This window comes from Myotis yumanensis, unplaced genomic scaffold, assembly GCF_028538775.1.
Source record: "Myotis yumanensis isolate MYYU_CA2020_CCGP unplaced genomic scaffold, mMyoYum1.0.hap1 SCAF_27, whole genome shotgun sequence".
Lineage (NCBI taxonomy): Eukaryota > Metazoa > Chordata > Mammalia > Chiroptera > Vespertilionidae > Myotis > Myotis yumanensis.
The window spans coordinates 1,163,697-1,235,785 of NW_027223778.1; the positions used below are offsets into that span (position 1 = coordinate 1,163,697).

A 72,089-nucleotide genomic window follows, 5' to 3' on the forward strand; every position below is an offset into this window, starting at 1 on the left:
AGGGTGCTTGCAATGTTATTTTTTACTGAGTGTTTTGGAATCCTCTGTTTCTCTTTTGTTTTCCTGTTCTCTTGTCCTGTATGTTGAGTGCTGGGGTCCAATCCCAGCGGGTCCAGGGTTCCCCAAAGGTATGGACGGAGTCGGCGAAGAAGGAATGACACGAAGACAGCCTTCAGTTGATCAGCAGCCTAGTCAGGACCTATAGCCAGGTTCTCCAGCCAAAATCCTGGTCGGAGTTCTGGTTAGGAACTGATGAGGATCTGATGTTTATTGTCTTGTTACATCCGTATTTATACCAGCCGATTTTAATCCTGTCAATTTCTATTACAAAGGTTAGGGCGTTTCTTATCTCCATTCCAGGGAGTAAAGATTATGTAGCTTAACTACCCTCCTGGCACTTAATTAAGGGGTTGTATCCCCTCCCTAACCTCAGGGAAAGATCCCCACCTGGGGAAACAACCTTTCTCGGAGAAGCGACCTTGGTTAAAACACATGGCGCTAAAGGGAGCAAACATTAAGAACAGTATGCTATATATGCCAGGTCCATTGAAACATATGCTGTGCAGATGTTTCTTTCCTGCAGCGACTGTGTCAAGCAGCAAGGATGGACTGGCTTCTGGCAAATTCCCCCTTTTTTATTTTTTAAATGATAGCGCATAAAAATCAGCGGCCACCTCTCAGATTGGGCTGTTTAAGACTCGGAAGAAGACTGGCAAGCAATGATAACAATCATAGCTATAAACATAGTGGATGAAGCGCACAAGGAGCCCCGTTCTTTAGGAGGTTGCCGGCCTCTTCAGTCAAGAGATTTCAGCTGTCCTCAAGTTGTTGGTTTGATTGTCCTTGTTGGTCTGGCTAGCGGGCGGCATCACTGGCGACGGGCTTCCCAACGTGTCAGCGAGTTGAAGGGCTGCATCAAAGGGTCCATCAGGGCCGTGCTTGATGGTGGTGTCGGTGTCCAAGGAGGAGTAAGCTGTGTCCTCTGGGTCAGCTGTTATGGAGGATGGAGGGTAGTAGAGAGAAAAAGAAAAGAAATCAAAAGAACTACAAGGTATGGAAGTGTTTAGAAAAAAGGAGAAGAAAGGGAAGAAGGCAGCATCCTGACACAGCCCTTTCCTTCATCTGCCCCTTTCCCTGTGGTCCAAGGTAGAAATGGGAAACAAGTCCTGTTGCACTGAGGGGGCAGCTGCTGTCAGCCAGTCTCTGTCTTTACCTGGGTCCAGATCTGAGCTGGGCCAAGTCTCTTTCTGTTATCTGGGTCCTGATCTGAGCTGGGCGTGGGAAGCGGGAAGCAGCCATGGGGGCAGGAGACCTCCCTCAGAAGGGGCGAGTGTTCAAGCCCCTGCATAGTTGGGGGGGGGGTGAGGATCTGTGCCCCACCTTTGTTGACCCCCAAGTTCTCTTCTGCAGGCCCCTCTGTGACTGTGCCTGTCTTAGGTTGTTCCTCCCTGAGGAATCTTACCCGTCTTTGACTAACCAGCCATCTTCCGGGGCCAAGCAGGGTGATGTGAGGTTCATTTCTGTCTCCTTGGTAGCCTATGCCCCCGTGGCCTCCATGCCCAGCAACTGCCTTGGGATCCGCTTGCCTACTGGCGGGGCCCAGGCATTGATCACATATCTTGGGGAACCGAGGTTTCTTCTCCAGGGAGGGCCCAGCTCATGCCATTGGGTGAGAGACAGATCCATGGTACCAGCCACCATGAGGCTTCAACCTCAGCATGAACAGAGAGCTCAGGAAACAGCTATGGGCAATTGGATTGTAAGAAGAGGGTCCCTCTTGACACGAGGGCAAGAGGGGCCAATACAGGACAAAGGAGAGTCCCGGGACAGGGCTTTCTCAGCCCAGGATGTCAGGCTCTTGGCACAAGACAACTCCATGTATGGGACATATACCAGACATCCATAGTCACGGCAGAAAAGGGAAGTGCCCTTCCTGGAACAGTAGGGTAGGGAGATTCTAGAAAAGGCTGTGTTCAGGAGAGAAGGAGAAAGGCCAAAGAACCAGCAAACAAGTAGTTAGATTAAAAAAAAGGAAAAACGAAAGGAGATGTGGGGCAAAGCTGGGACATGTGGAAAGACAAAAAGGAGGCACATGTGATCCTCCCAATGACAGATTGTTCCAGCTCAGGGCTGCACATCTGCTGCAGATGGGCACTGGTCAGGTGTGCTAGGGTGAGGTGGAAACAGAGGGCGGTGAGACATAAGGTCGGACTAGACGGTATGGAATCCACACAGGTGAGTCTGCATCCTGTGGAAATATACAAGCATATCCTCTCCCCCAGGTTAAAAGTACATCAGGTCCCTTCCAGGTTCCTGTAAGCAAGTCTCTCCATTTGACGAGGACTTTAGGTTTAGTTAGATCAGGGTTCCAATGCCTGTACATTGGGGAATTTCCCTCAGAATCTACATTTAGTTTATTAATTACAAATAGAGTATGTTGTAGAACATGATGAAGAGAGGAATATTTAAACTCATTTCCTTGTAATTTTTTAATTTGTGTTTTTAAAGTTTGGTGAGCCCTTTCTACTATTGCTTGGCCTTGAGGATTGTAGGATATTCCTGTAGTATGTGCGATGCCGAATGTAGAGCATAAGTTTTTAAAAGCTCTAGAGGTATAGGCAGGCCCATTGTCTGTTTTAAGTGCCCTTGGTATTCCTAGGTAGGAGAAACATTGGAATAAATGTTGACTTACATCTTTAAAGGCTTCTCCTGTACGTGCAGAAGCAAGGATAACATAAGAAAAGGTATCAATACAAACTTGCACATAGCAAAGTTTGCCAAAAGATGGGACATGAGTAATATCCATCTGCCATAAGTCACAGGGTCTAAGTCCTCTTGGATTAACTCCAGTAGCAGGGCTAGGAAAATGAGTAGGACAATGGCCTCAGTCACACACAATACTTCGAGCAGCTTCTCTAGATATGCGATAATATAGACGGAGAGCAGAAGCATTTTGATGATGAATGGCATGAGACCGCCGGGCTTCTTCTAGAGCTGTACAAACTATTGGGCGAGTTAGTAGATCTGCCTGATAATTTCCTTCGCTTAAGGGTCCTGGTAGGCAGGAATGAGCTCTAATATGTCCAATATAGAAAGCCTTTTCTCGTTTATGAATGTAAGTTTGTAGCTGAGTTAACAAAGAGAAAATGGCTGTTCTTCCTTGTGGGAGAGAGGCGGTCTCAATATGAGGAAATAATTTAACTATATATCGAGAGTCAGTGTACAAGTTAAAGGGAACCTGTTGCAATTGTTCAAAAGCATAAATGACTGCCAAAAGCTCCGTTCTCTGGGCTGACGTCTCTAGGGTTTGTTGAACATGGGTTATTGAGTCAATGATTGTTACTGCCTTACCATTAGAGGAGCCATCTGTGAATACTAAGGAGGCAGGAGGTGATAATGGCTCTTTTGAACATTTAATAGGAAATATAAATGGATGTAGGGAGAGAAATTGCAATATAGGTGATCTTGGCAAATGATGTAAAATTTGTCCTGGGAAGTTACCTATAGCTATTTGCCACTCTTCTTCAAATTGTAATAGTGTGTCTAATTGTTCTCTTTTATAAAATATTATTATCTCAGTAACTTCTCTTCCAAAGAGTTGGATACTGCGGCGTCTACCTTTGATAATGAGAGTGGCCACTAGGGAAGGATAAGATGGTACAATCTTCCTAGGAGTGACAGGTAAATGTATCCATTTTAATGGTCCTTCCTGCCATAAACATCCTGTAGGAGTATATTTAGTGGCTAGAATAATTAAGGCCCAAGATTTGGAATAATTTAGATACTGTAGTTGCTGTTTATTGATGGCCTGTTCTATTTTTGCTATAGCCTTTTCTCCTTCTACAGTTAATTGTCGGGGAGACTTAGGGTTAGAATCTCCCTTTAAAATGTCAAATAGAGGTTTTAAGTCAAGAGTGGTTATTTTTAGATATGACCTGACCCAGTTGATATCACCTAATAGTTTCTGATAATCATTTAATGTGTTTAAATGATCTTTTCTTAATTGTAAAGGCTGATGGGTGATAGTAGAGGTATGTAATATTCTGCCTAAGTAGGAAAAAGAAGGTTCAGTCCGAATCTTTTCTGGGGCTATTTTTAGACCATGTTCTTCTAAAGCAAGGACGGTCTGAGTAAGAATTTCCTGTAAAGTAGCCCGATCTGTATGAGCTATCCATATAATTAAACATCAAAATATCATCCATATAATGAATAAGATATAGATCTGAAAATTTCTTTCTAATAACTTGCAATGCCTTATCTACAAACTTTTGACATAATGTAGGACTATATTTCATCCCTTGTGGGAGAACCTTCCATTGATATCTCTGATAAGGCTGTTTAAAGTTTTCTGATGGTATGCTGAATGCAAATCTTTGACAATCAGCCGGGTGAAGAGGTATAGTGAAAAAACAATCCTGTAAGTCAATAACAACAACACAATACTCCTGTGGAATTGCCACAGGGGAGGACAATCCAGGTTGTAAGGAGCCCATATCTTCCATGGTGTCATTTATGGCTCTTAGATCTTGCAAAAGTCTCCACTTGCCTGATTTCTTTCTTATTACAAATATGGGTGTGTTCCAGGGACTATTTGATGGCTCTATATGTCCCTCTGCTAATTGCTGATCAATTAATTGTCGGGCTGCTGATATTTTCTCAGATGTTAAGGGCCATTGCTCGACCCATACTGGTTGTGATGATTTCCAGACTATGGGATCAGCAGTCCTATGGGCAATGGCCCCAATTATAAATCCTGTCGAGGAGTGTGAGGTATTACTTTCTTTTCCTAATCCCTTTTATGGATTAAATCCCATGTCTATCATCTGTGATGTTACTCTATCACTGGGGCTATATAATAGAACTCCCATTTGAGACAAGATATCTCTTCCCCATAATGTAAATGGGATAGTCATAATTACATAGGGACAGAATTTTCCTGAATGTTGATCTTCATCAGCCCAAGTTAAAATCTGAGAACTCTTTTTTACATTAGATGCCTTGCCTAGTCCTACTAGGGAAGTGGAGGTGGTGTGCGTGGGCCATGAAGAGGGCCAATCCTTCCCTGCTATGCAGGAAACATCTGCTCCTGTATCCAATATACCTTCAATTGGTTTTCCCTGAATTTGTAAAATTTTTGTAGGTCTAGTAGCATGGATCTCTTGTATGCAAAATGCTGCATCACTAGATCCAAAGCCTCCGGCCCCTCTAGCTTCCTGGGTAACAGCTGTCCCTATTTTATGTATTGGTAACAGGAGTAATTGGGCAATTCTCTGGTTGGGCTGAATCTGTATAGTTGTGGTGGGTGGGAAAAGTAAAATCTGTATTTCTCCTGTGTAGTCTGCATCAACAACTCCTGGGATGACTAAGATCCCCTGTAACGAGATGGAGCTCCGCCCTAATATTAATCCTACAGTTCCCTCAGGCAGCGGCCCAGACACTCCTGCAGGAATGGCTGCTACTGGCGAGTCTGGGGTTAGTATTGCGTGGGTGGTTGAATGGAGGTCCAATCCTGCACTGCCTGGGGTTGCTCTGAAGAGGTCACTGACGATTGAAATTTGCAGCAGAGGGGTTGAGGGTCGATGCCTCTATTATTGCAGGGGCCTGGGGCTGGCCCCTTCTCAAGTTTCCCAATTTAGGTGATGGGATATAACCTCCTTGGGAGCGATTTGTAGAATTTAAAGGCCGACCATTTTTATGGTATTTCGATCTACATTCCTTTGCCCAATGGAATCCTTTCTGACATCGGGGACAAATGGTTTTTGGAGGATTAATATTATTCCCTGATGTATTTCAGGCTGTCGAGGAGCTTGCCATCTGGCTTGAGTATTATTATTTCTATTTGGGCATTCTCTGCTAAAGTGCCCAGATAAGCCACAAGAGTAGCAGTTCATATTTCTTTTATTACCTGTATTATTGCTGGCTTGTCCTATGCCCTGTACATATTGAGGGTATGTCTCCCCTTTGAGAGCTGCAACTATAGCTACACCCTGTATAAATGCTGGACTTACATCAGCACACTGTTTTATAAAATCATTTATAGTTCCCGTTCTGCGAATCGGCCTTAATAAAGCCTGACAGGTATTATTAGCATTTTCAAAAGCCAGTTTGATTAGGATATCGGCAGCCTCTTCATTATTGATTACTCTCTTGACTGCCTGTATGAGGCGAGAAAGAAAATCCTGATATGGTTCCTCGACCTTCTGTTTAATCTCTGTAAGGGAGGTTGTTTTTCCTGCTGTATAAGGTAGGGATTTCCAGGCATTTACTGCACAACTGGTTACTTTAATAAGTGCCTCTTTGGGCATATACATTTGCTCCTGAGCCATGTTAAAATCACCTTCTCCTAATATCATGTCTAGGGTTACTCCTCCTCTGGAATTTTTGCTAGTGGCTACAGCTTTCTTAGCAAGATCATCATATTCAGTTTTCCATAATAAGTAATTGCCTCCTGAGAGACAGGATTTACAAACCTGTGACCAATCATAAGGAGTCATCCATTTATTGGCTAGGGTTTCTACCAAGGTTAGTGTGTAAGGAGATAGAGGTCCATATTCAGAGCAGGCCAATTTTAATTCTTTAAGTATTTTGTAAGGTATAGCCTCCCAGGTGGGGCTTTCGTCCTCATCAAACTCATTCTCATATGCAACTGGGAAGCAGAGTGAGAACTCAAGATCTCCATTAGCTTCAGCTTCTCTTATCGCCCTTTGAAATTTAGACATGGAGCTCCTAGGAGCCGCAGGACCTGGTTTAGGCTTCCTTTCTAATTTAGGGAGCCTGTTTTGAATGGGAGGGCCTCTCTCCTCTCTACTGACTGGAAAGGAACAATGATCATGTTTATGATATTTATTCTCCTTCCGATCAGTAGGCATAGCTAAATTGCTCTTAGATTGAGCTGGAGACAATAATGATGTGTCTTCTCTAGGTGGATCCGAGGGACTATTTAAAGTTTGAGAACGTTCAATAGTTTCTGCCTCTGGTGCCAAGATGCCACGAATTAAATTCCAGGGGGAAAGGCATTTTCTGGGACCTTCTGGTCCTGCGGATGGAAGGTGTGATAATTCATAAATTGCTCTCCTATTTTAGTCCAAGTTGTTAAATTAACAGTTCCATCCTCAGGAACCCATTGACATGCATATTCTATAAAACTTTCTATCTGACTGGGAGTAATCTTAACTCCTCTGCTAGCAAGCAGATGCATTAAAAGATTAACACAGAGTCTTTTTTCTTTAGACTCAGTATGACCCATCTTGTCAATCTAAGTTTTGTACTAACTACCCGCTTACCCTACTTATCCTCTATAGGAGGGGTCTGCAGCACCCTACAGTGCAGTCCTATCCGTCCCAAGTACGTCCCAAGTACGGGGGGACTTACCTTCGTGCCCCACGTTGGGCGCCAGTTGCTGGGGTCCAATCCCAGCGGGTCCAGGGGTCCCCAAAGGTGTGGATGGAGTCGGCAAAGAAGGAATGACACGAAGACAGCCTTCAGTTGATCAGCAGCCTAGTCAGGACCTATAGCCAGGATCTCCAGCCAAAATTCTGGTCGGAGTTCTGGTTAGGAACTGATGAGGATCTGATGTTTATTGTCTTGTTACATCCGTATTTATACCAGCCGATTTTAATCCTGTCAATTTCTATTACAAAGGTTAGGGCGTTTCTTATCTCCATTCCAGGGAGTAAAGATTATGTAGCTTAACTACCTGCCTGGCACTTAATTAAGGGGTTGTATCCCCTCCCTAACCTCAGGGAAAGATCCCCACCTGGGGAAACAACCTTTCTCGGAGAGGTGACCTTGGTTAAAACACATGGCGCTAAAGGGAGCAAACATATTAAGAACAGTATGCTATATATGCCAGGTCCATTGAAACATATGCTGTGCAGATGTTTCTTTCCTGCAGCGACTGTGTCAAGCAGCAAGGATGGACCGGCTTCCGGCAGTTGAGGACTTTCTGTAGTGCTATGTTTGAATTATTTTCTCTTATTTCTCGCGTGCCTCCCATAGACTTTTGTTGTGTGGTTACCTGGACTCTTGACTTAGGACAAATGAACAGCCTCTCCTTACATTGGAGGTTGAAAAACCAGGAGAAACACACACGAAACACACACACACACACACACACACACACACGCACACACACACCCCAATCCACCCCCAAGGTAAAGCCCTACCTCACACTACACTCCATCACTGCTAGATGTATTCAAGGACAGTTGACAACTTGGATAGCAGAGACAGTGAACAGGGATTTTATAGAGTTACATGTCAATTTTCAAATGAAGCATGTGGTTAAGGTCATTTTTAAGTTTTTTTTTTTAGTAAATTCACTAGGTTTAAGGGCATCCGTTTGCCACGGATGGAAAGGACAGACAGATATGTGACAGGCAACGATAAGCACTGAAATAGTCCTTAAAATCCAGAAATTCTACTGATTAAAAAAATACAAATGGGACCGATGTTTGTAACCATTCATTGCCCAGAAATAGAATCAATTGCAATGAATGAAGAGAAATGAGCAAAGAAATAATAAAATAAAATAAAATAACCTCCCCCCCTCAACACTCTTCACGGGTACTGGGTCCAAGGAGTCCGCACAACCAGGCATCGCAGCCAGGTTCAGGAGAACCTTTCCTTGAAATGCTTTTGGTGAATGCCACCTGAAGGGCGGGCCGTGCGGGGGCCTAGCCTGGGTCATGAGCTTCCCCACCCTAAACTTGACCTCCAATGTGTGAGGGCGTTTCAGTCCTGGGGCCGGCTGATTGGTGGGTCTCTGGCTCCTCCCACCAAGCTCTTGGGCTATAAAATGCAGCAAGGTGAGCGGCCCAGGCCTTCTGTTCGCAGAGACTACTTTTGGAGCACTTTAATAGAGTGATCTTTGGTATAATATGCTCTTTCATTGTTTATTTTATTTTATTTTAGAAATTGTTGGGGCCTGAAACTCGAAAAGCGAAGGCGCAGTTCCCGGCATTCCTCGTGGGCTGTACTTCCCGTTGACCCCACGCTGAGATGAGGCACTTCCTGGCCTCTGTCACTAAGGCGGGGAAGATGGAGGTAGCGTCGGTGTTGGTCTCGGTCGAGTGGATAAATAACTGGGAGAAATCAGGGAGAGGCGACCTGTTGGACTTATGTTGGCTTCTCAGCGAAAACAAGAGCCACGGCAGTTCGACTTACAGAGATTTCCAGCGAGCTCTCTATGAGTTATCACACCATGTCATTCAAGGAAATCTGAAGCCCGAACAAGCAGCTGATGTTTTCAATGACATCAGCGAATTTCGTGAGGATGCGCCTTCCATTGTTGCTGATGTCTTTTGCATGTTAAATATGGAGACAACCGTTTTAGAAGGGCAAAAGAGACTGTTTTACGCAATTGGTATCAGTGTGTTTGTATTTCGTTTCAGACACGATTCTAAAGGAACGCCTGGATCCAGAAACATTGGAATCATTAGGACTCATCAAGCAATCAGGGCAATTCCATCAAAGATCAGTGAAAATCAAGACAAAACTCTTTTATACGCAGCAAAAGTTCAACTTGTTAAGAGAAGAGAATGAAGGCTATGCTAAGCTGACTGTTGAATTGGGGCAAGATTTATCGGGAAATATGACTGGTGATGTAATCTTAGAAAATATCAAATCCTTAATAGGATGCTTTCATCTAGATCCCAATAGAGTTTTGGGTGTCATTTTAGAAGTGTTTGAATGCAGACCAGAATGTGATGACTTCTTTATATCTTTATTAGAATCTTGTGTGAATATGTGTGAGCCGCAAACACTTTGTCATATACTTGGGTTCAAATTCAAGTGTTACCAGGAGCCAAATGGAGAGACTCCTTCTTCTTTATACAGTGTTGCAGCAGTGCTCCTACAAGGTAATCTTATTGATTTAAATGAACTCTATGTACATCTTCTTTCAGCTGATAATTGCATGATGGATGAATATAAACAAGAAATGTTGGAAGCTAAGGCCATTCTTAAAAAACTAAACGGTGGCTGTATTGTCTTCTGAAAAAATGGATAAGCAAGAGAAGGCAAAGGAAGAGGAGGAGGAGGAGAAAGTAGAAAAGCCACCTGACAACCAAAAATGTGGTTTGTTAGAAGCCTTATTAAAGATTTCGATTGGCAGCATGCACAGAACATGATGGATCGGATGGCTCCATACTATGTTGCTTCCCACAAGCTGATAGCTCTTGCTATTTGCAAGCTTATTCACATAACTATTGAGCCTCTCTCCCGAAGAGTTGGTGTTCCTAAAGGTGCTGAAGGCTCACCTGTTCGTGCTTTGCAAAATAAGAGAGCGCTAAAACAAGCAGGGAGCTTTGAGGATTTGAGGACAGATGCCTTCAGTATGTTCTGTTACCTCGGTCCCCACCTTTCTTGGGATCCCATTTTATTTGCAAAAGTGGTGCGCATAGGCGAATCCTTTATGAAGGAGCTTCAGTCTGATGGAAGGAAACAAGAGGATCAAGAGAAAGTGGACGTTATTCTTAGCTGTTTACTTGGCATTACTGACCAGGCCCTACTTCCATCTCTTTATCTAATGGACTGCAATGCTTGTATGACTGAGGAACTATGGGGAATGTTATAAACATTTCCATATCAGCATAGATATCATCTGTATGGCCAGTGGAAGGACGAAACTTACAACAGGTCCCTACTTTTAGTAAAAGTTAAAGCTCGAACAATAGACAAAGCTAGAGAGATCATGAACCATCTCACCAAGGAAAATGTGTGGCCTTCTGGAAGACAAATTGGGAAATTGAGCCACAGCAATCCAACTATTTTGTTTGATTATATCTTGGCAAAAATACAGACGTGTGATGACTTGATGGCACCTGTAGTAGATTCACTGGAATGCCTCACCTCATTGAATTACGATGTCTTGGCCTATTGTATCATTGAGGCTTCAGCAAATCCAGAAAAGGAAAGGATGAAACACAACGATACAACCAGTTCAAGCTGGCTTCGGCCTCTTGTTAGTTTCTGTGCTGCAGTCTTTCCTAAATATCCAATGGATCTGGCTGGTCTTCTGCAATATGTGGCTAATCAGCTAAAGGCAGGCAGAAGCATTGGCCTGCTTATATTGCAAGAAGTGGTACATAAAATGGCAGGAATAGAAATCACGAGGGAAGAGACGATGACAGCGGAGCAACTAGAGGCCATGACTGGTGGAGAGCAACTAAGAGCTGAGGGAGGTTCTTGTGGCCAGACCAGAAACACTAAAAAATCCTCCCAGAGATTAAAGGATGCCCTATTGGACTATGACCTTGCTCTTCCCCTTGTTTTGATGATAGCTCAGCAGGGGGATAGGGTGATCTTACAGGAGGGTGGAGAGAATGATGTGGAACTGGTGGGAAAGCTCTATGACCAGTGTCATGATACCCTGGTACAGTTTGGTGGATTTTTAGCACTGAATCTAAGCACAGAAGAGTACACAAAGAGAGTGCCTTTGATTGATGTGCTTTATCACGAATTTCATATACCCCATGATGCAGCATTTTTCTTGTCTAGGCCAACATATGCACGCCATATCTCATCCAAATATGATGAACTTAAAAAATCAGACAAGGGAAGTAAACAGCAACATAAAGTCCACAAGTACATAGCAGCCTGTGAAATGGTGATGGCATCTGTCCGTGAAGCGGTAGTCTCATTGCACTTTTCCAATGTCTGGGATGACATCAGCCCTCGATTCTATGCCACATTCTGGTCACTGACAACGTATGACCTTGCAGTTCCACACACCAGCTATGAACGGTAAGTCAGTAAACTTAAAGTCCAGATGAGAGCACTTGATGACAATCAAGAAATGCCTCCAGAGAAAAAGAAAAAAGAAAAGGAGCACTGTAGTGCTCTTCGGGACAAGTTGCTTGAAAAAGAAAAGAAACAGATGGAACATGTACAGCGAGTTCTACAGAGACTGAAACTGGAAAAGGACAACGGGCTTTTAGCCAAGTCTACACCAAAGGAGACCATCACAAAATTTTTACAGCTGTGTATATTTCCTTGATGTATTTTTTCAGCAGTCAATGCTGTTTACTGTGCTCGTTTTGTTGAATTGGTACATCAAGAGAAAACTCCAAATTTTTCCACACTTCTTTGCTACGATTGAGTTTTCTCTGACATCGTTTTCACAGTGGCAAGCTGTACTGAAAATGAAGCGCGTCAATATGGGAGCTTTCTTTGCTGTATGTTAGAGACTGTGACTAGGTGGCACAGTGATAGAGCCACATATGAAAAAGAATGTGGAAACCACCCAGGATTCCTTACTATACTTCGGGCAACTGGATTTGATCAGGGAAATCAAGCTGATCAACTAGACAATGAAAATTTCCGACATGTGGTACATAAATGGCACTACAAACTAACCAAGGCATCGGTACATTGCCTTGAAATAGGTGAATATATTCAATGAGGAATATCTTGATTGTGCTAACAAAAATACTTCCTTGCTACTCGAAAGTTTTAAATCTGGGTCAGGCTTTGGAAAAAAGAGTGCATAAAATCTGCCAAGAAGAAAAAGGGAAAAGGTGTAGTCTACATGCATTAGCTACCGGCTACTCTGGGCAGTTGAAATGTAGGAAGTCATACATGATACCTGAAAATGAGTTTCATCACAAAGACCCCACTCCGAAGAACGCAGTACACAATGGGCCTGTTGGTGGGTCTTCTTCATCTTCCAGAGGAAGTGCATCTAAATCTCATGAAAGCAGTGCTGATGAGAATGATAACTCAATGGAGACAACTTCTTCACCACTAATCAAGAGTAAGGAGAGAGAAACAGGCAGGAAAGGATTGGACAAGTCAAGGGAAAGTAGATCCAGGGAAAGAGAGAAAAAAGATGAAAAGGACAGAAAAGGTCGGAAACGGCATCACTCAAACAATGACCGGGAGGTGCTACCAGACCTAAGGAAGAGGCGAAGAAAAGGAGAAAATGGAACGATGGCAGTTTAAAAACACAAAAGTGAAAATCCATGTGATAATTCTTCTCCAAATGAGAAAAACAAGGGGGCGTGAGGCGGGGGGTGGGGGGGGAGTCAAAATTCTTCAGGTAATGAAAAAGGCAGCGATTCATTTAACTCTGAAAAGATGGATAAAAATCTCCCCCCAGTGGCAAAAAAGGGTATATACAGACCCCTAAGTTGAAGGTCCCCTGGAGGAGGATGCCAATGCTCCATGCATCACTCTCGGAACAGTATCTCCCATTCTTAAGAGCGTCGGGTGTTGCCCATTTCAGGGGAATCTGCTTGAAGTCAAAAGATGACTGCAACCCACCATCCTCTAGACAAGTCATTTCAAAGTCACCAGTTGTCAGGATATTCTTTTCACCTCTAGTCAGTTCCTTGCAGCATGGTTCCTGGGTATACAATTTTCATTTGAAATGCGACACCTGGAAGCAGCATCTGATGAAAATTTCATCCCCTTTTTTCTCAGAAAAGAGAGGAAACCGCCTCCGCGGACTAGTTCCTTCATGATGTGAATAGACTGCGGTGATGTGCAAACTCCTATACCTTTGGCGATATTGGGATGACTGATTGTATTACGTGAGGATTTTGGCTTCTTGTAAAATATTTAACTTTACTCCCTACTGGGAGCCGATCCACCCTTGCTGTTTGACGTAGTCGCTGCATGGAAGAAACATCTGCACAGCTTACATTTTTCAAGGCACCTGGCGTGTAGGACATATTTCTGCTCCCCCTCTTAAGCTCTATGTGTTTTAACCAGGACCCTCTCCCCGAGAAATGGTCGTTTCCCCAGCTTAGGGGTTAACAGGACTATGGAAGGAAATCAATGAGTAACCCCCCCTAGTATTACAGAAATACCATGTACTACTTATGAAGAACTTGGACTAAGACCATTGGCAATAAATGTGGGACTTGCTTGACCCACATCCCCAGGGTTTTGCCCACCAGGGAGAGTACCAGAACCTATACCCCTGGAGACCCACTGACACAGGGAAGTCCTAGGGAAGGCAAGCAGCAAGGCTGGGAGGACATGACCTTGACTGGGTAGGATAAGCTCCTTCAGTCACTTTCTTGTAGCTTATCAGTAGAGCAGTAGAAGAGTGACCTTGGAATAGCCCTTATAATGGAACACAAGAGATTAACCTAGACAAGATCAAAATCAACAGCACTAGATAGAGACTAGAGACAGGATTATGGACATGAAACTAGGAACAGTAGAAGGTTTCCTGAAACATACCATGATGTAATGGAACAATAAGAAGAGAACCCAACCATGATGATCAACTGAAGGCTGCCTCTGTGTCATTCATTCTTCGCCAACTCCGTCCACACCTCCATGGGAACCCCTGGACCTGCTGGGGCTGGACCCCAGCAACTTCCTGGGAAAGATCATTTGTACATGTGGTAACAGCCATAGCAGCTTGATCCTTTCATATGCCCTTAAATATGTCACCAGATTTTCCCTTGCTCAGTCATCCTCCTGTTGTCACATCTTCTTATTCCAGTTATGGAAATACTGACCATGATAAATCCTACCCATAACCCTCACCCTCACCCTCACCCTCAGCCCTCACCCCTCACCCCTCACCCTAACCGTAAACCCTAACCCTAAACCCTAACCCTAACCCTAGCCCTAACCCTAACCTTAGTCCTAGCCCTAGCCCTAGCCCTAACCCCTAACCCCCAGCCCCTAACCCTAGCCCTAGCCCTAGCCCTAGCCCTAGCCCTAACCCTAGCCCAAAACCTTAAACCCTAAGCCTAACCCTAACCCTAACCCATACTTTTTTCCAGAAAGGCACGTCAATTTATACTGTAAACAGTTTATGTGAACATGGTTGTCCTATTGCACCCTCAGCAGCAAAGAGAATAATAATTTATTATCTTGCAAATATAATAGATCAAAAATAAAAAGATGCCCTAGCAGGTTTGGCTCAGTGGATAGAGCGTCGGCCTGCAGACTCAAGGGTCCCAGGTTCGATTCCAGTCAAGGGCATATGCCTAGGTTGCGGGCACATCCCCAGTGGGGAGTGTGCAGGAGGCAGCTGATCGATGTTTCTCTCTCATCGATGTTTCTGACTCTCTATCCCTCTCCTTTCCTTTCTGTAAAAAATCAATAAAATATATTTAAAAAATAAAAATATACTGCATTTTATATTCAAGTTGCATTTCTTTATTAGACTAGTTCTAGTCTGAACATAAAAATTACAGGACATTAATATTTTCCTCCGTAAGTGGTTTGTTCAAATCCTTTGCAAATTTCTCCTAATAGATACTGTTCTTCCAATAGCTCATGAAGATCTTTCTGTGTTAAAGGGGGGGGGGGTGTAAAGTTTCAAAGCCAAGAAGCAAGAATCCAGTTCCTTCCTTGCTTTTTCTCTTTCGCCTGGTCAGTCTCAACCTGTTATTGCCAGCACAGAAAGCACTTGGCAGGAGCATCACCTCTGTATCTCACAACGGGAGGGCCAAGCACTACAGGAATTGTCTCATTACTTCCACAAAGAGATACAATTCCAGGGAGATTCTGCTGACCAGTCAGGTCTGGGAACACTGCCATGAGGAAGAGCTAACTTCTGAAAAAAATAAATCTAAGATTTAGCAATGGGTCCCTTGGAGACTTAGAGTCCACTGCTACAACGTGCCCTTCTGAAGAAGCCTGTACTCAGCAGACAGGTCATAAAGAGATGGATGACAGCCAAGCACCCACAGGGTACTGGGCAGGCAGGCAGGTACTTTTCTTCCTAGATCAGTGGCAACAGAGAAACATGGCTCCATGTCACAGAACATACCACCATGACCTCGACGTTTTCTTTCTGTCACTTCTTGAACACTGCGGTTCAGACTTATGATCCCAGGTGCCTCTCTCCTGTGGCATCATTTGTTTAGCTAACACTTCTTGCCAAGAAACATGTCCCTTAGGAGAAAACTCAGCAAACAGAACTGCAGAGGCAATTATCATTATTGTAATTAGCATACTTGCCTCGTAACCACCATGTAAATGCCTGGAATCCTTCATTCTCACTCAAGCTGGACTGGGAAGTCTAGGGAATAAGAAAAAACACTAGGTACAGAGACCAGAACCACAAGCAATGGGCCTGGACACAAGGGAAATGTTTGCTACCTTTTTCTCTCCCTTCTTTGTATCATTAGTAAGTACCTGGTGCCTGGGCCCCGTGGCAAGCAGTGAATATAAATGATTTGTGAACCGATTCTTACCACCTGCTTTGCTGACATGGAAGTGCAAATAAATATCCCCACAGAAACCAGGGCAATGGAAGTATATTTGAATATACTGTATCTGCAGAAATAAGAACAAGAACACATTAGGAAGGCACAGGTACCAATTTCCACAGGATGTTTTCAGTAGACGGTGCCTGAGAGTATAAATCACCAGCAGAGCCCATGTAAGTCTTCATGTGCAAGGATCAGGGTGCCCACTGGTTGCTACACACACCCTTCCTTGGTGTTGCTTAACAAAGTTTCTAAAAGTTTGTGGACCAACAGATTGTTTCATTGGGGAGGGGAGACCAGACGTGACATTCCATTGGTGACAGTCACATAGAACAGTTCTGACACTTTTCATTCTATCTTCTTGGCCACTTGGGCTTTATTTGGAATTTTCTTTGTACTAAGTGCACGATTAGTCCTTCGTTCACTCTGTTGCACTAATGAACACCTTCTCTGACAGCACTGCCCCACACAACTATGAGCCTGGAAATGCTCCATCCTGGGCTCTCCAATATGGTCACCAACAGCCACAAGTGGCTACTGGCAATTAAACCCTGACCAGTGAGACTTGGAAACTAGATATTTAATTTTAAGTAATTTAAATGTTAAATGTGAATAGTCACATGTGGCTTCTGGTGACCACAAAGGAACTGAAATTCTCAATCGATTGGCTTCATAGGTTAGGATGGATGTAAGGACTCAGTGATGCTAAGAACTAATTCTACAGAGAGAACACTGCTGCACAGGTGGGACCCCCTACCTGGTCAGCTGCTCCAGGAATGCACATCATTGTCACAGAGAGAACTCAAACAAAGAAGGCCAGGAGCACGCCCCCTCTAGCAGGAGAAAAGTAATCCACATGCCTAGCCTATAGGTGGGGCCAAGAATGTGCTTCCTAAACATAAATTATAAAAGCGTATTGTTTACCTTTTCTTCAAAATGATAATCTCTAGAATCATGTTGGCAATTAGAGAACCCTGTAAAAGAAGACAAGAGGAAGTTTTAGTGCACTAGGGAAAGACAACATACTTCAAGATAAAAATGAACATCTCCAAGAGGGAAAAACATCTGGGCAGGAGAAGATTAGGATGAATAATTAGTAAGGTCCAGGTGTTCTTATGATGGCAAAAAGTATAAGCCATAAAAACCTATCTTGCAAAATAATTATGCCTTTTAAAGATGACAATGAAGATAACAATGATCAATTCTCAATAACTACTCATAGCTGAAGCTTATTACAGGCTTATTTTTGTCAACTTTTCCATCTAATTTATAAGAGCTTTTACTACGTTTCTCCTCCCCCCCTGCGTTTTGAGGAAAGAAGTTATGTGGAGATCTCTCTCTTATCTGGAAGGGTGTCTGTCCTTCATCAAGTGCTCATAGAAAGTCTACTATGTGCTCAATACTGTGAGGGTCATCTTAGTCATTATAATTAGCTCTGGGAAGTGCCTTTAGAAATAACACATTTGATCTTACAAAAAACTCAGACCACACCAAAATGTTACAATTCTAATCCTTACCCGTTTTGTATTCTTCTGCAACCCTAACTATATTTCCCTTGAAGTCTTTTCTGCCCTCCAGGGAAAACTGTTCTTATCTATATACTGAACACAGATCTCTCACCATACATGAGGCAAAGAAAAAACCTCTACTGCTTTGGAAGAAGCATGCCTCCAAGAATTTTCCTTTATTTAATTATCTCAAGTCTCTGATTTAAAAAAAAAAAAAATCAGGAAGGAAAAGGGTCTGGCCCTGGCATGTGTTTCTCAATGGTTAGAGTGTGGGCCTGAGCACTGAAGGATTGTGGGTTTGATTCCTGGTCAAGGGCACATACCTGGGTTGCAGGTTCAATCCCCAGCCATGGTCGGGGCACATACAGGGAGGCAAACAACCCGTGTGTCTCTCTCACATCGATGTTTCTCTCTCTCCCTCTGTTCAACTATTTCTAAAAATCAATGAAAAAATATCCTCAGGTGAGGATTAACAACAGAGAGAGAGAGAGAGAGAGAGAGAGAGAGAGAGAGAGAGAGAGAACGAAATGAAAGAAGGGTCTGTTTCATTTACTAGAAATAAATGTAATTTTATGTAAGAAAGAAACAAAAAGTGATGAGAAATGTTAAAGAACATTCATAGGAAGTTTGAATATAAAATCAACCAGATGAAGGAAATTAAAAGTTAAAATATGCTTCTCAGGAAAATGTTAACTTTCCTTATATCAATCACCCATAAGACCTGAGATAGATAAAAAGTAAACCATCCACTTTCATATTGCTCTCTTTCGGCCTTCTCAGATGATAGTCAGCCTCTGCTCACTGATCTGAGCAGCAGTACTCGCAGATCTAAATATCATGTGCAGGGGCATGGTGATGTTGAGGTTCAGGGCATAGTTGTTCACCAAGCTGACCGTGAAGAACATAGTCACCATGACGGCATAGTATCTGAAATGCAGAGGCAACAGCTTACCACACAGAATCTGCTAATTCAAGAAAATCAAATAGAGAAGGAAATAAATACCTCCAGTTAAAAGTATATTGCTTATTTCCTCTTTATTAAAATTGTATCACTATTATAATTTGAGTAGAATAATAAGTACCTATAAAAATACTTCACAAAGCCAAATGAACATGGAAAAAGTTTAACTTACAGAGTATGTTTCAAGAAACACTATTTTAATATGCTTCAAGTATACATAGCAACTAAAAACTAGGCTTCAAAAAATGTTACCTAATAGCAATTGGGTTTTTTTAAAAATATATTTTATTGATTTTTTACAGAGAGGAAGGGAGAGAGACAGCTAGAAACATCGATGAGAGAGAAACATCAATCAGCTGCCTCCTGCACATCTCCTACTGGGGATGTGCCCACAACCCAGGTACATGCCCTCGACTGGAATCGAACCTGGGACCTCTCAGTCTGCAGGCCAACGCTCTATCCACTGAGCCAAACAGGCTTCGAAAGCAATTGGTTTTTAAAAGTAAATTGGGAGAGATGACATCAGCATCATGGAAGAGTGAGAAGACTCCATTGTTTCTCCTCTTAAATTTATCTCAAGACAATTATAACTCAACAAAGATCCCATGCTCAGCACACAAACACACCTGAAATATTTATGCATTAGCACATCTGAAGATGGGCATGTTGAAATGAGGGAAGGTGGGATGGGGGAAGAACAGGAGGGGAGGTGGGACAGGGAAAGGACAGGGACGTGACCACAGATGCAGTTTGGTGCCCATCCTGGCTCCAGCGATCAAGGAGCACAACAGTGGGGGAGAAGTCTGGCTGCAGCCCTCACACTACAACCTGGAGGGTCAGAGGGGCAGAAGCAGTTTTCTTCCTAGAAAAGGCATTTCCCTTCCACCCTCCCCATTAAGGCAAAGCTGGTATTGAGGTGGCTGGGAAACCATTACTGTAGGGGTGGAGCAGAGCCATAAGATCTCTACCTCAAATGCACACACAGAGAAACAACCCATCAAATACCATGAACAACAGGGTAACTTGGGAGCACAGAAAGGAAATGAAAAATCTCCAGGAACCAAACTCAAAGGCATGGAAGACTGTGGTTTAAATGACAGAGAATTCAAGACTGCAATTACAAAGAAACTCAACAATATACAAGAAAACTCAGAAAGGCAAGTCAAAAGTTCAGGAATACAATTAATGAGCAAAAGCAGTACTTTACAAAAGAGATTCAAACTATAAAAAAAAGAAACACATTCTGGAGCCAAAGAACTCAATAAATGAGACAAAGAATGCACTAGAGAGCATTGGAAACAGAGCAGACCAGATGGAAAAAAGAATTAGGGAACTTGCTCCGCCAGCATGGCTCAGCAGTTGAGCATCAACCTATAAACCAGGAGGTCACAGTTCAATTCCTGGTCAGAGCACATGACCAGGTTGCAGGCTCCATTCTTAGTGCAGGGTGTGCAGGAGGCAGCCAATCAATGATTCTTTCTCATCATTGATGTTTCTCTCTCCCTCTCCCTTCCTCTCTGAAATCTACAAAAATAACCCGTGAAGAAGAGAGAGAACTGAGAGTTGAAATTTAAAAAATAAAAGCAATATAAGGATAATAGATACGGTATATCAGAAGGAGAAGAGAGAGAGGAGGGAACAAAGATCCCACTTAAAGAAATAATTGACAAGAACTTCCAAGCCTATGCAAAGAACTAGATGTTAGAATAGAGAAAGCCAACGGAACACCTACTTATATCAATGCAAAAAGAGCTTCTCCAAGACTCATTTTATTCAAACTGTCAAAAATCAATGACAGCCGAAACCGGTTTGGCTCAGTGGATAGAGCGTCGGCCTGCGGACTGAAGGGTCCCAGGTTCGATTCCGGTCACGGGCATGTGCCTTGGTTGTTGGAGCATCCCCAGTGGAGGGTGTGCAGGAGGCAGCTGATCGATGTTTCTCTCTCATCGATGTTTCTAGCTCTCTATCTCTCTCCCTTCATCTCTGTAAAAAATCAATAAAATATATTTAAAAAAATAAATAAAAAAAAATCAATGACAAAGAAAAAATTCTTAAGGCAGCCAGGAAACAATAAAGATTAACCGACAAAGGAAACTCCATTAGATGATCATCACCAGACTTTTCTGTAATGTTTTCAGTAGCAACACTACAAGAGAGGAGAGAGTGAACAAAAATATTTAAAATATTGAAAGAGAGGAACCCATCAGCAAAGGATAAGATATTCAGCAAAGTTATCCTTTAGACATTAAGAAGAAATAAAGGCTTTCCCAGACAGACAAAAGCTGAGAGAATTTACCACCGTAAGACTGCACATAAGAAATGTTGAGAGGACGTCTTCTACTGGAAACAAAAACACAAAAGTACACAAAAAGATGAATAAGATGATTAATAGATAGTAGCAGGAAACTGAAAATCTATTTCAGAGTAGTTTATTAAATAATCTATACTAATAAAAGAGTAATATGCTAATTAGACCGTGAGACCTTCCAGAGACCTTCTGGACGTCCTTCTGGACAAAGCCAGGGGCTTGGCCAGCCTGCAAATGGCCATCAGCCCCTCACCCAGGTTGGCCACGCCCCCCAGCAGAGACCCCCACCCTGAAGAGGGTCTGGCCAGCCTGAAAACAGCCCTCAGCCCCTCACCCAGGCTGGCCACGCCCCTTAAGGGGACCCCCAACCTGATCCGGGATCCTCTTCAGGGCAGATCAGCCGGCCTCCACACGTGCACCAGGCCTCTATCTATACTAATAAAAGGGTAATATGCTAATTGGAGTGGGAGACCTTCCAGGAGGCCTTCCAGATGCCTTTCCGGACAAAGCCATGGCAGCGGGGCTGAGGCAGAGGCAGTTAGGGGTGATCAGACCAGGAGGGGAGGGCAGTTGGGGGAGATCTGGCTGACAGGGGGGGACCGGGCGGGCAGTTGGGAGCAAGCAGGCCGGAAGTGGGGGGCAATTGGGAGCAAGCAGGCTAGCAGGGGTGCAGTTGGGAATGAGCAGGCCGGCAGTGGGGGACAGTGGGGGGTGATCAGGCTGGCAAGGGGGGGCAGTTGGGGGTGAGCAGGCTGACAGGCAGAGTGGTTAGGGGCGATCAAGAAGGCAGGCAGGTGAGCAATTAGGAGCCAGCGGTCCCAGATTGCGAGAGGGATGTCCGACTGCCGGTGTGGGATTGGGCCTAAACTGGAAGTCGGACATCACCCAAGGGGTCCCAGATTGGAGATGGTACAGGCCAGGCTGAGGTACACTGCACCCATCCACCCCCCAGGCACGAATTTCATGCTCCGGGACACTAGTTATAACATAAAGGTTAAAGGGGGGAAGGGCATTAAAATAATTGTAACTATTGCAGATTACAAGTTCACAACATAAAGAGGGATAATTTGCAACAACAAAATGATAAAAGAGGAGGAAGAGGATTGAATAGTACAGGTGAATGAAGAGGCAATCAGAAGAAAAAGGACTGTTATATGTATGTATGTATGACACATTTTGCACAATCCTAGTGGTAACCACAAAACAAAAATCCAGAGCTGAGATAAAACATTAAAAAAGAAGAAGAAATGAAGAATAAAATCATAGAAAACTGTCAAATTAAAATAGCAAAAATAATTATAAGAGAAAACAAACAATGGAAATAGAACAACAAGAAAACAAAGGATACAATAACTGTGGTAAATCTTCATATATCATTAACAACCCTAATTATAAATGGATTGAACTCACAAATCAAAAGTCTCAAAGTAGAGGTATGGATTATACAACAAGACCCAACTATATGTTGCCTGCAGGAGATGCTGCTCAATTACAAAGACAAACACAGGCTCAAAGTGAAGGGGCGAAGATGATACTTCAAACAAATGGCATCCAGAGAGAAGTGGGTGTAGCTGTACTTATATGAGACAAAACAGATGTTGAGATTTAAAAAAAAAAGAAACAAGAGACAAAGATAGACATTTTATAATGATAAAGGAGACAATTCATTAAGAAGACATAACACTTATTAATATGTATGCACCCAACCTGGAAGTATCTACACTAATAAAAGAGAAACATGGTAATTAGCGTACGACCGCTACCCTTTTCATTGGCTAATCAGTGAGTATATGCAAATTAACTGTCGGCCAAGATGGCGGTGGCCGGCAGCCAGGCAGCTGGAAGCAAACATGAGGCTCCCTTGCTTCAGTGACTACGGACTCCAACGTTCCCCACCTCACTTTCCGGCCTCTCAGTTGCAACTCTAAGCAACTATGTACTATGTTGCAAATAAGAAGCTAAACAAAAGCCCAGAAACCGGCTTTCAGTCAGCCGGGCTTTAGCAACATTATATCGATGTTTTCAGCAGCGAGGCCTCAGAGCTAAAGCTGGCCCAGAATAAAAAAAAAAAAAGAAAACAAGGAGCAGTTGGGAGCTTTTAGTAAACTGCCAGCAGGAAAACAGCCCTCAGCCCCTCAGCCAGCCTGGCCAGGCACCCCAGTGGGGACCCCCACCGTGATCCAGGACACCCTTCAGGGCAAACCAGCTGGCTCCCACCCGTGCACCAGCCCTCTATTCTATATAGTAAAAGGGTAATATGCCTCCCGGTACCAGGATCAGCAGAGCAGCGAGGCTCCCGGCACCGGGATCAGCGTGACAGGGGGCAGCGCCCAAAACCCCTGATCGCCCTGTGGCTCTGTGTGTGACAGGGGGCGGGGCCACAACCTCCCTATCTGCCCTGCTCTGTGCCTGATAGGGGGGAGCTCCCCAATCCCCTGATTGCCCTGCGGCTCTGTGTTTGACAGGGTGCAGCGCACCAACCCCCTGATCCGCCCTGCTCTGTGTGTGACAGGGTGCGGTGCCCCAACACCCCTGATGGGCCCTGCTCTGTGGGTGAAAGAGGGTGGCGCCGCAACCTCCCCATCGACCCTGCCTTGAGTGTGACAGGGGGCGGTGCCCCAACCCCCCAATTGGCCCTACCCTGAGCATGACTGAGGGTGGCATTGCAACCTCCTGATCCGCCCTGCTCTGTGCATGATGGGGTGGCGCCCCAACTCCCCAATCGGCCCTGCTCTGAGCCTGACCAGGGGCTGCACTTAGGAATTGGGCCTGCCCTCTGCCACCCGGGAGCAGGCCTAAGCCAGCAGGTCATTATCTCCCGAGGGGTCCCAGACTTCTAGAGGGCACAGGCCGGGCTGGGGGACCCCCCCCCCCCCGCCGCCCCGAGTGCACAAATTTTTGTGCACCGGGCCTCTAGTCAAGATATATAAAGCAATTACTAATAGACCTAAGGGAGAAACTGACAAAAATAATATTATAGTAGGGGACATGAATCCCCCACTGAGAGCAATGAATAGATCATCCAGACAAAAAGTCAATAAGGAGATAAGGGCCTTAAATGACACAGCAGGGTGAATCAACTTAATATTTATAGAATTTTACATCCCAAAATGCCAGAACACAAATTCTTTTCAAGTGCACACAGAACATTCTCAAGGAAAGAGCAGGCCGGCAGTGGGGGGCAGTTGGGGCAAGCAGCCCAGCGGCGGGGGGGGGGGGGGCAGTTGGAGGCGATCAGGCTGGCAAGGGGGGGCAGTTGGGGGTGAGCAGGCTGACAGGCAGAGTGGTTAGGGGCGATAATATACTGGATAATAAAGCTAATCTTGATAAATTTAAGAAGACTGATATCATACCAAACATATTTTCTGGGAAAATCACAAATATGCGGAGATTAAACAACATGCCACTAAACAACTACTGGGTCAAAGAAGATATAAAAGAAGAGATCAAAAGATACATAAAGACAAATGAAAATAAAAATACAATATACCAAAATTTGTGGGATGCAGCAAAGGCAGTACAAAGGGGGAAGTTTAGAGCATTACAGGTCTAGCTCAAGAAACAAACAAAATTTCAAATAAACCACCTAGCATTACACATTTAAAAACTAGAAAGAAAAAGTCCAAGATGCTGGCAGCATAGGAGGTCTGAACTCAACCCCTCCCATGAGCAAACACAAATATACACATATATACAGAGTAATTACTCCTGCAAGATAGCTAAGGGCTTCATAAACAGTTTCTCAACAACAAACAACAACCGAATGGAGAAAGCTGGGAAAGCCACAAGCCCTCTGGGAGCTGCAGGAACTCCATGGCTTGGAGACGCCTGTGAACACCTTAGGGCAGGAGGGATCTCTGTTCAGGGGCTGTGGCTTGCCTGCAAATCACAGCAGTTTCCCAGATCTGCTGCCCAATCCTTTTGCCTCCAGAAAAGGGAGCAAGCAGGAACAACTCAGTGGTGCAGATGCCTGGCCTCCCTGCTGGCCTCCAAGTTGGCACTAAAGCCAGAGGTCACTTCTACATAAGACCACTTTCTGTACAACAAATGAGAGAGACTCTATAGAGAAGTCTGGGGAGCCACTGGAGCTCTCTGGAGACTGCGGGGATTATCCCTTGTTGGAGGTGCCAAAGAGCACCATTGCTTACCCCCCCCTTCTGCCTCCACAGAGTGGGTGGCAGGGGCTCTATCCAGGTACTCTGGCCTACCAGCAAGGTAACTGCAGAGTGTACCTGACACATCACCCAAACCCATTTCAGTCCCAAACAACGGGAGAAAACAGGATCAACAGGACATTACTACATGCACCTGGCCTCCCTACCTGGAGCCATTTCAGCTCAGTGGGCCAGTGTCCAGGACACCTGATACCTGCTCAGTTCCTCTGGCTGACCAAAATCACCTGACAGACACAGCCTACACCAAGGACCCTGGTATATAAGGCCACTTTACAAAGAATGGGAGAGAGGGCTATTTCATCTAATTCATAGAACAAACATAGACACTTTAACTAAATGAAAAGATGCAAGAATTCTCTCTCAAATGAAAGAACAAGAAAAATGTGCAGAAAAAAAAAAAACCTAAGGAAATGGATATAAGCAATTTGCCTAATAAAGAATTCAAAGAAATATCATAAAGGTGCTCACCAAACTTGAGAGTGACATAGAAAAACTTAGGGAGAACTTAAACAAAGAGGTAGAAAGGATAATAAAGAACCAACCAGGTCTGAAGAATACAGTAACTGAAATGAAAAACACACTAGAGGGAATTAGCTAATACAGAAGAACCCATCCTGAAGACAAACAATGGGAATCAACCTATCAGGACAGAAAACAGAAACAGAATTTTTAAAAATGAGGATAATTTAAGGGACCTCTGGGATAACATCAAGAACCCAAACATTAGCATTACAGGGATCCCAGAGGAGAAGACACAAAAGAACAGGAACTATATTTAAAGCTGGGAAAGGAAAAGACACCCAGGTCCATGAAGCACAAGATTTCCAAACAAAGATGAACCCAAGAGACTTACACCAAGACATATTGTAACTGAAATGGCAAAAGTTTAAGATATAGACACAATCTTTAAGGAAACAAGAGGAAAACTGAATTACACACAAAGGAAACTCCATAAGGTTATCAGCTGATTGCTCAGCAACAACTTTACCAGCTAGAGGAAGTGGCAGGGCATCTTTAAAGTTCTGAAAGAAAGAAAACTACACAATAATTTACCCAGCAAGGTTATCATTCAGAATTGAAGAAGAGATAGTTTTCCAGAGAAAAGCAAAAACTAAAGAAGTTCATCACCATTAAACCAGCTTTACAAAAAATGTTAAAGGGACTTCTTTAAGCAGAAAAGGACAGGCCATATTCAGAAATAGGAATATATATATTAAAGGGAAAAATCTCACAGGTTAAGCCAAATATTAAATAAATACAGTGAATCACACATTGAAAACATACTAAGATCAAAAGAAAGAAGTATCAAACACAACTCAAACAATAAGTAGCCAGGATATACAAAACACAAAACATAATACCAATAGCATACAGCTCGGATGGGGTAGTAAAATGTAGTCCTTCTAGAATATATTCACCCTTAAATGCTTATCAACTTAAAACAGACTGTTATAGATATACATAGACCTCATGTAAACCACAAACCAAAAACCTACAAAAGATATACAAAGAAAAAAGAGAAAAAAACCCAACTACTGAAAACCAGCAAACCGCAAGGAAGAGATCAAGAGAAGAAACAGAGAACTATAAAAACAACGAAAACAATTAACAAATGGCAATAAGTACATACTTATTAACAATTATTTTAAATGTAAATAGATTAAATGCTCCAATAAAAAAAAATAAGGTGGCTGAATGGATTTAAAAACAAGACCCATCTATATGCTGCTTACAAGAGACTCACTGCAAATCGAAAGATGCGGACTGAATGTGAAGGGATGGAAAAAGATATTCCATGAAAAGAAAGATAGGGTAGCAATTTCAGACAAAATATACTTTTAAACAAAAATATTTTAAGAATACAAAGAAGGACATTACATAATTATAAAGGGTTCTATCCAAGAAAAGGATGCAGCAAACATAAATATCATAACTATCACATCCAACACAGGAACAACTAAAAGTATAAAGCAATTGCTAATGGCATAAAGGGAGAGACCCACAGTATTACAATAGTACAGGATTTTAATATCCCACTCATATCAATGAATAGATAATCCAGACAGAAAATCAATATGGAAATAATGGTCTTAAATGTCACTTTAATCCAGATTGATTTAATATCATTTGTAGAATATTTCAAACAAAAACTGCAGAATACATTTTTTAAGTGTACATGGAACAATCTCTAGAATTAATCACATATTACATCACAATATAAGCCATAATAAATTCAATAAGACTGAAATCATATTAAGCATCTTTTCTGATCACAATAACATGAAACTTAGAAATCAACTCCAGCAAGAAAATTGGAATGTATCAAAAAGGAAGTCAAACAGAACATCAAAAACTATCATAAAAACAAATGAAAATGAAAAAACTTTTCAAAATTTATGGGATACAGTAAAAGCAGGTATAGAATAAAGTTTATAGCTATGCAGGACTACCTCAAAAAAAAAAAAAAAAAAAGGAAAATCCCAAATAAACAATTTAAGTCAACACCCACAGGAATTAGGGGGAAAAAAACACCCAAAGGAAACAGAAGCAAGGAAACAGTGAAGATCAGAGAAGAAAAAACAAAATTGATATTTTAAAAATTGAAAAGATCAATAAACTAAAACACTGACTCTTTGAAAAGATAAACAAAATTGCAAACCCTTAGCCAAACTCATCAAGAAAAGTGAGCCCAAATAAATAAAATCATAAATGAAAGAGAATTTACAAGTGATACCACTGACATATAAAAACTCATTAAAGAATAATACAAACAATTGTTTTCCAACAAATTCAACAAAATAGAAGAGATGGATGAATCTTCCAGAAGTATATAACCTTCCAAGCCTGAATCAGGAATAAATGCAAAATCTAAATAAACTGATTACTAGCAATGAAACTGAAGCAATAATTTTTAAAAATTTCAAACAAATAAAAGTCCAGTACCAGATGGCTTTATAGGTGAATTTTCAAAGAAGAATCAACACCTACTCTTCTTAAACTATTTCAAAAAACTGAAGAGGAAGGAATGCTTTCAAAATCATTCTATAAAGCCAGCATTATCCTGATAACAAACTCAGACAAAGACATTACAAAAAAAGAAAATTACAGGCCAATACCCGTGATGAACACAGATGCAAAATTCTGAACAAAATATCAGCAAACCAGATTCAATGATACATTTAAAAAAAGTATACATCATGATCAAGTGAGATTTATCCTAGGAACGCAAGGCTGACTCAACACCCATAAATCGATCATCATGATACATCACATTGACAAAATAAAGGGTTAAAACCATATGATCATCTCAATAGATGCAGCAAAAGCATTTGACAAAATTCAACAAAAAGCTCTCAACAAAGTGAGTATACAAGAAACATAGGCTATATATGATCAAACCTATAGGTAATATAATACTCATTGGTGAAAAGCTTAAAGCTTTTCCTCTAAGATCAGGAATAGGACAAGGATGATCACTATCACTAGTTCTATTCAACATAGTATTGGAACTCCCATCTATAGCAAACAGACAAGAAAAATAAATAAAAGACATCTAAATAGAAAAGGAAGTAAAGCTCTCATTATTTCCAGATGACATAACCATAAGGACTGAAAGAAAAAAAAACAATTAGAATTAATAAATGAATTCAATAAACTCACAGCATAGAATTAATACACAGAAATCAGTTGGGTTTCTCTACACCAATAACCAATGATCAAGAGGAGAAATTAAGAAAACAATTCCATTTACAATTGCATCAAAAGCATAAAATACCTAGAAATAAATTTAACCAAAACCTGTATTATGAAAACTATAAGACAATGGAGGAAAAAAAATTGAAGAGCAAATAAATGGAAGAATACACCTTGCTCATGTAATGGAAGGATTAATATTGTTAAAATGTCCTTATTAAAGGAAGATACAGATTCAATGTAACCAATATTAAAATATTAATGGCATTCTTTGAGAATTAAAACGAATCCTAAAATTTATATGGAACCACAAAAGACTGAAAACAGCCAAAGAAATTTTGAGAAAGAACAAAGTGAGAGGTATCACACTACCTGATATCAAACTATTATTATTATGCTACAATACTTAAAACAGTATGGTACTGGCATAAAAACAGAGGTATAGATCAATGGAATATCGCTGGGGTCCAACCCCAGCGGGTCCAGGGGTCCCCAAAGGTGTGGATGGAGTTGGCGAAGAAGGAATGACATGGAGGCAGAGTTCAGTTGATCAGCATAGCAAGGTTCTCCCGCCAGATTCTGTTGCCAGGTTCTTTAGCCAGGTTCTCCAGCCAGGTTCTATCCAGGTTCTTTTGCCATGTTCTGTCTAGGTTCTCCAGCCAAGTTCTGTAGCCAGGTTCTGTCCAGGAACTTTTGCCATGTTCTCTCGCTAGGTTCTGTCTCTAGGTTCTGTGTAGGATCTCCAGCCAAGTCCTGTCTCTAGGTTCCGTCTCTAGGTTCTTCAGTCAGGTTCTCTTGCTAGGTTCTGTTTCTAGGTTCTGTTTCACTCTAGGTTCTGTCTCTAGGTTCTGTTTCTCATTGTATTGTTACATCTGTATTTATACCAGTTGATTCCAATCCTATCAATCTCTACTCCAAAGGTTAGGGCATTTCTTATCTCCATTCCAGGGAGTAAAGATTATGTAGCTTAAGCGTGATTGTTTGTAGTTAAAGTGATTAACTACCCGCCTGGCACTTAGTTAAGAGGTTTCATTCCCTCCCTAACTTCAGGGAAAAATCTCCACCTAGGGAAACAACCTTTCTCGCAGAGGTGGCCTTGGTTAAAATACATAGCGCCAAGAAGGGGAGCAAACATATTAAGAACAGTATGCCATATACGCCAGGTCCCTTGAAACATATGTTGTGTAGATGCTTCTTCCCTGCAGCAACTGTGTCAAGCAGCAAGGATGTACCGGCTCCCAGCAGAATATAATAGAGCAACCAGTAATAAATCCTTGCTTATATGATCACTTAATCTACAATAAAAGAGGCAAGGATATACAATGGGGTAAAGACATTCTCTTCACTAAGACGTATCAGGAAAACTGAAAACATTAAAAAAAAGAGAACTAAACCACTTTTTTATACCACATACAAAAATAACTCAAAATGGATTAAAGACTTGGATATCATACCTGAAACAATGAAACTCTAGAAGAAAACATAGGCAGTAAACTCTTTGACATTTTTTTAGCAATTTCTTTTTGGATATGTTTCCTCAGGCAAGGAAAACAAAAGAAACAATAAACAAATGTGACTACATCAAACTAAAAATGTTTGCACAGCAAAGGAGACAATCCACAAAACAAAAAGGCAACCTACTGAATGGAAGAAGACATTCACAAATGATACATCCTATAGGGAATTAATATGCAAAATACTGTACATAAGGAACTCATACAACATAGCACCAAAACAAAACAAAAAAATTAATCCAATTTAAAAATGGGCAGAGGACCTGAATAGACATTTCTTTAGAGGACATACACATGGCCAACAGATATATGGAAAAATGCTCAAAATCACTAATCAGGAAAATGCAAATTAAAACCACAATGAGATATCACCTCACACCTGTTAGAATGGCTATCATCAATAAATCAGCAAATAAGTACTAGTGACGATGTGAAGATGCACTGCTGGTAGGATTATAAATTACTGTAAACACTATGAAAAATGGTATGGCACTTCCTCAAGAGATGAAAAGTAGAATTGCCGTAGGACCTATAAATTGTTTTTTTGGGAGGTATTTATCCAAAGAAAACAATATTACTAATTTGAAAGACATATGCACCCCTATGTTCACTGCAGCATTATTAATAACAGCCAATATAGAAGCAACCTAGATGCCCACCAATAGATGAATGGGCAAAAAAATGTAGTGAACATATACAATGATATATTAGTCAGCAATAAAAAATAATAAAATCTTGCCATTTGCAACAACATTGAGGGACCTAGAAGGTACTATGTTAAGTGAAATAAGAGAAAGACAAATACTGTATTTCACTTCTGTGTGAAATCTAACAAACCACACCAAAAGAATGAACAAAACAATACAAACAGACCTATAAATATAGAGAACAAGCTGACGGTTGCCAAATCGGGTTGGGGGAGGTGGTGAGAGGGGGATTTAAATATTTATTTTTTTAATTAAATTTTTAAAAAAGCAACAAGCTATTGAATAACTATTGGGTCAAAGAAAAAAAAAGAAGAGATCAAAAGATGCATAGAGACAAATTAAAATGAAAATTCAACATACCAAAAATTTTTGGATGCAGCAAAAGTGATATTAAGATATAAGTTTAGCTTAGTAAAGGCCTATCTACACTAATAAAAGAGAAACATGCAAATTGGTGTCACTCTGCTATCCTTTTGATTGGATAATCAGGGAGATATGCAAATTAACTGCCAGCCAAGATGGCGGCTGGCAGCCAGGCAGCTTATGTGAACAGGGAGGATTCCTTGCTTCAGTTACAGAGGACTCCAACGTTTCCCGCCTGACTTGCCGGCCTCTCAGCTGCAACTCTAAGCAACTATGTTGCAAATATAGAAACTAAACAAAACCCCAGAAACCTGCTTTACTCAGCCGGGCTTCAGCCAGCTGGACTGCAACATTGTATCAAATACAGAAGGTAAACAAAGGCCAGAAAGCTCCTTTCAGCAGCAGAGGCCTCAGAGCTAAAGCTGGCCCACAATAAAAAAAAGAAAGAAAGAAAGAAAGAAAGAAAGAAAGAAAGAAAGAAAGAAAGAAAGGAAGGAAGGAAGGAAGGAAGGAAGGAAGGAAGAAAGAAAGAAAGAAAGAAAGAAAGAAAGAAAGAAAGAAAGAAAGAAAGAAAGAAAGAAAGAGGCAGCTGGGAGCTTCCGTCACCTGCCAGCCTGAAAACGCCCTCAGCCCCTCACCCAGGCTGGCCAGGCACCCCAGTGGGGACTCCCACCCTGATCCAGGAAACCCTTCAGGGCAAACCAGCCAGCCCCCACCCGTGCACCAGGCCTCTATTCTATATAGTAAAAGGGTAATGTGCCTCCCGGCACCGGGATCAGCGGAGCTGCGAGGCCTTCCGGCACCGGGATCAGCATGACAAGGGGCAGCACTCAAACCCCCTGATTGCCCTGCAGCTCTGCGTGTGACAGGGTGCAGCGCCCTAACCCCCTGATTGGCCCTGCTCTATGGGTGATAGAGGGCAGCGCTCCAACCCGCCCCCCCCCCCCCCCCGCTCTGTGTGTGACAGGGTAGAGCCATAACCTCCCCATCGGCCCTGCCCTGAGTGTGACAGTGGCGGCACCCCAACCCCCTGATCGGCCCTGCTCTGTGTGTGACAGGGTGCGGCGCCCCAACTCCTCCCCCGACAGGCCCTGCTCTGTGTGTGACCGGGTAGAGCCATAACCTCCCCATCGGCCCTGCCCTGAGCGTGACAGTGGCGGTGCCCCAACCCCCTGATCGGTCCTGCTCTGTGTGTGACAGGGGGCGGTGCCCCAATGATCCAATTGGCCCTGCTCTGAACCTGACCAGGGGCTGCACCTAGGGATTGGGCCTGCACTCTGCCACCCGGGAGCAGGCCTAAGCCAGCAGGTCATTATCTCCTGAGGGGTCCCAGACTGCGAGAGTGCACAGGCCAGGCTGAGGGACACCCTCCCCCCCCCCCCCCAAGTGCACAAATTTTTGTGCACTGGGCCTCTAGTCTCAAAAAAAAAAGAAATTTTAAGAATTAAATGTATCTTAGCAAGTAGAAAAAACATCTAGAAAAAGAAGAACAAATAAAGCTCAAAGTCAGTAGAGGAACAAAAATAATAATAATCCGAGCAGAAATAAATGAAACAGAGAACAAAAAAAGGATAGAAAAAAACATCAATGAAATAGCTGGTATTTTGTAAAGATAAACAAAATTGACAAACCTCTAGTTAGATACACTAACCAAAAAATGAAAACAGACTCAAAATCAGAAATGAAAGAGAAGTTACAGTGGCCATCACAGAAATATAAATCATTATACAAAAACACTATGAAAGGATATACACCACCAAATTCTATAAAAACTAAAAAAAAAATGGTAAAGTTCTTAGAAATATACAACCAACATAGCCTGAACCATGAATTGGAAAGCCTAAAGAGAGTGATCACTAGTAAGGAAAATGAAACAGTAACACTCAAAGAAGACTTAATACTAATCCTTCTCAACCTCTTCCAAAAAATTGAAGAGGAGGGACTACTTCCTAATTTATTTTATGAGACCAACATTCCCCTGATATCAACACACAAAAAGAATATTACAGGCTAATATCTCAGATGAACATAGATACAAAATGTCTAATCAAAATATTTGCAAATATAACAATACATTAAAAGGATAATACATCAAGATTAAGTGGGGTTGCCCAGTCAGTGTAGCTCAGTGGTTGAGCAATGACCCATGCACCAGAAGGTCTCAGATCAATTCTTGGTCAGGGCACATACCGGGTTGTGGGCTCAATCCCTGTTGGGGAGCACAGGAGACTTGGTTGGAAAGTTTGTAAGGAGGACATTCCGAGAGGGAAAAAAAAAGTGTGCTGAAGGCAGACTGCTCTGTTTATTGGAATTACGACTTAGGGGAGTGCCAAAGGCCACACCCCTAATTATTCCTTGACCTTTCCAAACAAAAAGTCTGTGCACGTGCAGACCCCTGGATGTTTACTGGAATCCTTATGCTTAATCTTTGGGTGTCCTTGCTTAAAGGACACTGCAAACACATATGTCCTCCCAAGATTACTTACCCTACTGATTGTATCTAAAAGATAAAATTTATCTCAAACTGCTGCTACAATAAAAGCCTAATGAGACAGGTAATCCAGGCTGTCTGGTTCCTTTAGCCAGGCAGTCCCTTAGTCCTCTCTTTCACAGCAAACATTGTGTTAGAGTAATCATTCAGAAATCCCTCTAGTGTTAACTACAACAATTAAGGCTTGGCTAGAACAAGACTGCGCACAGAGACCACAAGGGGGTGCACCAAGAAAGCATAAAAGATGCGGAGACAAAAAAAACATGACAGAAATGGAGGATATGGAGCTAAGAATCGCAATTTTGAGGGCTTGCCATAAATTTGTGCAGAGCCTCACGAAAACTAATGAGACCCTCGATGCTACGATAAAGAAATTAGAAAGTAAGCATACACGGACTGAAATAAAGAATATTATACCCAATAGCAGACCAGAGGAGTACAATAATCAAACCAAAGATTTGACAAAAAACACCCAATTGGAAAAGCAAAATGAAAAAAGAATCCGAAAGTGTGAAGATAGTGTAAGGAGCCTCTGGGACAGCTTTAAGCGGTCTAATATCAGAGTCATTGGAGTGCCAGAAGATGAGAGACAGCAAGATATTGAAAACCTATTTCAAGAAATAATGGCAGAAAACTTCCCCCACCTGGAGAAAGAAATGGACTTACAGGTCCAAGAAGCGCAGAGAACCCCAAACAAAAGGAATCCAAAGAGGACCACACCAAGACACATCATCATTAAAATGCCAAGAGCAAAAGACAAAGAGAAAATCTTAAAAGCAGCAAGAGAAAGAGGCTCAATTACCTACAAGGGAATACCCATATGACTGTCAGCTGATTTCTCAACAGAAACTTTGCAGGCCAGAAGGGAATGGCAAGAAATATTCAAAGTGCTGAATACCAAGAACCTACAACCAAGATTACTTTATCCAGCAAAGCTATCATTCAGAATTGAAGGTCAGATAAAGAGCTTCACAGATAAGGAAAAGCTAAAGGAGTTCATCACCGCCAAACCAGTATTATATGAAATGCTGAAAGGTATCCTTTAAGAAGAGGAAGAAGAAGAAAAAGGTAAAGATACAAACTATGAACAACAAACATGCATCTATCAACAAATGAATCTAAGAATCAAGTGAATAAATAACCTGATGTACAGAATGAACTGGTGATTATAATAGAATCAGGGACATAGAAAGGGAATAGACTGACTATTCTTGGGGGAAAAAGGGGTGTGGGAGATGCGGGAAGTGACTGGACAAAAATCATGCACCTATGGATGAACACAGTGGGTGGGGAGTGAGGGTGGAGGGTGGGGTGGGAGCTGGAAGGAGGGGAGTTATGGGGGGAAAAAAGAGGAACAAATGTAATAATCTGAACAATAAAGATTTAATTTAAAAAAAAAATAAAAAAAAAAAAAAAGAGTAATCATTCACCCGTCACTCAGGGTGTGCTGGTCAGCCCTAACAGATCCCCAGTAGGGGGCGTGCAGGAGGCAACAGATCGATATTTCTCATCGATGTTTCTATCCCCCACTTCCTCTCCTTTCCTCTCTCAGAAATCATTTCTATATAATAAAAGCCTAATATGCTAAGTGTCTGACCATTCAACCAGTCACTATGATGCACACTGACCATCATGGGGCAGACACTCCAACCGGTAGATTAGCTTGCTGCTGGGTATGGCTGATTGGGACTGGGCGAGGCGGGCCAAACACACCCTGGAGCCCTCCTGTGGTCCCTCCCGGCCCGATTGTGCACCAGTGAGGTCCCTTGGCCTGGCCTATGCTCTCTCACAATCTGGGACTCCTCGGGGGATGTCTGCAGGCCAGGCCGAGGGACCCCACCAGGGCACAAATCCGTGCACCAGGCCTCTAGTAAAAACAAATTGGAAAGATTAAGTAGGGTTCATTCCCTGGATGCAAGGATGGTTCAATGTTTGCAAATCAATCAATGTGATAAACCACATTAACAAAATAAAAGATAAAAATCATATAATCATATCAATAGATGCAGAAAAAGCATTTGACAAGATACAACATCCACTTATGATTAATATACTATATAAGATGGATATAGAAGGAAAGTATCTCAACATAATAAAGGCCATATACGACAATTCAACGGTGAAAAACTGGACTTTTTTTCTAAGATCAGGAACAAAACAATGATGCTCACTCTTGCCACTGTTATCCAACATAGTACTAGAAGTGCGAGCCAGAGCAATTAGGGGAGAAAAATAAATAAAAGGTGTCGAAACAGAACTGTCACTATTTGCAGACAACATGATTCTGTATATAGAAAGCCCTAAAGATTCCACGAAAAGACTATTAGAAACAATGACAAATACAATAAAGTAGCAAGATACAAAAATCAGTATACAAAAATCCACTATATTCCTATATGCCAGGGGTCCTCAAACTTTTTAAACAGGGGGCCAGTTCACTATCCCTCAGACCGTTGGAGGACTGGACTATAGTTTAAAAAAATCTATGAACAAATTCCTATGCACACTGTACATATCTTATTTTGAAGTAAAGAAACAAAACGGGAACAAATACAATATTTGTATTTGCATGTGGCCTGCGGGCCATAGTTTGAGGACCACTGCTATATGCTAACAACAAAATACCAGAAAAATAAACAAAACAATCCCATTTACAACTGCAACAAGAAGGATAAAATACCTAGGGAGAAATTTAACAAAGGAGGTGAAAGACCTGTACACTGAAAACTATAAGACATTGTTGAAAGACACTGAAGAAGACACAAAGAAATGGAAAGATATCCCATGTTCATGGATTAGAAGAATAAACACTGCTTAAAATGACCATTACCTAAAGTAATATACAGATTTAACACAATCCCTATCAAAACCCCAATGTTATTTTTCACAGAAATAAGAACAAAAAAATCCTCAGATCTATATGGAACCACAAAAGACCCTAAAATAGCCAAAGCTACCTAGAGAAAAAAAGACAAAGCCTGATGTATCACACTGCCTGTCTTAAAATTATACTACAAAGCTAAAACAATCAGAAAAAGAGACATACAGACCAAAGGAACAGAGTTTAGAGCCCAGAAATAAGCTAACACATACTAGTCTATGGGCAACTAATAGTTGACAAACGAGACAAAAGCACACAGCAGAGAAAAGAAAGTCTCTTCAATAAATGGTGCTGAGAAAACTGGAAAGCCACATCTAAAAGAATGAAACTAAACTGCTATTTGACACCATAAACAAAAGTTAGCTCAAAAGGGACCAAGGACTTGAATATAAGACCTGAGCCAATAAAATACATAGAAGAAAACATAGGCACTAAACTTGTGGACTTTAGTCTCAGAGGGGCTTTTGTGAACTTGACCCCAAAGGCATGGGAAATAAAAGCAAAAATAAATGAATGTGTCTACTAGTACATCAAACTAAAAAGCTTCCAAATAGCAAAAGAAACCATCAACAAAACAAAAAGGCAACCAACTGAATGGGGGAAGATATTTGCAAATGATACCTCTGATTAGGGCTGATACCAAAAATACATAAAGAACTCATACAACTCAACAACAACAACAGCAACAAAAAACACCAAACAATCCAATTAAGAAATAAGCTGAGGCTGAACAGACATTTCTCTAAAGAGGACATATAGATGGACAATAGAGATATAAAAGGATGCTCGGCATGACTAATCATCAGGGAAATGAAAATTAAAACCACAATGAAATATCATCTCACCTCTGTCAGAATGGATATCAGTAAATCAAATAAGTGCTGGCGAGAATGTGGAGAAACAGGAACCCTCTGGCATTACTGGTAAATTGTAAATGTAAATTCACAACGTAAATTTCTGCAATCACTATGGAAAACAGTGTGGACTGGTTCCTCAAAATATTAAGAACAGAGCTACCACATGACCCAGCAACCCCTCTTCTGAGTATCTACCTAAAAAGTTGGAAAACATTTATCTGTAAAGATATGTGTATCCCTATGTTCACTGCACAAGACCCAAGATATGGAAACAACCTAAGTATCCTTTGACAGATGATTGGATAAAGAAGATGGGGTACATATATACAATGGAATACTACTCAATCATAAGAAAAGATGAAATACTCCCGTTTGCGAGAACGTGAATGGATCTTCAGAATATTTATGCTAAGTGAAAATAAGACAAAGAATAACAAGAATGGTATGATTTCACTCATATGTGGTGTAATGGGTTGACTCAGCGAGATAGACCACCGACTCAGAATTTAAATTTAGGAACCTTTATTAAGCTGGCCAGCTGTCTGCAGTTCAGCCTTTGCTTCGAACTGCAGCACCTGACTGCAAGAGTTTTGGCTATTTATTTGCAAAAACTACAAAGTTACAAAGCCATGCTTACGCAATTTGTTCCCGACACAGTATAGCATTATCACCTTCCTATCTATGTTTTCCGGGAACAGAGAGCACAGTATATTGAGGAGGGACCATGAGACCATATCTCAAGGCCTGACCTGATGTCAGTACCTTCCTATCTGTCTGTTCCAGGAACAGACAGCACAGCGTGCCCCCATATGCAGCCCAGTACATTCCCTACTGGTCTTATTCCCGAATCAAATCTTTGATTCAGCGTCCTCCTCTACGATATGAAATTGAGGAGGCATTTGGCAATGCAGGGGCCAAATATGAGCCCTAGGAGGAGCAGAACGACTGGTCCTGCCAAGGAGGAGAGCAGGGTAGTTAGCCAGGGGGACCAGGAAGTTTTAGCTGGGGCTGGGTGCTGTGGCTGGCTCGGCCTCTCTGGCTTGTCTAGGGGATGCAAGGGGCCAATCGGGTTGAACCACCGGGGAAGAGTCCGGCGTTGAATGATGAAGAGCTGGCCAGGGTCTCGGCTGCTTACATAGAGTCTTAGTCCCCAGGTCTTTCCCCCTTCCCATTGGTCAGTCTACCAGGCGAGAGGCATGAGGAGGACGGGGTTACAATTTCCGATCGTGCAGTTCTTCTTCGGGGCCCCAGGTAGAACCTCTCTTCAACGGGTCTCCGGTCTTCTGGACCCGCCATCCCTCGATGCTGTCGTTCGTTTTCTTAACCTGCGTACGATGGATCCAGTGCCTCTTTCTTGCGACTTTGATGGCGGTTGGAGTGCTCAGCACCACCTGGTAGGGTCCATCCCATCTAGGTTCCAGGCTGCCAGTCGTGAGGCTTCACCCAAACGAGATCTCCCGGAGAGAAGGCAGGCTGTGTTGGACTGGATCTCAGCACGTCCTCCTCCCGTAGAGCTCTCACCACCCGTCGTGCTGACGTGGCGCTGCTCTGCAAAGCCTGTAAGGACTTAAGCAAATTTTGGGTAGAGAGATGGGCGACTTCCTCCTCCCTCAACCTGGGCACCAATGGCAGTGGTTGCCCAAACATTATCTCAAAAAGGAGTTAGCCCTTGGATGCATGGGGTGCACCTAGCTCTGAAGAGAGCAAAAGGAAGGAGACTTACCCAGTTTTCGCAAGTCTCTAATTTTAACTTAGTTAATGTTTCCTTTAAGATCCAATTTATCCTCTCTACCTGTCCAGAGCTCTGTGGTCTATAAACACAATGCAATTTTCAAGTAACTCTTGGGGCCTTAACTATGGATTGTAACTTTGGCGATAAACGCCAGGCCATCGTCGGACCCATGTATAGTGGCAGGCTAAACCGGGGACAATTTCGGTGAGGAGTTTCCTAACTACTACCTGTGCTGTCTCTGCCTTGGTTGGGTATGCCTCAGGCCAGCCAGAGAAGGTATCAATGAAAACCAGCAAGTATTTATACCCTCCTTGTCCTCCTGGTATCTTGGTGAAGTCCACTTCCCAGTGTTCTCCGGGGTTCTGACCTCGGAATCGCTGTCCCGGCGCGGTCACAACAGGGGGCCCTTGACTCACCCGGGCACACACTTGGCACCTTCTAGCCAACTCTTGAGATATTTTCTGGAGCCCTGGGATGTAAAATTCTCTTCCTAGTAGTTCTGATAGCTTCATTCCCCCAGGTGGGTGCTCTGGTGGGTCTGGGAAGCGATGGTCTGCCCCAGGGCTTCTGGCATTATAGGCCTCCCATCTGGCAGAATTAGCCATCCAGCCTCTCCTTCCCGGGCCCTTAGTTTCTCAGCTAGCTTCTGCTCCTCTGGCAGATGAGTAGGCTTCTCTGGGAGCCTCCGTGCTGGCAGGGCTACGAGAACTTCTAGGGGCCCTACTGGTCTTTTAGTCAATTCCTTGGCCCCTATATGGCTGCCAGGTGGTTAAGTATCTCAGGAGCTTTTTTCTTTCCTCCTGAGGTCAGGAGACATCTTTAAGGTGGCTCCCGTGTCCTCCTGTAAGGGCAGTGTGAGGAGATATATCCCTGCAGTCCCTGGGTAGGTCTGGCAGGGCCAGTGCCGGGGCGCTTACCAGGGCTTCTTAGATCTCCCCTGGCTCCTCCTCATGTGCCCCCCACTACCGGGTACCTTCCTCTGCGAAGCTGCTCCCATCGTCCGTGTAGAAGGTCTCATCTGGATTCTGCAGGGCTGGTCCACAAGGTCCTCACGGAGGGAAGTGAGGGTAGTCAGTGTCTCCTTGCAGTCAGGCAAAGGGGCCTCTGCCTTCTCGTCAGGGAGGAGTGTGGCAGGGTTCAAGGTAGCTGTTTTCAGGAAGCTGAAATGTTTACTCTTTTTCCCTTTCCCTACCAGACGGCCTGAGTGAGTGCTATGAGTTCCACAAGGAAGTCCACCTTTTGGCCCCCCACTGTCAGGGTTATTCTGGGCTCCTGGGGACCAGCTGAGCTCCGACAACCCCAATCCACCTCCTCCACCAGCATGGGAGGGAGTCAGTTCCCCCGCACATTCAGGGCACTCCCTTTTCCAATGTCCTTCCTTTCTGCAAAATGCACATTGATTCTTCCCAAGCCTGGGTTGGACTCCTTTTCTTCCGCGAGGCTTTTCTTTGCCCTTGTTGTCTCTCTGGCCCCTTGGGCCATTTTCCTCGTTTAGGACCTTGGCCATCCAGGTGTTTAAACCTGCCATTGGGTCCTTCAGATTGTCAGAAACCTTCTGGGCCACCTCAACCAACTTAGAGATTGATTTCCTCTCAAAGTTCCTTCTAACTTCTGTCATTTTTTCCTAATATTTGGGGCTGACTTGGACAACCTTCCGACTTTCCAGGGCATCAGGGTTAGGCCCCTGGACTGTCTCTGTCACCTTAGAGAGGTTTGTGGGTCTCCAAGCAGCAGCTCAGATGCCCCCTAATAGAGTCTGGCGATACCGATCGAGAGCCTCCTTTCCCCTGTCACTATAGGGGTTCCAGTTGGGTTGCCTAGAGGGAAACACAGCCTTTAATCTGTCTTTTATTTGTTCTTTCAGAATGGACTAAAGGAGCTTTATTTCCTTACAGGGTCTTATATGTCACAGGACCTCACAGGGTCTGTAATTCCTGGAACAGAGGGCTAGTATTCACCACTTTATTAACCCCCTCTGTTCTAGACAGGCCTTTCCCAGTTTCCTACAGTTGAGGTTTTGTGCCACCCCTGACATGGGCATGGTCACGCAGGCCTGTAACACAGTATACAGGTTGCTAACTGTCAACTGTCTCTCAATAGAGACCAAAATTTAATGGGTATTCTTCTTTGCCCACCTGGGCAACTGCCCTCTCAGCAGCTAGACACCCTTTACTTTTTGGGTTCATTCCACATAGCCTTTTTCCAGGGCAGTTTACACATAGGCCAGTTCTTCTTTCTAGCCACAAATACAGTTTGTCAAATTTCCTTAAAATGTATTCTGGCACAGGAGAAAGTTGTTTTGCTGTATACAGGTAGCTTAACCCCTATACAACTGGGCTTGGACCTCTGCCTAGCAAATTGCAGTTTATAAGTTCAATATGCAGCCTCCAGTCCTCCTAACCCAATGAGGTTTCGGCTAGTCTCTGAGTCAGACTTCTCCTCTCTTGGAGAATTTCAAAGTCCTGATGGCTCCCAGGTCCAGGGAGAGTGCCCTTTTCTTAACTCTGTTTATAGTTACAGGGCCCTGCTTTCCTTGTCTTCCCACCAGTCCCCTTCTCTCAGCCCAGGCCCGATTGATTCAGCACTGGAGGGGTTAAAAAGAATAAACCAGGACAGAGAAAGACTGTGCTTAGTTACTTTTTGTGACCTTGAAGTTCATTGATAAGACCTGTTAGGTCTGCAGCCAATAACTTAACTGCCAACACCCCCGCCCCCCTTCTCTCATTCACTCCCTAATCTGGTCTGGAGCTGGGAATAGCGCCTCGGTCTGCCTTGTTTCCCCAGAGGGCTGCCTGTCTAGCCCCAGATCTAGAGGGCCGGCCTGCCATAGTGGCAACATAGGAACTGCAGGACTGGCAGATGTCGCAAGGTCCTGCAGGTTCTCCCCCTCTCTCCCTCTGTCTCCATACTCTGTCCCTGTCTAGTATGGGACGGACTGAAGGGGTTAAAGGACGACAAAGCCCCTCTTGTCGGTGGGTACGGAGGGAAGACAATTGGCATCGGGGGAGGCAGGGGCTCCGGGTCAAGAGCTGCTGGCGTGGCCTGGGCCTGAGGCCCAGGCTCACCCGAATCCTGTGCCAGGGGACCATAGCGGGTGGCCGGCTAATGGGTTCTTCCTGCTCTCCCTGAAGGACCGGGGGAGCCTTTCTCTTCTGGGGCCCGGCCAAAAGAATTGTCTGTCTCTGTCCCAATTTTCCCTCAGGAGGCAAGCCCTCATTTACCGGGATTTCTTGGACAATATGTCAACCTAAATTTGAATATAAGGAATTTGATTAGGATGCCCTGGGCGTCCGTGTATGACGTAATGGACCCGGTAGGCAGTGGTCAGATCAAAGGACCCTGCATCCGGCCACCCCTCCTGGAAAGTGGGCCACTCCCATTCACAGAATCGCTGTAAATCAAAAGCATTAACATTATAACCTTTAAATCTACCCTAGAACTTCAGTTTAATACAGTAAATTACAACCTAGGTAAGAGCAGCTGATAGACAGAAATCTTTATTAACTAAGTGGGCTAATTCTCCTTAACAGTGAGCAAAAGACTCAGAAAAATAATTGTTGCAGCTGCCGAGAGACTATTTGCAGACTGTTAAGGGGCCAGCCCAAACTTTCAGCCAAGCATATCGACAGAAAGCAGAATAAATCAAAGTAGCTCTTACTTCACACAGACCAGTAATGATTTACACTTTTTCCTCCTTCTCTGTAGTAAATTGACTAGTCCCACACAAACTTTGTCCCGACCCCATGATGATTGGTGGCGAGAGACAGACAAGGGAGGGGGTGACCTGTTTTCACAGATCCTCACTCAGATGCCCACCTGGTCGCGTCCCTTGGGAGCTTAGATTCGTCGTAGCTAAGGTGCACCCGTATAAACCCTGGGCCTGGTCACCTCCACATGGGGGTGAGTCACCATTATGCCATATGACGAATCGCGGAACCGCAGGTTGGGGCCCACTCGGACTCCGTAACCGAAGTCGTGGAGCCACACAAAGGAGAGGAGAGGGCAGACCCCCTCCCTCCACACTCACACACTTTCACCAGACATTCACTCAGAGTTTAAACAATCCACCCAATTCCTAACAATTTCCTAATTCCTGAGGGAGCTCTATAGCTTCCCGGGAGGTGATCAAGCTCCCCTTCCACTCACCCGGAGTGGGCCTGACTAATAGGGGGTCAACGAAGATGACTGACCCTATCCCATTTGATAAAGACAAAGACAACAAAGAACAAAGACAAAATAAATCAGCCAAATGCAACCTAAGGTTGCCCGGAACCTGCAGCTTGCTCCTTGAAGTCCTGAAAATGTTCAAAAAACACTGCAGCAGAGTGTACACAGAAGCAGACAACTTATTAACAATAAACAGCAAGACAAACAAATACCAGACAGACAAACCCAGTGCAGCCTACAGCCACACGAACCAGGGACCCCGGCCACCGTCGTGGCCGAGGGTCAGGACCAGGAGTACCGCTGCGTCCAGCCCTCCGTATAGGTCCTTCCGTGGGACGTCCCAATTCCTGTTTAACGACTGGTCCTTACCTCTCTCGAGAGTCCAGATGGTTTGGTTTCCGAATTGAAAGTTTTGGGTGGACTGGAGGCCTCCTTGGTAGTTGTTCTCCACAGGTGTGGGGTATCTCTCTGAGTGCCCGGCGACCAGTGGGGGAGAGCCTCCTGCCTTGAATAGGGGGTCCCTCTCCTCCCTTCCAGGGGAGAGCCTCCTGCCCTGAATAGGGGGTCCCTCTCCTCCCTTCCGGGGGAGAGCCTCCTGCCCTAAACAAGGGGTCCCTCTCCTCCCTGCCGGGAATCTCACTGCGGGCCTCCAAATGTAATGGGTTGACTCAGCGAGATAGACCACCGACTCAGAATTTAAATTTAGGAACCTTTATTAAGCTGGCCAGCTGTCTGCAGTTCAGCCTTTGCTTCAAACTGCAGCACCTGACTGCAAGAGTTTTGGCTATTTATTTGCAAAAACTACAAAGTTACAAAGCCATGCTTACGCAATTTGTTCCCGACACAGTATAGCATTATCACCTTCCTATCTATGTTTTCCGGGAACAGAGAGCACAGTATATTGAGGAGGGACCATGAGACCTTATCTCAAGGCCTGACCTGATGTCAGTACCTTCCTATCTGTCTGTTCCAGGAACAGACAGCACAGCGTGCCCCCATATGCAGCCCAGTACAGTGGGATATAAGAAAAAACAAACAAACAAACCCCAAACTCTTAGAAACAGACAACAGAATGGTGATTACCAGAGGGGAAGTGGTAAGAAGGTAGAAAAAAGAGGGTAAAAGGAGTAAAATATAGTGACAGAAGATTTGACTTGGGTGGTGAACACACAAAAGAGTATACAGATGTCATAACTTGTATACCTGAAATTTATATAATGCTATTAATAACAAATTTATTGCTACCTCAATATACTTAATGTCAAAAAGAAAACAAAAAGTGAATAATTTTTTTGACTTTTTAAAAAATATATAATTTATTGATTTTTTACAGAGAGGAAGGGAGAGGGATAGAGAATTAGAAACATCGATGAGAAACATCGATCAGCTGCTTCCTGCACACTCCCTACTGGGGATGTGCCCCCAACCAAGGTACATTCCCTTGACTGGAATCGAACCTGGGACCCTTGAGTCCGCAGGCTGACGCTCTATCCACTGAGCAAAACTGGTTAGGGCAAAGTGAATAATTCTTATTACTGTATCACTTCTTTTTATAAGTTTCATATACCTCTAAAGAACTTAAAAATGGTTAATTCTCTCAAATACTTCTATACACTTATTTATATCAATAATTTTCACTATTTCTAAAGAAATTATTTGCTAAGTCAAAGGTTACTTTCAGCCTAGCAACTGTTAATAATTACCTCGCATTTGGAGTGGCCTCCAAATTAATGAGGACATCATTTAACTTGTACAAATTTGTTTTTAAAAACCAGCCCCCCCCCCCTTGCCGAAATCGGTTTGGCTCAGTGGATAGAGTGTCAGCCTGTGGACTGAAGGGTCCCAGGTTCGATTCCGGTCAAGGGCATGTACCTGGGTTGCAGGCACATCCCCAGTGGGAGATGTGCAGGAGGCAGCTGATCGATGTTTCTCTCTCATCGATGCTTCTAGTTCTCTATCTCTCTCCATTTTTCTCTGTAAAAAATCAATAAAATATATTTTTTTTAAAAAAACAGGGCCCCTGTTTTTAAGACTTATAGATCTTTAAATAAAAAACAACCACACAAAAGCTAAAAAGAAAATCCAGTAAGCCTAGTACCTTAGAAAAATAAAGGGATAAATACAAATAAACAAATGAATTAAATAGTTTTACTTTTGTATGACCCCACTTTGAACTACACAATACTTTTACAATGCCTTTCATACATACCAGGTTAAACCAAATAAAATTAAGATGCCTTTTATACATATCACATTCAAGCACATGAAATTACCATACTTTTGTAGGTCAAAAAGGATTGAATGTCAGTAATTTCATTTTATTCAACCTAATACATTCAATAGGAGAAAAAAAAAATAATATATATATATATATATCCTAATATATTAAAAGCTTTCACTACCAAAACAACCGGGATAACGACTGAAAAGGCTGTGTGGGGCGACAAGCCCGGCAAGGGGGTTACTGAGGGATAACCAAATGAATGAATAGCAGGCTGCATGGGGCAACCAGGCCAGCAGGGGTGGTTAGTGAGGGACAACCAAATGACTGAACAGCGGGCTACATGGGGTGACCAGGCTGGTGGGGGAGGGGGCAGTTGGGGTGACCAGGATGCATGGGGTGACAAGGCTGGTGGGGGAGGAGGCAGTTGGGGCGACCAGGCTGGCGAGGGGAGGAGGGGAAAGTTAGGGGTGACCAGGCCAGCAGAGGGGGGCAGTAAGAGATGACCAGGCTGGCCAGGAGGGCAGTTAGGGGTGAACAGGCTGGCGGGAGTGGGGGCAGTTGGGGGAGACGAGGCTGGCAAAGGGGGCAGTTAGAGGCAATCAGGCAGGTGAGCAGTTAGGAGCCAGCAGTCCCAAATTGTGAGAGGGATGTCCAACTGCCGGTTTAGGCGCAGGGATCAGGTCTAAACCGGAAGTCAGACTTTCCTGGAATGGAGAGGGTGAAGGCTGGGCTGAGGGGACCCCCAACCATACACAAATTTCTTGCACTGGGCCTCTAGTATCTATAATAATAAAAGCATACTATGCTAATTAGACTGGACGTCCTTCCTGATGACCTTCTGGACAAAGCCGGGATGCAGGAGAAGCCTGAGTCAAGGGTGCCAGAGGGAAGCTGGTGCTGGCAGCCAGGGGAAGGAAGGCCTATTCTTGCACAAATTTTGTGCACCAGGCTTCTAGTCTACACTAATAATAGACAAACATGGTAATTGACCATACCTTCGCTACGATTCCCATTGGCTAATCAGGGCGACATGCAAATTAATTGTCAACAAAGATGGCAGTTAATCGCCAACAAAGATGGTGGTTAATTTGCATATGTAGGTGCAATGCTGGGAGGCGAAAGGGGAAGGAGGGAAGAAGCCACGTGCTGCTGACAGTGATTGGAAACCCAGGCAGCCCCCAGGCCCATGATCGGAGAACCGGGCCGCCTTTGCCTGCCCCCTGGCAAGTGATCAGAAAAGCCGGGCAGGGCAGGGAAGAGGCGGACGCCAGCAGCCGACTCTTCCCTGCCCCGCTTGGCTTCTCTGATCACTGATCACTGGTGATCGGTGATCAGAGAAGACCCAGAAGCCGGGCTGTGTTGCAGCCCGGGGACCCGATCTGGAACTGGGTGGGGAAGCGGGAGGCAGCTCTTCACCTGGAAGCTTAAGTCCAAGGTGGGAGGTGCCATTTTCTGTACTGAAAGGCAGGGGGCATGGCTAAGCACAGGTGGCACCATGTTTGCATATGGAGAAGGGGCATGGCTCAGAGCAGGGTGGCGCTACGTCTGGAGAGAATGGTGCTGAGGCCAGGTGTTCACCTCAGAATTCGAGAGGCAGGAGAGGAGTGCAAGGTACAGCAGGTGCGGCTTCTGGCAAGTGAAGGAAAAGGGCAGGTCGCCCAGCCGCGACACCGTTCCAAGCTTCCCAGCCCAGGTTTTCAAATGTAAATATTACTTCAGATGTTGTAGTTGCATGTACTTTATTTCCTTCCCCTCATCTTGGCTGTTAAAGTCATGCTCACCCCCTGGGCAGCTAGGCCTCACGTTCATGGCACAGACAAGATTTGGTTCTGGGGTCACCCCTTAGATTTTAAGCAGCTGCTACACTTGGTTGATAGGAAGAGTGAGACTGTAGCCCTGAAAAGATGGAAGGCTTGGGGCAGACGGTTCTCTTGAGGGCTCAACCCACTTTCGGGCCATAGGCACAGGGAACGTCCAGGGCAGCGCCCAGAGCAGGCATTCGTCTGAGCTCGGACAAGGCCATTTTGCAGCCTCCCTGTCCTCTGTCCCAGGTGGTGGGGGCTGTGACTGCCTCAAGGCTGCTCCCTGGAAGCCATTCTCCCCTCAGCCTGTAGCTGTAAAACAGTGCACATGAAGAGAATCTTTTTGTGCCTCATGTTAAAAAAAAAAAGGGTGTGTGATTCCTCACTGTGTTCATTTGTTAAAAAAAAAAAATGCTATTAAGACCCCGGGCAGTGAGGCAGCCCAGCCCCAAAGAAAGTATATGCACAACATTGGTCACAGACAACGATATGGTGATGGCCAGAGAGAAGTGGGGCACAAGAGCTGGGTAGAAGGGGCAAAGGGGGGGAAATAGGGACATCCTATCCTATCTAATAAAAGAGAAACATGGTAATTAGCCATAACTCTGCTACCCTTCCCATTGGCTAATCAGGGCGACATGCAAATTAACTGCCACCCAAGATGGCAGCTGGCAGAAAGGCAGCTTGAAGTGAACATGAGGTTTGCTTGCTTCAGTGACGGAGGACTCCAACGTTCCCCGCCTGCCAATGCCGGCCTCTGAGCTTGCAGTTTGAAACAATGTTACAAATATGGAAGCTAAACAAAACCCCAGAAACCTGCTTTCAGCCAGCCAGGATCTCATAACTGGAGTTGAAACAGTGTTTCAATTATAGAACCCAAACCAACCAGATACCTGCTTTCAGCAGCCAAGGCCTCAGAGCTGGGCCAGCTTTAGCTCTAAGGCCGCTTCGCTGCTGAAAACATCTATGCAATGTTGCGGTCCGGCTGGCTTTCAGTCTGGCTGGTTTCTGGGGTTTTGTTTAGCTTCTAATTTGCAACATAGTACATAGTTGCTTAGAGTTGCAGCTGAGAGGCTGGCAAGTTAGGTGGGGAACTTTGGAGTCCACAGTCACTGGAGCAAGCAAGCCTCCCTGCTCGCTTCAGTGCATGGCTGCCGGCCGCCATCTTGGCTGACAGTTAATTTGCATAAGGATATGCTGATTAGTCAATGGGAAGGGTAGCGGTCATACGCTAATTACCATGTTTCTCTTTTATTAGTGTAGATACTGTTGTCTCCATCGCAGTTATTTAAAGTGTTGTGGCAGGAATTTTATTCTAAATATAGGCTCCTGGAGTTTCACAACGTATTAAATTCAGAAAATGAATATAAACTCTACTAATATCTTTGATACAAATCTTATAAATGGATCTCATATTCCTTTTATATAAGTACCAGAAAAGCTCTTAATTTTTTATTTTATTTTTTTTAATTTTTTTTTAATATATTTTATTGATTTTTTACAGAGAGGAATGGAGAGAGATAGAGAGTTAGAAACATGGATGAGAGAGAAACATCGACCAGCTGCCTCCTGCACATCTCCCACTGGAGATGTGCCCGCAACCCAGGTACATGCCCTTGACCGGAATCGAACCTAGGACCCTCCAGTCCGCAGGCCGACGCTCTATCCACTTAGCCAAACCGGTTTCGGCGAGCTCTTAATTTTTTAAAAATTTCTCTTTATCATTGAAAGCATTACAAATGTCCTGTATGTGTTTTTTCCCCATTGACCCCCTCCACCCAGTACCCACCTCTCCCAGGCTTTTACCACCCTATTGTCTGTGTTCTTGGGTTATACATAAATGCATATAAGTTCCCCAGAGAATCTTCCCCTTCCACCCCTAACCTCCCACCACCCCCCATTTCCCTCTGAAGTTTGTCAGCCTGTTCCATGCTTTTATGCCTCTTGATCGGTTTATTTTGTTCATTAGATTCCACAAATGTGTGAGATAATGTGATACTTATCTTTCTCTGACTGGCTTACTTAGATTAGCATAATACTCTCCAGGTTCATGCCCACTGTTGCAAATGGTGAGTTCTTTCTTTTCTTACAGCTGTGTAGCATTACAGTGTGTAAAGGTACCACAGCCTTTTTATCTGCTCATCTCGCTGATGGGCATTGGGGCTGTTTACAAATCTTAGCTAGTGCAAATTGCACTGCTATGAACATAGGGGTGGATATATTCTTTCTGACTGGTGTTTCTGAATTCTTAGGCGATGTTATTTTAAGACAAACAAGGCTAAAAGAGACTTCAATGTACATACCTTATTGGGATAGATGGCTGCTTCCTCCCCAAATTGGCTTCAAAGAGAAAGCCTTCCACAGCAATAAATAAAAATGGTGCAAATGTCACAATGTTCCCGCATCCTGGATGCTTTCTGCATAGTGAGGGCCAAAAAGAAAAAGACACAAAAGACTGAGATAAAGGCCACTATGACCTGTTATATTGACAGTTCAGAGTAACAGGGAGATAGATTTCCATTACCAACTGTCTTCTCAGTTTTCATGTCCCATGGATCACATACATTTAGCAATATACCTCACAGAGAAGAACGTCAAGCCTTATTTCACTCTTCCAGGCCATCACGAAGGACTACTCTGATACACTCTTCCTGGAACTATGACACAACCTTCCTAGTAAACTATAGGAAGTTGGTCAGTCAGATATTCTTTTTGAGATCTTCGCTTATGTAACCAAAAGGACTTCATTTAGGATCCTAGTCAGCCTATACATCTCATGCTCAGGTCTCCTAGAAACATTTATATATCCTCCTGACCAGCAATCTCCAAGACTACAGTTAGTCAAAGACTCATATCCAGGGACATTGCCTTCACTCCTGTATAGGGGAAAAAACTGGTTCTTAAGGTAGGAGAAAGCTTTGTATTTTGTAAGTATAAAGTACAGATATATGTACAGTACATAAACCCATATACAGTGTGTCTGTGGGGAGATGACTAGGAAAAAAACTGTCTAAAAGGGGGTTTTAGATGGGGGTGGGGAGAGTGGTAAGAAGCAATAATGAAAAGAATGAGGACACTGCTATAGTCTACTATTCTCCACAACCTTTAACACAAATATACTGAAGCATAGTAATTCCTCCTTTAGAAAACTGCTGTTTGAACTACTCTGTTATTCTTAGACAGTCTCTTATTATGTAGGTCAACTCTGTTATTTTTAGATAGTCCCTTATTCTATAAAAGAGTTGTTTTAGTTTGAATAATAGAAAAAGATAAAAACTTAACTGTCTGACCTTGCAAGCTAGCCGTCTAACGTAATAGGTGAATACTGACAATAATTCCCATATTCTCATGCCAAGTGTTTGTTCACTACGTATCAAAAGTTACAAACTGTCTGCAAAAATAACCTACACAAAGCTCTTTGTAAAATCTGCAAAGCAATCAAAAGATATAAATAGAGAGAACTTCCTCTATGTTTGGGGGTTCAGAAGTTGACAGCGGTATTCTGCTCTGAACCCGCGTGCAATAAAGATGACTCCTAACTAATTGACTCATTAAGGCATCTTATCTAGCTCGCTGATTTACGATACAACAGGATTAGGCACTCAGTGAATTGTTACAGTTAACTCCCCCCTTGTAAAATATCTTAACCTATGAATGTCCCTCTCAGGTATGTTGGCAGTTACTGGGGAAATGGAACAAACTATGGTCGAGGGTAGTCTGGGAAATGGGGCAAGTTTATAATAGCTAGGGCAACGGGGCAAGTTGATATTAGTAGCTAGAGAAATGGGGCAGTGTTGATTAATGTACCCCAGGTAACTTTGTGTGTGTTTAGCCAACCGTTGTATGGCTTTTGGGAATAAAAGGCTGGCATGGAACCAGAGTCGGTGCTGTTGTGGGAGAACACGCCTGTAGCAGCCGCTGGCCAGCTTTTCAATAAATCCTCAGCTTTTCATAAATCCTCCTTAAGACCTAATTGGAGTTGGTGGTCTTACTCTCGCTAACATTGGTCCATAACAGAATGTTCATGAAATTCAATCGAAGCTCTTCAGTGATCTAGAAGGGATGGGGAATCTTTCATGGTGACTTAGGGAAAAATGTACACGAGAAGAATTCCTTCTGGAATCCCTCCTGAGGCACGCTGAAAGGAGTTACTCAAACCGTGTGTGTTATTCTTGAGCTTGTCCTCCATGAGGCTCTGCTCAACCACTGGAGGAAGGTCAAAGTGAGCAGCTAGCTGCCTTTGTTTTCCTGAAGCGTCCTGGTTGCCCATACTACCCATATCCCCACATTACAAAATTCAGCCTTTGTATCCTGCATCTTCACCTTCACCCAAGGCATTTACCCACAGGTACTGAGTAGAGGGGTGTAATCATATTACTACATATTAATACAATGCTATTTTTTTAAAAAAAAAACCTCCATCCTCTGTTAGTGATTTTAGTATTGAATAGCAGTGCCGAGCATACAAATTCCAAAATACACCCAACAGGCATAAAAATAAATAGCTCCAAGCACAAGCCTTTCTTGTATGGAGCTATGCTGACATCTAAGGCAGAGCTGTTGCTACTCTTTAGGTTCCACTGCCTATGAAAACTACAGCTTTATATTCAATTCGGTGATTTCTTTTTAGCACCTCTTACGTTCAAGGGACAGGGCTAAAGGCTGCAGGAATCCATAAATAATCATGTAAGACATTTACCTCATTGAAGGAGCTAATTAAAGCCACTAGCCTCACTATGAGTTAGGGGAGAAGGAACCTGAGCTCTAGATAGTTACTGGCACAGTCTTCACACTTAGGCTGCTCCTTAAAACCATGTGCACTGGGAGCCTCCCCTCCCAGTTTGGACTGGATTGGTCTGGGGTAAGTCCTGTACTTTTGTAAGCTTCCCACTTGATTCTCATGTGCAGCCAGAGCTGAGAACCCTAAGGTAGGTCTGGGGGAAAGGACAGGAGGGGTGAAGGTGTGTGTAAGATGCACAGGCAATCTTTATGTGCTGACACAGGGTTGAGAATTACTGCGCTCCAGTGGCTAAAAATACACAGTGACGTGCAAGATGCAGCTGTCACTTACCCAGTGACATGGAAGTTGATTATCCTATCTACATCTAGTTTTCTTATCTTTCAAATGGGAACAGTCTGAGTGCCTACTATCTCATTGGTTTTACTGCAGAGCAAATAAGCCAGTCCCTGAAAAGCACTTCCCACAGTGCCTGCCAAGCAGGGAAAAAGGCAGACTGGGACTCTAGGATGACCAAAATGTTGCATCTTGCATATGAGAAGGTCTTCAATTGAATATAGTAACCTTTTACAATATGTTTATATTGACCATTTTCTTCTCACTTATAAATCAAAAGGGACATGTTTTTAACCTTGTCATGAGGATGCAATGAAAAAAATATACATAAAGTGCCAAGCCCAAGACTTAGCCCAAGGGCTCAAGAAGCTTCCTGGCTTTCCCTCCCATTTCTCTTTACCAAAAGCCTAGGATTCAACTAAAGAACAATTAGGGAGTACTTACTGTGGGAAAAGTTAGGGGCTAGCTGCCAGGAAGCTCCGATGTGAATGAGAGCTGATCCCTGCCCCCTAGATGACAGGATGAGGGAGTATGAGATAGTAAGGACCCAGTGCCACAGAGGGATGACTAGAGGAAGGTGCCCCTACTCTCTGGGCAGTGTCTGACCTTCATTCAAGCACCTGAATGAATGTGGGGATGCCTCACTTTAAGCAAACATGATCTGGATTTAGGACACCTCCAACAACAAATCCAATCAGCCCCCTGACAACTCTAATCTCCGTGCTCTATTTCCATAGCATTGTTAAACTTCCCTACTGCACTCACATGATTCCATTTTTTAAAAATGAACTTACAGAGCTTTTTAGGAACACACTGTTGTGTAGATAACAATGGAATTATATACTTTAACTTAATTCATTTTAAAACTTCAGAGTAAAAACTTAAGAGCCTTTTCCCTAAATCACTTGTTTCGTTGAAATTCATTTTTGGGAATTATGGTCATAATTGCAAGCAGGTTCTTTGACTTTGAATTCTCTTTTGCAAGAATCCAAATTTATTTTATTTCATTCTAACTTTTTATATAAAAATTTTTTAAAATCCTCACCCGAGGATATGCTTTTATTGATTTTAGAGAGAGACATACAAGTGAGAGAAGAACATCGATTGGTTGCCTCTTGTATGCACCCTGACTGGGGATCGAAACCACAACCTGGGTATGTATCTAACCAGGAATCCAACCCATGACCATTCAGTGCATGATGGAATGATGCTCAAACCAACCGAGCCATGTGGGCCAGGGCAAATTTTTATTTTTCAAAAAAGGCAACTTTGAAGAGAAATGTTAACGTAAAAAACCATTGAAACCTGTAAAGAATTTTTGTGATTTTATTTGAGCCAAACTGTCGACATATGCCCGGAAGCAGAACCTCAACGAATTGAGATAGTGCTCCAGAGAATGGTAGGGTTATATGCGTACTTATACATGAAATTCATTGGTGACAGATTTAAGGAGGTGGGATTAAGCGAAGAGGGGAAACCTACGTGATAGGATAAAAAGTAAAAATGGACACATACTTAGGTGGGTGCAGGAACAATTAACATGATAAATGAAAGAATCTGCTGCATCTGTCCTGGGCCCAGCACACCTGGCTGTGCCCTAGGGGCTTCAGATACAGGGAAATCACAAGTTACCCAGACATTTCAAGGGTATGTTATCTTAGATGCAAAAAGACAGATAGGCTCAGTTACAGTAAAGGTTGACCTTATCAGTGAAGATATCGGCTTAGAACGTAACTGCTCACCATAACTGCTTTTAGTTAAGGTTTAATTTCAGACCATTCTTTGTGGTTACTTTAGGTCTCCGAGTCTGCAAAATTGCCATGCAAGCCTCTCCTGAGCTTGTCATGTCAGCACGTGGCCCCTTTCATCCACAGAAAGAATTGGGCATATATTTTTTGCCTTTTGTTATCTCATAGTCTAGATTTAGGAAACTTTTCTATTTGATTCAATACCAGGCACTTGATTGGAATAAAATGGGGGAAAGAAAATGTTTCAGAGTGTTTTCCTCATGTAAAACACACAATACCTTGCCTACTCAGTTAGCTGCTGCATATCCCCTCAGTCATTCACATCTTCTCTTTACACTGCATTATGGCCTGTATTTTATTTTAGATCCCCAATATAGGCATGAACATCAAAAACAAAAAACCTACATTTGTTTTTCCAATTTGGGAAAAATGATTTAAAATGTTCGCTTCTCCCTGCAATTCACTTTAGCATTTCCATGTTTCTACTTTCCATTTATTACAGCACCCAAGGGTTCCAAGGAAGCCATATAAAAAGCACAGTTCCTGCTCTATACAGATTTATGAGCTGTGATGTCCCAAGACAGAGTCACAAATTCTGACAAGGCCAAAACTAGAAAGAACTTTAAAGACTATCCAGTCCAAGCAGCTCTTATTTTATTGTAACGTGAGAAGTCGTGAGTTGCCCAAGCAAATCAGGAAAAAAGCTGCTATTCATCTGATGTACCATTCATTAAAGTCATAAATGTACCCCTCTCCTTACGAAAGCCCACTGCTGTATGCAAAAATTTCGATTTACAAAAGAGATAAATGAGTGACGATTTATTTACACATTATTCAAAGCATTCTAAATAGAAGCTTCCATAATGCATGAAAACATTCCATAAAGTTAGATTTATTCACAACTTCTCAGGAACAAACCCATAAAACAAGGCAGACCTGCACTGAAATAAAAGTTGTTAGAGGGGAGGGGAAGCCTGAATGTGCTTCAGGCTTTGCACGTGAATCTCCTTCAAATCCATTTGAAGCAGGTGGAGCCATCACCTCCCCATCCCACTTTTACTGTTGAGCAAACAGACCAGGGAGATCAAGTAATTTAGCTGAGTGCTCATAACTAGTAAAGAAGACCTTCAGCTGCTAGCGTAACTGAGTTCACACAACCTTTCAGAAGATTTAATTTAATGGCATATTCAACACAAATGTGACACTATTCTTCTCTGACCTTTATTTGGCTGGCCTGATTTTATCACATTTTTATATTTTAAAATCAATTTCCATTAGTTAAGTTGTATGAGTCTTTTAAATATTTTGAAAATTAACCCCTTACCATATATATGTGTGGCAAATATGTTCTCCCATGCAGTGAGCTCACTTTTCATTTGTTGGTGATTTCTTTTGCTGTGCAGAAGCTTTTTATTTGATGTAGTCCCATTTGTTTATTTTCTCCTTTGTTTCCCTTGCCTAAGGCTTAGGAGATCTATCAGCAAACATGTTACGAGAGGTATCAAATATTTTGCTGCCTAGGGTTTCTTGCAGAATTTTTATGGTTTCATGACTTACATTTAAGTCTTTTATCCATTTTGACTTCATTCTTGTGTATGGTGTAAGTTGGTGGCCTAGTTTCATTTTTTTGCTTGTATTTGTCCAATTTTTCCAACACCACTTATTGAAGAAACTGTCTTTACTCCATTATATGTTCTTGCCTCCTTTGTCAAATATTAATTGAGCATAATGGCTTGGGTTGATTTCTGGGTTCTCTGTTCTGTTCCATTAATCTATATGCCCATTCTTGTGCCAGGACCAGGCTGTTTTGAGGCACAGTGGCTTTGTAGTATAACTTGATATCTGGTATTGTGATCCCTACCACTTTGTCCTTCTTTCTCAAGATTGCTGCAGCTATTCATGGTCTTTTTGGTTCCATATAAATTTTGGAAAATTTGTTCTAGATCAGTGAAATATGCCATTGATATTTTAAAGAAATTACATTAAATTCATAGATTGCTTACAAATAATCCAATAAAAAAATGGGCAAAGACCTAAATACACACTTTTCCAAAGAGGACATTAAGCTGGCTAAGAGACACATGAAAAAATGCTCAGTCACTAATCAACAGAGAGATGCAAATTAAAACAACAATGAGGTAGCACCTCACACCTGTCAGAATAGCTATTATTAACAAATCAACAAAGGACAAATGCTGGTGAGAATGTGGAGAAAGGGGAACCCTAGGACACTGCTGGTGGGAATGCAGACTGGTGTAGCCACTGTGGAAAACAGTATGGAGTTTCCTCAAAAAATTAAAAATGGAACTGCCATTTGACCCAGTGATCCCACTTCTAGGAATATATCCCAAGAAACCTTAAACACCAATCAGAAAAAATGTATGTACCCCTATGTTCAGAGCAGTACACTTTACAATAGCGAAGATCTGGAAACAGCCCAAATTAGATGCGTGGATAAAAAAAGCTGTGGTACATTTACATCATGGAATACTATGCAGCAGTAAAAAAGAAAGATTTCTTACCCTTTGGTATAGCATGGAGGGACCTGGAGAGTATTATACTAAGCCAAATGAGCCAGTCAGAGAAAGACAAGTATCACATGATCTCACTATATGTGGAATGTAATGAACAAAATAAACTGATGAACAAAACAGATCCAGAGGCATAGAAGCATGGAACAAACTGACAAATCTCAGAGGGAAGGCAGGGTGTTAGAGGGGGTGGAGGGTGGGAAGAGATTAACCAAAGATCTTCTATGCATATCTGCATAACCCATTGACACAGACAATAGTGCAGTGAAGGCCTGGGCCAGGGGTCAATGTGGAAAAAAGGGGGACATATGTAATACTTTCAACTATAAAGATAAATTTAAAAAAAGAGAAAAGAACAGAAATCATTAAAAAAAATTATTTCCATAGTAACCTTCCTTTGAAATGTACCAGCTTACAGCAGGATACATTGCTATATCCCTCGCCACCTACTCTCAAGAAGGACAAATGGCTCTGGCCAGTGTGGCTCAGTTTGTTGGGGCTCCTCCTGTGCACCACAAAGCTGCCCGTCAGATTCGAGGTCAAGACACATAGCCAGGTTTTGGGCTGGACCCCCGGTGGAGAGCGTGCAGGAGGCAGCTGATCGATGTTGCACTTTCATATCAATGTTCCTCTCTCTCTAAAAATCAATAAGCTATTCTTTTTTTTAAGTACTTTATCCTTTAAAAAGAAAAGAGTGACAAATGACAGATCTTAATCAACACTGTCTGCATAACAAAATTTCAAGCTCAGTAACTGCAAAAATTAACCCCACACAGAGTTTATCTTAAATAAACTGGTTGATTCACAATGACTTAATCAATGGTATCAAGAAAATAAAATACATTTTTAGTGAGCACCACATGAGAAACTGGGTGACCAAAACCTATAAGCTACTCAAGTTCAAAATTAACAGGTTCTCAAACTTCCTAATGCCACGACCCTTTAATACAGTTCCTCATGTTGTGGTGACCCCTAACCATAAAATTATTTTTGTTGCTACTTCAGTAATTTTGCTACTGTTATGAACCGTAATGTAAATATCTGATATGCAGGATGTATTTTCATTGTTTGCAACCCACAGGTTGAGAACCGCTGGACTAGGAGTTTAGATACCCTGGATTCCAGTTTTGTCTCTGCCACTTACAAGAAGTAAAAGACGATCTAACTTCTTGGGAACTGTTCCATTTTCAGTAAAACAGACATTATAATTCTTGACCTATACTGGACACAGATTGTCCTGAGGGTCAATGGAGACAACGTGTAGACTCAGAAACATGATGGTAGATAGCGCCATAAATAGCATTTTACAGCAGGAGGAGGAGGTCCAGAGAAGCGAAATGATTTGAAAAGGTCACCCAATCTGGGTATGACAGAGCCAAGAATGAAGTTCATAATATCGAGATTTTTCAGTCCTGAGCCTTTTTCAGGACACCTGGTGCTTTCTCTGTAACAGTTTGCACCCATTGAACGTTGCACATTATTACTCAACATTATTTGCATGCCATCCTAGTTTCCCTTTGGTGAAGCCATTCTTTTCTTTTCTTCTTTTCTTCTCTTTTCTTTTCTCCTCCCTTCCTTCCTTTCCTTCCTTCCTTCCTTCCTTCCTTCCTTCCTTCCTTCCTTTTAGCTAACATTGCATAAGTTTCAGGTGTGCAACATTAAAATTTGACATCTGTGTGTAGTACCTCCTGATCACCACTAGAAGCTTCCATTTGGCACCCCCATTCTTTTTTTCTTTTTTAAGTGAATTTATTGGGGTGACACTGGTTAATAAAACCATACAGGTGTCATGTGTACAACTCAATAAAAACATCACCTGCATCCAGCGCTCACCACCCAAAGTCAAGTATATTTCTGTTCCCACTTACCTCTTCTTTGCCCACTTCTACCTCCCAACTCCTCCTTTCCACCTGGCTATCACCATACTGTTGTTCCTTTCTATGTGTCATATATATATTTTTTTCTTAATCCATTCACTTTTTTTCACCCAGCCCTCAACTCTCCTCCCCTCTGACAGCTGTCAATCTGTTATGTACCTATGCTTCTTTCTATTTTGTTTGTCAAATGATTGTGTTGATTATATTCCACATATACCTGAGATCATATGGTATTTGTCTTTCTCTGACTAGCTTATTTTACTCAGCATAATACTCCCCAGGTCCATCCATGCTGTTGCAAAAGGTCAGATTTCCTTCTTTTTTACAGCCAAGTAGCATTCCACTGTATAAATGTACCACAGCTGTTTTTATCCACTCCCCCAATCTTAATTTAGAAAGTTAGGTCTCAAAATACATGCCTCCCAATTTAAAGACTAATATCTTAAAGCTGGAAATGCTCTCTTAGGTCAATCAGATGGACCATATACATAAATAAGAACTGATTCACCTACATCACTGAGAGGTAATGTTTGAGCAAAGTCCTCATGGCCATCTGATCTGTAAGGGTAGCAAACAAATGCTTTGGAGGCACTTTAATACACATGACACTTTCTTTGCAGCGTGTGCAAAACCAGACTGCATTATAAGTCGAAAAGCTTTGCTTTAGCTAAACATGGCATTATTACCCGAGAAAAGAGCTAGAGGAACCTTATGGTCTGCCACAAGTTCCTGCCAACCTGAGGCCAGTCACGTGAGAAATCCCCCCGGATTAAATCCCCTGGTGTGTGAAAAGGGGGTGATGCCAGCAACACCCCGAGTGTTTCTGCGAGCGACGCTGTGAAACTATTTGGTGGGACAGCGGGCGGAGCGCAGGATGAAGGAGTGGACTCTCAGGGTTCCAGGCGCGCAGAGCAGACCCCGCGGCGCGTGGGGGTGACGCGTGCGGACTCACCTCCGGCTTTCTAGGTGCAGCCCCGGGAACCAAGGCGGGCACTCACCTGACCAGGAGCTCCAGGAAGATCACGTTACTGCAGCAGCCAGGGAACACCAGGCCCACTGCCAAGAGCTGGCTCATGGCAGGCGCGGGGAAGGGGAGCGCGCGCGCGCAGAGGAAGCGCCCGCCTAGACCACTACCTCGCGGTGGCACAGAACTTCGTCCCTTCCCAGAGTGCTGCTCTTCACCGGCGCCGCCACCAACGCTCCCAGCCAGAGGAGCTGTAGTTCACTATCAGCCCCGACCCATTCATTTGAGGGGGCGCTCTGGTCCCAGCCAGACTACGTATCCCAGGATGCCGCCCGCACTTTATACCTTGCTGGGAGGTGTCCCGCCTCTGCTGGGACCCTCCACTCCAGAAGAGAGAGCAGCGAGGTTCTCCTCATGCCTCAAGCGATAGGAAGCCACAGGGTTTGTTGGGAAGTGAAGTTCAACCCTGCCCAGGTGGTTTCTGGCGAGTAAGCCAAGGGCTCAGAGAGGGATGCGAGCGTCCCAGTCTCAACAAACACAGCGGCGGCACTAGAGCTGCAGACCTGTGATTGATCGCTAGCATCTGAAACAATTCTGAATGGAGTGAAAGCAAAAACTCCTCTGAACTTACTTTTCTACCTTTTGAAAGGAACATTGGAGTCAGAAAGTGCTGGGATTGAATGTTGGCTCAGCTGCTAATCAGCTGTGCTATCTCAGGCAACTTCTTGAAGCCTTAGTCTCATTATTGGCAAAAAACGGGAGCAGTAATGCCCATCTCACCGCTTGTTGTGAGGGTTACAAGCTATGATCACCTGGGGATCTTGTTAAAATGTGGATTCTGCTTCATTACACCTGCAGTTTGCCCTGAGATTCTGCATCTCTAGCAAGTTCCCAGGTGCTGCTGATGCTACCTGTCTGGACCTCGCTTAGGAGAGCAGACACCTTTAAAACAATCATCTCTGGAGACTTCTCTACCCCACCCCATTGACTTTGGGACCACCTGCCACTCAACGGTTGCTTAGTTTTCTCCTTCCCCTTAGCCTACAATAATGCTCACAGTAATTTACTTTTCTCCTTCAATTTACCACCAAATATCTCTAAACACTAATCTATAGTCATAGCCTTTTTTATTCTGATCAAAGCCAGATTTTTAAAAATAGTTTCATTTTGACTCCTACTGACCTCCTTGTCGAAACCATATACATCAGGTCTCTGAGTACCGTTTCATTTAATGTTGGTTTAGTTATAACGTTCATAAGGTGCCATTACTGTTATGCCCAGATTTCAAGATCCCCATTAGACCACACCAGGAAGTCAGCTGAGTTGGATGCAAAAGCAAAGAGTCCTTTATTTTCAAACCCTGGTTTGGGTCTCAACCTCCATCAAGGCACGGTGAGACGAGAGTGCCCACCCGTGGGAAAAAATGGGGTTTTAAGAGGGAGGTGGAGTGAGGGGAGGAGAGATGACTGTGGGCCCTGCCAATTGGCCAGGTGCAAGTCGGGTCTTGTTACACAGGATGTGGTTATCTCCATGGCCCGCACATCCCCTGATTGTCATTGGTTAGTTTAAAATAATCCCGGGCGTGGCCAGCAGAGGCCTGGGCTTCCGGGAGAAGGTACTTTCCTGAGCACATGGCGGCTGCCCCAACATGGAGGATACGGAGCACGATGGAGGGCATAGCCCTTGCCCTTTCATTCCCCTCTTTGTCTTGGAACTTCTGGCTCAATCATGAGTCTGACTGCATTTCTATTTCACCGGTGCTAGAGGCCCGTACTGGGCACACAGAACTATCAACTGAATTTATTTTTAGCTTTAATAACTTCTATTGAAATAGGATTTTTCTTCTTAAAATTCCTCCATGGCTATCAAAAAGCCAAATTAAGATTAATTTATTTACTGTCCTGATGTTTGCATAAACACAACAAGAATGGTAACTGACTACCTTTGCTGGAATCTCATGGTTGAATCTTAATGTGCCATAAAGGGCCAGGAAGCCAAGCCATCCAGCTGCCATCAGGCCAGCCTGCAGTATCTGCTGAGCTAGGTGAATCCTTCACCTGTAGCAACTCCACCTGGGCCCACGCTCCAGGCTTTAAGGCCCATCTCAGTAGCTCTCCTACTCGTTGTGGCCCAGAGTGTGTGGGGGTTCCGCAGGGATGCAGAGGCATCTTTACTGCTCCCCTTCTACTCTCACCAACCGTCAGTGATGGTAGGGCATGGGCCTGATGCTCCAGCACCAGCCATCTTCAGGGCTCCCAAGCAGGATACCAGGCTTTCTTTGTGGCATTTTTACTGGTTTCAAGTCTTTAGAGCTCAGACAGTGCTCTTTAAAACATAATACTCCAGTCAAAGTTTTCCATTAATAAAACCACTATTAGGAACCGGACTTATTGAATCTATGCAAAGAAATGTATTGCCATGACTTATTTAGCTTTGCCAGATTTCGGAGGAATTACATAAGGAGAAAAACATACTGATCTACTCTAAGATTCTCTGACTTTCCTTGCCAATTCCTTTTCATGGATTTTTCAGAGCTATAACAAAACAGTAATTGTTGGCATTAAACTTTCTTTCTATGCATAACCATGCCTTAGACCTTTTATTCTAAACAGGCCTTTTCCAGCTTACTACCCCTGACATGGGCATGGTCACGCAGGCCTGCAAGCAGTACACAGGCTGCCAACTGTCAACTGTCTCTCAACAGTGACCAAAACCTGATGGACACCCTTCCCTGCCCAGTTGGTCACCTGCCCTCTTGGGAGCTAGACACCTTTTACTTTTGGGGTTCACCCCACATAGTCCCCTTTCAGGATAACCAGTATACATTCAAACCTGCAAGAGAATCAAAGGTCAATATAACATATCAATACCATGAAACATAATATTGGCACCATGGCCGCTTCAGGCAGCCAAATCTTCTGCTACTAAACATGCGATCCTATAAATTGTCCTTGTCTCTTTGGAGCCATGTCCATGAAGATACAGGCATTGTCTAAGACTATTACACAGTATTGTGGGGGCTCCCAGTGACAGGAGTGATCGCGAGCAATGTTGCCAGCATCAGGCAGGTCGAGCCCATCGTAGCTTGAGCTTGAGGGGGTTGTGTTGATCTCGATCGACACTCCATTTGGTGCACGGATGGGACCGCTGACTGTAAGTGAGTGTAATGGACCCAGGTCGCGACGACATCTACCTTGAGAGCAGTGGGGGTTGACAGCACCACAGTGTAGGGAACATTTCAACATGGCTCGAGGGTCTCCTGGCAGTGCCTTCTGACGTAGACCCAATCTCCTGGTCTGTGCTGATGAGGAGTTGGGGTTGGGCTGGTCTTGTAGATGGCGCGGAGGCCAAATGTCCTCGGGTGCCCTCTGGAGCCCTCTCAAGGAAAAAGATAGTTAAAGAAGAGGGTTTTATAATTATACCTGCCAAACATGATAGGAGAGCAGCCCAGTCCCTGCCAGTCTCCGAGTCAGATTCCTCTTCTTTTGGAGAATTTCAAAGTCCTGATGGCTTCTAGGTAACCCTGTTTATTAGTTACAGCGCTCTGCTTTCTTGTCTTTCTACCAGTTCCCTTTGTAGCAGAGCAGCAACTAGGGCTCTTTCAAGGGAGTGCCTAGGAGGGGGTATCAGCCCCTCCTTTGCTAGCAGCAACAGGTACCAAACCCTTTCAGTACATTTGACCAGCCTCATTCCCGCCCACCTTAACAGATTCTAAGGCCCATTGTCTTCCTTTAACCAGCAAGCCAAGTGACACTGGCCTGTATTATTTATTCAGCACAGGCAGGGGGAAGGGTCCATGAAATCTCTGCCCTGAGGAATTGTGAGCCCCATCCTTAAATGTCCCAATTAGACTAGAAAAGCCACAAATACCTTTTAAATCTACCCCAGAATTCCAAAATCCCAACCCAGCACAGAATATCACGTAGCAAATCAAAGTTCCCAGCAAACAAACAGACAGAGATGTTTATTAGTTAAGCGGGCCGATTCCACCTCTCACAGAGAGCAAGTGCCCTTAGGGAAAGATCCCAGCAGTCACTCAGGGCACTTTGCTATGGGTCAGAGCACTCAGCCTCAAAGAAATCAAGCGTGTGGCGTGTGTGTGTGTGTGTGTGTGTGTGTGTGTTTAGCAGACTTCCACACTTTTATGAACAAATAATTATACCCAAGTAGACATACAAATATCAAATAAACATTTACACTTACACCCTTTTAGGGCTTGGGATCTTGAGCAGATAACAGGAACACTGCCCAAGTCCCCTAATGGGGGCCTGACAGGAATAGATGTGGGGGCCTTCCTTTCCCACATATCAGGACAGGATTCTTGACTTATGTCTTATCCAGATAGAAACGGTACTTATCACAAACAAACAAACAAATCCAAAACCAAAAATAATTAACATTATACATAAATAAGCAATAAGGACAGATCAATTTACAGAATCAGAGACAGCATACAATCTAAATCACAGCTTTGGGTAAACAAATTATCTAGAACCTAGGTTAAACTGGGTCTCCAGAACACTGAGTTGGCAAGTTAACTGAAACCCTTCGACCCTTGGAGAGCTGTGCTGTCCCTCCCAGGTAAAGGAAAAATGTGCCCTCTAAGATCAGTATGAAACCACAGTTTCTATCTGAAATAATCATACTTTAGAAATTGGATTACTGCTATGAGTCCCTTTTAAAGACTTTGACATAACCTTTAATTGTCCTTAGTTTAAGGAAAGCAGGGTTTTTTAGATTTAAAAGATTAGCTTAAAAATAAAGCCGTGATACTGAAACCGGTTTGGCTCAGTGGATAGAGCGTCAGCCTGCAGACTGAGAGGTCCCGGGTTCGATTCCGGTCAAGGGCATGTACCTGGGTTGCGGGCACATCCCCGGTGGGGGATATGCAAGAGGCAGCTGATCGATGCTTCTCTCTCACCGATGTTTCTAACTCTCTCTATCTCTCTCCCTTCCTCTCTGTGAAAAATCAATAAAATATATTTTAAAAAATAAATAAATAAATAAATAAATCCGTGAGGCAAGCACACTTCCTGCCCCATTCACATTTCTGCAGCAAAACTCCACCTTAAAGCCCCACCCCTGACTAAATCAGAGGGAGGGGCCTTTGCTCTTTCAAAATGGCGGCCCCCAGGGGAATGGCAAGTCATGTGGCTGTATTGTAGAAAAACAGAAATCTTATTAGCTGTTTTTATACTTTTTATACTTATTTAAAGCAAAAATCTTCAGTTGAGGTCACAAAATCAATCCTCCTTTCTGAATCAAACCAATAAGCAAAGGCATTTAGTTATTACAGTTACGTAATTTTTTCCAATTCAATCCGAACCTTAAACTTTTAGCTGGCAAGTTAAATATTCAGCATTTCTCAATATTCAATCAATAGATTTAATTCTGTTCTTTAGATTTTTCATGAGCCAAATTAGAGTAAACTACTTTTTACTTTTAAGAGGTTCTGGAAAACCATATTAGAGCCTTGCAAAACAGGTTCTGGCCTACCTGGTCTTTTCAGATGTAAATTTACCACATTCTTTAAGATTTTGCTACAGACAGGAGATGACTATCTTCTTCCTCCATTAAGAAAAGCTTTCTTAATTAACAAAGGACCAGTTTTCCCCCCCTTTGGAAAAACTGTTCTTTATTATGGAAATGCCAATCCTGCTGCTAGAATTTAGCTAGCATCTTTTTTCCCTGGGTAAATGATTAGTCTTGGGATCTATCCTGCACATTTACAAGGATATTCCAGCTTAAAACTCTATCCAAAATCGGATGTTGCGCACATTAGTTCTAAACCAGCGCTTTTCTTCTTACACGTGCACAGAAATCCCAGACGCATTTATTTGGGGAGGGGGTGACCTGTTTTCACAGATCATTACTCAGATGCCCACCTGGCCAAAATCCTGGAGCCACACAAAGGAGGGGAGAAGGCAGGCCCCCTCCCTCCACACTCACATACTTTCACCAGATATTCATTCAGAGTTTAAACAATAACAACTTCCCAACTCCTGAGGGAGCTCTACAGCCTCCCCCAATCTCCTTGAAATGATCAATCACAATACCCAAAGGAGCAGTCTGAGTCCATCATAACGTCCATCCAGCAAGTCCACAAAATAAAACGGAAAAAAAAACAGACAACTAAAGGGCCCCCAGAAAAGTACAGCCTTCCAACTCCATGGAAGCAAAAACCAAAAGCTAGACGATGGCTGCATGCCAACCAGCTGGAACGACCCGCCTGTCTCAGATTGAGGGGTTTCTACAGACCTTCTGACTCCACGGAAGCAAAACTACACCCCTACAGATGGAGGGTCAAGGCATCCCCTGACTCATCCAGCCTGTGATCCCCCTGTGCATCCACTTAGACCTTTATGGGAAATTACAGATTTCAGAAGTGAGCTCACACAGGACAGATACAGAACACACAACGACACAGACACCTATCGTGGTCAGTCAGTCTCTTTGAATCGGGGGTCCCTTGATGGTCTTGGGGATCCCGGACGAGCCCCCAAATGTTATGCCCAGATTTCAAGATCCCCATTAGACCACACCAGGGAGCCAGCCGAGTCTAATGAAAAAGCAAAGAGTCCTTTATTATCAAACCCGGGTTTGGCTCTCATCCCCCACCGACGCATGGTGAGACGAGAGTGCCCACCCATGGGGAAAAAATGTGGTTTTATATGGGGGTGAAGTGAGGGGAGGAGAGATTACTGTGGGCCCTGCCGATTGGCCAGGTGAAGACCAAGCAGAGGCTTGGCCTTCCGGGAAGAAGGTACTTTCCTGAGCACATGGCTGCTGCCCCAACATGGAGGATACGGGGCAAGATGGAGGGCATAGCCCTTGCCCTTTCAACAGGAGTTCTGAACTTAAACCTACTTGCTCATTTGCAACCCTCACATTTTCATGTCCAGGCTTCCTGTTGGTTTGACTTCTTCCTTCCTGTTGATTTGTGTGTCTGGCAAAGGGCTCTGACAGGAGCAGCAGGAAGCATGGCAGGTGAGCTGCTCGAGGGACTACTCCATGTCCTGGAGGGACAGGACCCTTCCCCCTCTAGGAGTCTTTGTCTCTCTCCTGGGTCCTTCCCTGGAGTTTGTAAACAAGCTTAGATAAACCACACTCAAGGACTACCTGAAAAGTGTCCCTGGAATAGATCCCCTTCACCTCTACTTCCTTACACCCACCTCATACCCATCACCTCCAGCTTTCACCAGGAGTGTCCCTTCACTTCCTTTCCCAGAAACTGTCTCAGGTTGTATCAAGGTTCCACTCCTAGTCCACTCAGCTATGGAGGGGGGGGGGGCGGTGTGAAGTTGCATGGGGCTAACTTAGCTCCAAGGTAATGCCTACTGATCCTGAAAAGCTGGGGTTGGGCTTTGGGCTTTCCTACTGGAAAGGAGACAACTATTTAGGACTGGGCTATCACCCCAAGAGCTCTCTATTGCTTTTGTCCTCCATGCTTTTGTCAGAGGATTAATAAAACCCTGGCCTGACTATATAAATCTATACAAAGAGCCCAGCTGACCTGGCTCCATGGTTGAGCATTGACCTATGAACCGGGAGGTCACGATTCAGATTCCCAGTCAAGGCATATTCCTAGGTTGGGGGCTTGATCCCCAGTTTGGGGCATGCAGGAAGCAAGCAAGCAATGATTCTCTCATTGATGTTTTTATCTCTCCCTCTCCCTCCCTCTCAAATCAATAAAAGTATAAAAAATAAACCTATACAAAAGCGTTAACCTCTGATGTGTAAATTCTTCCAATGTGAGAACAACAAGTGAGCTATCTCCAACCCTGGGCTCCTTGGGCTGCTCAATTGGAAACACATGATATTTAACAAGGTCCCACGAGGGGGCGCTGTGCTTTGTAAAGAGGTGACTGCGTGGCAGGTGTAACCAGTGCTGTGAGTCTTCAGCTCCCTGCAAGCTGTAGACCTTGTGCCTGAGTTCCGTTCCCACTCGAGGTTGTCTCCAGGGACAGGACCTCCAGGAAGAGAATGCTACCACGGCATAGCCTCCGGCTAGTTTGAACAGTTCCAGGGAATCACATCCTTAAGTTTCTGACCTGTTGGTTTAAGCCATCAAGTCATCATCAGCTAAGTCTGCTCTACATGATCCCTCTCAGGTCCGGGTAAGAGTTAACTGCTGTCACCTGCAAACTTGGCCTCAGAGACTTGGCCCTTGGCCCGTGTTCTATGCTGCCCCCCTCGCCACCTTTCCCCACTGAGCAGCAAGGGTCTGGCACAGTCACTGCCACCTTCTGTCCCTCTTTTCATTTTGCACAAAGAGCTCCAGTGAGTGAAATTGGACGGGTTTTGTCCTTTTCCACCTGATTTATTCCGTTTAGCATAACAGCCTCCGGACCCATCCATGTTGTTGCAAATAACAAATGAAGAAAACAGATTCCTAAATACATGTTTCCCTGTAAGTGGAGCCTGTTGTTGCCAAGACCTGCGCATGGCTGGAAAGATGTCTTTGCTGGAGCTGTGGTAACTGAATACCACAGCGGAGGGGCCGGAACGACAGACCATCTCTGGTGGAGGCTGACCATTGCGTCAAGGCCCCAGCCATGTTGGCGCCTTCTGCAGGCTGCGAGGAAGAGTGGGCTCCATGTCCCCAGCTCCTGGGGCATCGCCCCGATCTCAGTCCATGTTCACATGATGTTCTCCCTGAGTGGGTCTGTGAACCAAACTCCCCACCCCCCTTTTAAACAACATCAGACATGTTGGAATAATTCCATCATACTCCAGCATGACCACTTTTTAACTAATTACACTGACAGTAGCCCTGTTTCTGCATAAGGCCCCACTCTAAGGTCTTATGTATTGGGACTTGACTGTGCCATTGTGGGGGACACAACTCAACCCATAAGTCAGAGGGGCTTGTCTGTGTTACCTCCGTCGCCCTCCCATCTGGAGCCCCAGTCCTGGCCCTGAGCCCCACAGATGGAAAGACACCTACATACATTGCAGTTGGCGCACATCCATTGTGGCAGAGGCACTTGCCCTGTAGGTCTGCCACCCCTTCTGGGCACCTGCTTTTGGGAAAACCCCAACCAGGGCACAAAGTGAGAGTACAGGCAGGTGTCCCACCAAAGACTCCCCAAAGGGGAGACACATTCTTACACTCCCTTATGCTCTGCTTGGGACTCTCGGCTCTCCCAACAATTGTCCTGTTATTCTCTTTGTAGGTGGCATGATTAAATGCCTCACCATTTCCAGGCGGCCACCTACACCTGGCCCCACCTGCACCTGGTCCGACTGGTTTCTCTGACTGACCCTCACAATGGACATAAATACCCTGCTCCCCCTCCTTGGTCCTGCTGATGCCATCTTGGTCTCGGCCCTTCTGCTGGCAGATGTAATCATAAACTTGTAATTCCTTACCCCTTTGGACCTTATGCATTCCTCCTTCAGTGACCCTGACACTCTACACCCCACCTCCAGATCTGGCTTCAAATGCCTTTAGCCACTGGAACATTTTTGTTGTGTTTGGGGGCTGCTTGGCTCTGGTGGTGCCCTTGGGGCTGTGAGCACAATTCCTCAGTCCCGCTGACACGAAATACTCTCCCGACCAGGCGCAGTCACAGAGGCCAGGACCGTTCTGCCTTGGTGCCTCCAGCTGGCATCTGGGCCCTGAGGAGCCCAGGCCCCTTGTCCCTGATGGGCTGGGCACCAGGCCCTACCAGGGCATTGCTGGGACTGCACAGGAAGGGCCTCTGTCTGCAGGCACCTGGAGCTGTGTGTGATGTTCATTCTCAAGTCGATAGTCCAAAGGGAGATGGCAGAGATGCCAGTGCGGGAGAGTGAGCCCAGCCGCTGCTACCAACATGAATGGATCAGGCAGCACCACTGACGTGCCTTTGGAAACAGATGGCATCTGGTTTTAGTTTTCAGCAATGTTGGAGTCTCATTCTGGGCATGCCTGTCCCATGGAAACCCTAAGTACCTTGGCTGTAGCTTAGTTCTCAGGAAGGTGGTATGTCTGTGACCTATTGAGGGATTCCCCAAACTGGGGGATGGTGCAGTGCCGGCCACAGCAGGGTTACAGCCGTGGGAGCGTGGGTCCTCCCAACTGGGCAGAAAGAACTGCCTTGAACCCTAGTTAAAGCTGAAGAGGACTTGGAGTCCCCAGGTTACTTCCCCTAAAGCTCTGCCTTCGTAGAGAATCAACCAGTTCCCTCTGTGACTAGCTGGTTAGCACGCTAATGAGTTGAGTTACTTTTAGTGTAATGGGAGTTGGCTGAGCTAACAGTGCCTAAACTCCCAAGCTGGGATAGCACCTAAACATCTGTGCTGGAAAGTTAGCTGGAGAGGTATGAGAATATCTGGGCTGTAAAAACATAGACATGGTCCATGAAATCACTACCGAGACCCAAGTTACTTTGACGTGCTACATAGTAGCCATCCAAGTGAAGCAGCAATTCTCGATAGCCAGCTGCTGCAAGTCATCTATGCACATGTGACTCATAGAACTGAGGTAGGTTTGGTCTTATCAGTCATTGTCTGTGTTATTTGCTCAGTTCAGGATTAGCCCAGTGCTGTCTGGTGACCCAGTCCTTGTTCATAGCTCCCAGGTGGTGTGGGGACCACTAGGGGCCTAGTGCTGGAGACTGACTGCACAGGCAGCGGTTTTATCATTTGAGGGATGTTGGGTCACTTGGAGGGGTGGGGAGGTAAAGAACGGGGACCTATAACGGAAGAGCTGGGGTGAGCACAGGCCCAGCTGGTTTTGAAGCGGCCCATCTCCATGCATGAAGCCACTTGTCTGTACCCTCAGTCTGAGCAGACATCAGGGTGTGTCTGCTCAGTCTGAGCAGACATCAGGCTTCTTTCTTGGGTTCTGAAGAGGCTCGGGGTGGGGCGGGGAAGCTGGGACACTGCACCAGCGGTGCATGTGGCCCAGAGAGGAGCTCAGCTGCTCACTTGCTCTGGCCCCAGTCTCCTGGTGCCTTTGGCTGGCATCTTGCTGAGGCCACGCTCAGTGGGAAAACTCAGACACACTAAGATGCTCGAAGGCACAGGAGGTGAGCAGAGAGCTGCTGTCCAGGTGGCCCAGTGTGCAGTGCTTCCATAGGTTGACCCCACTGAGACTCAGTGACCTCTGAGCATGGAATTTACCAGAGAAACCTGCTCAGCCAGGCAGTGCTGGCTGCCTTCCAGGGCCTTCTCCATGAGCCTGAGCCTGAGGGCAGATCGGGAGTGTGAGGCTCCCCCCTGGAGCATCGGCTTCCCTGGCCCCTTATTGTAGGTGATTTAGCTCCACAAGGCTGCTCCTCTGTAGTATCTCCTTCACCAGCCAGGACAGAGGCGCCCTAGGTATGATGGAGGTATGTGAAGTGTGCCCCTTACATTATGAGCAGCCACAGTCTGCCTCCTCGTGCTGCCCCTGTGTGGCCACACTGCCTCATTTTCACAACTCAACTTTAGTTCCCCTTTTCCCTGCAAATGGGGGGAGGGGGAGGTCTGTGTGCCTTTCCTGGAAGGATCCATTCAGCTGTAGAAATTAAGGTCCGATGGTCAGGGTGCCAGGACCCAAATGTTCAACTTCCACAGTCTGCTGCTGTCATGCCCCACGGCCAGCAGGTGGTGCCAGAAGGCACCCAAAATATTCATATTCTCCACCAACTGGTGGACAGAGAGGGTGGTGCTGTAGGGCTCAACCACAGTGTCGAACACTTTGGGTGAAGATAACCACATTGTGGGTGGTCATGATGCAGTTGGGATACTCTTCATAGATCATGCTGATGAGCAAGATGCCCATCCCGGAGCCCATGCCCCTGCCCCTGCCCCTGCCCCTGCCCAGTGAGTGGGAAACGCATTTGTCCTATTGATGCCACTGTGACATGTATCCCAATAAGTGGCATCAATTGACTACTCTGAACCATAACCACCTCGTTGCTAATAGCTGTCCTTGAATAACTTGTGACAACACTCAGGAAATTGATGGAGTCTTGAATTCTCAATCTTAGAAAAGTACAGATAGTTGTACAAAAACACTCCCCCCCCCCCCCTCAAATTTCCAACATTGGCCACTGTGTTGACTCATTCTAAAACCTGCAGGTATGGTCTATCAACCAGATGTTTCTCTCAGGGCATAAGTTAGGGCATAGTGATCCCTGAAATCCTTGTCCATGCCAGAAGGACAAGGGGAAAAGGGGACCAACAGTGTTTGGGACATCTGGACATGGGAGCTTTCTGCCCTGGGGGCTGGCTAGCCTGCGGAGGTGGATCAGATGTCACCCTTATCTTCTTGATGAGTTTCACCTGCTCACCCAGGAAGTGGCTCTCCAGGAAGTCACAGAGCTGAGGGTCTATGTGGGGAGAACCAGGGCACGCAGATCCA

At 44.0% G+C, this 72,089-nt stretch overlaps 1 protein-coding gene and 1 pseudogene across 1 annotated transcript; one reads left to right on the top strand and one right to left on the bottom strand.

The window, feature by feature from the left end:
- Nucleotides 1–9,039: 9,039 nt before the first annotated feature.
- On the top strand, nt 9,040–14,546 carry LOC139000728 (THO complex subunit 2-like; annotated as a pseudogene).
- Nucleotides 14,547–15,215: 669 nt separating this feature from the next.
- On the bottom strand, nt 15,216–59,869 carry LOC139000730 (nucleotide sugar transporter SLC35B4-like). Its single transcript, XM_070402805.1, has 7 exons — nt 59,793–59,869; nt 49,868–49,981; nt 18,514–18,616; nt 17,106–17,155; nt 16,167–16,248; nt 15,927–15,991; nt 15,216–15,255 (listed from the first exon to the last, which is right to left on the bottom strand). The coding sequence occupies exons 1-7, from the start codon at nt 59,867–59,869 to the stop codon at nt 15,216–15,218; spliced, it is 531 nt and encodes a 176-aa protein (XP_070258906.1).
- Nucleotides 59,870–72,089: the final 12,220 nt, after the last annotated feature.

Bases quoted from the DNA above. Each gene is read 5' to 3' on its own strand.
- LOC139000730 (XM_070402805.1), bottom strand. From the start codon at position 59,869: ATGAGCCAGCTCTTGGCAGTGGGCCTGGTGTTCCCTGGCTGCTGCAGT. The intron at 49,982-59,792 runs GTGAGTGCCCGC...CTCACTATGCAG, and splicing joins TTCCTGGAGCTCCTGGTCAG to AAAGCATCCAGGATGCGGGA. The intron at 17,156-18,513 runs GCGAGTACTGCT...CTTCTTTTACAG, and splicing joins TGCACATGATATTTAGATCT to GGTTCTCTAATTGCCAACAT.